General features: G+C 44.2%; 1 protein-coding gene across 1 annotated transcript; it reads right to left on the bottom strand.

Moving 5' to 3' along the window:
* Window positions 1-13,028: 13,028 nt before the first annotated feature.
* Window positions 13,029-58,327, bottom strand: LOC147630675 (metacaspase-1-like). The gene is made up of 5 exons (XM_086810612.1): window positions 57,884-58,327; window positions 57,201-57,531; window positions 41,983-42,103; window positions 14,114-14,308; window positions 13,029-13,705 (listed from the first exon to the last, which is right to left on the bottom strand). The coding sequence occupies exons 1-5, from the start codon at window positions 58,194-58,196 to the stop codon at window positions 13,649-13,651; spliced, it is 1,017 nt and encodes a 338-aa protein (XP_086666738.1). The 5' UTR covers window positions 58,197-58,327; the 3' UTR covers window positions 13,029-13,648.
* Window positions 58,328-67,197: the final 8,870 nt, after the last annotated feature.

Raw genomic sequence — 67,197 nt, 5'->3', positions numbered from 1 at the left:
GCACTATCGTTTGGAGCAACTTTGTCTCCGAAAAATTTTCATGATCAAGTGCATGGAAGGGTGTTTTAGGCCAACTATTGTGGACCCAGATTTTTGGTTGTGAGCCTTTGATTACCCAAAGGTTGAGTTATTCATGATGTGAATAACTCTGGTTTTTCACGTTCAACTTTTTCGCTTATCCCTTAAAATCAAGGTTACTGTAAGGCTTCTGTTTAGCATTGTTTCCTTGGTTGGCTAGAGTAGGCATCATTCGCAAATAGGTCACCTCAAAAGATAATCACGGCGTGAAAATGAAAAGATAGTCACATGTGAATAACCCGAGATAATCATGGTCGTGAAAAAGGGAAAAAAGCTCATGAAGGGAAAGAATGTAAAAAATTGGGAGGAGAGAAAGAGAAATGTTGTGGACAAATGGGAAAAAAGGAAGGTGGTAGGGGTATTGAAGTACAAAGAAGGTGAGAGGAATGAGGAGAGTAGGGGGAAAGGTGGTTAAATGAGGAGGAGGATGGGAAAATACACTTGGAGGAGGAGGAGGAAAGGTGGTTGGAGGAGTGGGAAAGAGGTTGGAGGAAGGGGTAATAATAGATTCTTGAAATAGGAGGGAAGCTATTTGAAGGAAGGGGAAAGGTGGTTTGAAAAGGTGGAAGATGTGAAAGAAATTCTTAGAGAGTGAAGAAATATGAGTAATTTAATTGAAAATGAAATAAGACGAATGTAATTTACAAACGGGAGTATAAAAAAGAAGGTCAAAAGATGAAACAAAGGAAGTTTTAAAAACTTCAAAAAGGAGGAGAAAAGAGATGTCAAACAGAGAAATTTTTAGGAGGTAAGAGATACAAGTTGAAAAAGGGTTATGAAAGAAAAGAAGTTGAAAAGAGAGAAAGAAAAAGATAAATATCATCATCAAATAATTAGAGGAAAAGAAGATGGGAAGGTGGGGTTAGATGGGGATTTCATAGTGGGAGAAGGTAAAAATAAGGGAAAGGGGGAGGGATATATACTAAAATGTAAAATTATGCATCATATATACATTCGCCTTTTTGAAGTTTGAAAAGTTGCACAATGTGGTCTCAATATCACCTTTTTGAAAACTTGGATAGAGAAATATGAATTCAATGACAACCGCCGCCAGGTAGTAGTAGCTGCGCGACGAGGGGCGGCACGAGCAGCAGCCTGTTGACCGGAGAAGATGACCCGATACCTATGAGAGACAACGCATAAGCGCACAACCCCCACACCCATATGCGGGATTTCTTCATGATTCCAATCTCTCTCTCTCTCTCTCTCTCTCACACACACACACACACTGCACACACACAGAGACCACTCTCTTGTTATAAACCCCCGCGTTTGATGCCTTATTAATAGTAAACAATAAATATACTTGCACAAGTAATAAATGCTAACTACATCAAATCTAAAAAAATTTAAAAACAAAAATTATAGATAAACCTCCTCCCTTTCTTTGCTAGTTCTTATTGAAACCAATTACTAAACCTTACACAAGCATAATACAAATCATATCATGATTCATATCTGAACTCTTTTTTTTTTAATCACAAAAATACACAAAATTTTCTCCACCATCATAAAGTCCCTTAATGATTGACCAAAAGAGTTTTGATTGAACCAAAAAACCACTCCTCATAATATTCTTCCATAGGGAAGATTTTAGTGTATTTTCGCATCGACAGAACAAATGAACTTAAAAAGCTCAAACAGTGTTGCAAGCCCATAGGGATGATAGAAGCAAACAAACCAAGAATCTAGGGGATTCTCATAATCACTCTCATTCTTTGAATAGACAAAAATGTCATTCAAGATACTCATGATAAACATTATTCATGAGATACATGAGCAGTGCAGAGGCATTGTGTATACATTTATGTCTCATGCTTGTATATATCCTCGCTATGAAAATGCGGTGTGTGTGTGTGTGTGTGTGTGTGTGTGTGTGTGTGTGTGTGTGTGTGAGAGAGAGAGAGAGAGAGAGAGAGAGAGATGAAAAATAAAAATAAAAGAGTGTCTTCTCCAAGTGGTCATGTTTTTTTGAGAAAATTTCATTTTCTTAACTAGCAGAGAGGATCTTTATGGTTGAACAATATCTTATCTTTAATATGTACCTCACAAGACCGAATACCATATATCAAACATTATAAGGGAACATCATTAGCATGCAGATTAGGAATATTGTTGTTTGTGTTTAGTTATTTACCCTATAAACTGCTCTTGCCTTTATGATGTTAAAAAAATGTTAAGGCTTCCGTGTTGAAGGGCACCTTTAGAGTTCAAAGTCCTTTTAAAGCCCTTTTTGGACGTTTTATGTAAGAGAAAATGTTAATGCTTGAAATGTGAGCAAGGGAGGGGAGTTGTTTATTGTGCATATTCACCATGTAAGGACTTCTTACAATGTGTGTTCTCAAGGGGTAATTTAAAAAATCCTATGTATGAACTTGTATAATTTACATACATGCCTTCTATAAATTTTGAGATGATATGGAAAGTTTCACTTTTGAATTTAAAAAGCCCTTATAAAACATAAATATTTTGTTCTCAAGGGGTGATTTGAAAATTCCTATATATGAGCTTGTATAATTTACATACATGCCTTCTATAAATTTCGAGATGATATGGAAAGTTTCACTTTTGAATTTAAAAGCCCCTAATGTAACATAAATATTTTGTACTCCACAAGAAAATAAAACCCTTCTACTAAATGCATGGGCTATCTTACATCTTACAAGGGGTATTTTTTGGGTTGTGGTGACTCTTATTGAAATATTGAAATAAGTTCACTATTCAAGATTTGGAGCTTTACTATACTAAGTGGCTAAATATAAGCCTTTATTGTTGGGGCATCCTACAACTGCACTACTTCATCTTCACCACAAGGGTTGCTGAGAGATCCTTCTTCTCCACCCAGCCATAGCCAAAAGAGACACACCAGTTCCTATATCAAGACCCCCAATTCTTTTAATAGCAAGGTGCCCTTTCACACGTGCGCGGACACTCTTATTAGTGCTTGGTCACCGTACGGTATTTGACCGACCTTTTGGCTCCCATGAACACCGCTCGTGCCTTGCCTGGACGGTCGAGCTCTCTAGGCCATTTTCATGACATTACTTCCCCCTTAAGAAGAGTTTTCGTCCTCGAAAATGAAATTCGAAAACCTCTTTCTGAGTGTGCTTACCTTTTCCTACGTAGAACCTTCTTCTGGTCTATCCTTCCACTTGACTAAACACTCCTGTCGTACAGAGTGTCAAGTTCTTTTCTCTTGGAAATGCAAGACTTTTTTTGGTTCATGTGGTAAGGATGGGGGTTCGATAAGTTCTACTAGGATCTCTTGACTGATGAGATTATTGTCATCACCTAACTTCTTTTTCAGTTTACTGACATGAAAAACTAGATAAACTTTAGAGCTTTTTGGTAAAGCTAACTTATAAGCAACACTACCTACTTTTTTTAAGTATTGTAAATGGAGTATGTGCAATACCTTGGAGATAGCTTCGGGCTTCTCCCGGTTTTAAAAGATTTAGAATGTGTGGGAACCTTTAAAAACACTTTACCACCTTCCTCAAAGATGATTTACCTACGATCTTTGTCGGCATAATGTTTAGCACGATCATGTGCTCTCTTAACATTATCTTTTGCGATTTTTGTCATCTTCTAGAGATCTTGAAGAAAATCTTTAACCTTTTGTATCTTTTCTTTCTCGAGTCCAATGGCCACCACTGGAGCTAGTGGTTTAAAACCATACATCAACATAAATGGACTAATTCCCGTGGTTGAATGTTTGGCACTATTATAAGAAAATTCTAATATGGGTAAATATTCTTACCAATTGGTTTGCTTTTTACTTACATATACTCATAACATATCTTCCAAGACTTGGTTGACTCTCTCAATTTGACCATCACTTTGAGGATGATCAGTCGTACTCATACTTACCATGGTGTCCAATCTCTTGAACACAGCACACCAAAAGTGACTATTAAACTTTGTATCTCTATCACTAACTATATTGGCTGGTGTAAGCCATATAGTCGATAGATATTTTTAATGAATAGCCTTGCTAACTTAGGCATAGTCAATGTCATTTTGTTGGAATAAACTGTCACATTTTAGTCAACCTATCTACGACCACTCAAACTGAATCATGGCCTCTGTTCATTTTAGGTAATCCAACTATAAAGTTCATTGAGATACTCTCCCACTTGCTATTTGGGATCTCTAGTGAACTTAGTAAACCACCCAGCTTTAGGCGTTCTTTATTGACCTAGCACTTTTGGCAATTTAAGACATAGTCTTGGACAACGTCCTTGCTTAAGCCAAAACCAATAAAATTCTCTTAACTAGTGCATATGTCTTTCCTATTCGAGAATCACCAGCACTCGGACTATTATGACATAGATTTTCTTAAAGAAAACATTATAATTAAGTATAAAGATTAATATAATTCTAATTAGACATTATGAATCTTTAAAAAGCTTGATTGAAGAAACAACCATTACTTTCAAAGCTTCTCAAGCTTTAGAGGGATTGAGAAGAAGAAAATCATTGAGATAATAAAAAAAAACCATAAAAATAGGATTACCTCTAAGTTTGGCTTGATTCTTTGATTAGCAGTGATGCCCCCATGCAAGTCCTTGGCCACCGAGAGAGAGAGAGAGAGAGAGAGAGAGAGATGATAAATTTTACCTCTAAGAGCTTGTCTATTTCTTCTTTTATCTTTCGTGCAAAATTCTCATTGTAAGTATAAGGACGTTGCTTGGAAGGCTTTGCATCCTCTCGCAATGGAATTGTATGCTGACATATGCTTGGATCAACTCCTTTGAGGTCTTTATAACTCCAAGCAAAAACATCGCGATACTCCTTTATTGTTTGAATTAATAACTTCTCCTCATCTAAGGACAAGTCTGTGGCAATCTACACATAGCGAGGCTCTTCTCCTGGCTTAGCGATATCTTGCATCTTCTGGACCATCATATGAAACCCCTCGCATGCTTGGCTTTTGTTGCATGGACTGTTGAAGAACAATCAGCTGGGTTATAGTGTGGCCAACTATGTTTGGTCATGCCATGGGATTCGTCAAACATTGTGATGAATGCCCCAACACTTTTAACATTCATCATAAACAAGATAGGATGCCTTTGGTCTCAATGATTGTGCATCAATGATCGATAACCTTTTGAAAAATGGGAAATAGGATTTTTTGGACCCATTATCCCAAATGCAAGCCTGATATATAATTTTTGCCACATAGTCTTTCACTAAATGGCTGGAAGTAAAGCCACATGAAAGGCAGATGCTCGTGCAAATACTTATACGAGTAAGTCATATCAAGATTTGGGTGTCCCCCAGAGCTAGTTAGCACAACAAGGGCTACCATTTCATCAATGAGGTCATCAAACATCTATCTATTGAACTGGATTTTTAGTGGTGTATCAAAAGTCATCACCGTACAATCCTCAAGCCAATGGATAGGCAAAACGTACTAATAAATTCCTTTGTGGTATCGTGACCAAAACTATAAGAGCTAGTCATAAAAATGATTGGGAGCACAAGTTAACAATGGCAATGTGGGACTATAGGAATTTCTAAAAGGTAGCCAAAGGATAGATTCCTTTTTGGCTCACCTACAAGATTGAGGCAGTGATGCTTATGAAATATCTAGTACCAAGCTTGAGAATAGTACTGAAAAAACACCTTAGGGAGAATGCTCTAGCCAAAAGGTTAATTAAGTTGGAAAAGCTCGATGAGACTAGAGTTGAGGCTCTCCATGGGATGATTGTAGAAAAGATCAAACACACAAAAGGTGGTTTGACCAAAACCTGAAAACAAAAGAGTTGGAAGGAGACTTTGTACTTATGTACGAAGTCGGGCCTTCCAAAAGAAGAAAGAAATTAAAATATCGAGGGCTAGGGCTATTTAGGGTTGTAGAGCTCACCTCACAAGGTGCATCTCGCATTAAAACCATTGATGGAGTAGAGATGCAAGGCTACATAAATGGTAGCAAGCTAAAAAAGTATTATGGACCCTTAACCCATGGTATGTTGGAACAATCATACAAAAAGAAAGAAGAGAAGCTGAAACAAGAGAGAGGCCCAAGAGGAGGCTAAGGCAAGGGCTACCAAAGCCAAGGAAAAACAAAATGGCCTCACACTAAAAGTAAACATAGCTACTCTAACCCTGATCAAAGAAGATGACCTTGAGATACAGCCTGCTCGTTTATCCCCTACATATAATTGAATTTCCAATCTTGGTGTAGAATACTAATGCTCGTATATCCCCTACATATAATTGTATTGAATTTCCAATCTTGATATAGAATACTAATGCATTTCACTTACTTTACTGAAGGTGATGAACTCCTCGAACTAATGAAACCTAATAACATTAATTCTTTTATTTCCCCCTCCCTAGGATCCAAAAAAGCCTAGATTGGATGCTCACGCCGCACAGGTGGGTAGAATCATGGGACACACACCAACATCTACTTCTACATAATAGCCAAAATTACAATCCTTGTGGTATTCTTAAATTGTTTGATATCATATGTGCACATTTACACACTCTCCTAACCACACCTGTGTATGATTTTTACCAAATGCACATAGAATACCCTTCATTCTCGAAAGATCTCCATTCCCTTCGTGATTTTTTAATCTCTAAGAAGCCATAAGCAGCAAGAAAATGAGGACAACACCTACCCAGTTGTTTAGTCTTGTAACATCATAATTATCTAGTATTTATGATAATAAAGAGAAAGGAGATACTAGTCCCCCAAGGAACCATTGGACAGTCAGCCAGAGGTAGAACCAGCTACTCAACATCATCAAGAGGAGTCGACCGATTAGGATAGACCCAATCTTGGATCTTCCAACAGCATATTATGAGCAAATTATTCTCACATCAGGAAATCGCTTAAATCCCATCTGATGCAACATTCTCTCTTACAAGTCACTCATTTTGATCCCACAACACCAATTCAAGTAGAAGCCTATGCAACAGTCTCCCAAGCAACCAATCTACCATATCCCTTGAGGCCATAGGCAATAGAACTTGGAAACCTGTGTTAGAATTTGTGGTGCTCGTGCTAGAGGCCATAGGCAATAGAACTTGGAAAGCTGTGTTAGAATTTGTGGTGCTCGTGCTAGATCAAGTATGTGGAGGAGAGGGACTCACAAAATACAAGAAAATATCTTGCTTATTAAGTTGCTCAAATACAACTAGGCTTCTTGCTCCATACAAAAAAAGCCTCCTAGCTCCACCTTTAAATAGATGAGCTAGTGGACCTTAAGTCCCTTCACACACACACCCTTCTCTTCCCCTTTTACATAACTGTAGTCTCTTAATACCCCCCCTCAATACCAACTATGAAAGAGATTGGAATAGGTGGTATTGGAATAGGTGGTATTGGACATAGGATGCCTTTATAACATTAGGCGTACAAGGTTAGGAATATAGGTGGTGTGGTTTATCTAAGACTTACAACTATGTTCCTAGAGCCTTAGAGGCTAAAACAATGATGCCATCTAAGTCTTTATTTGATGTCGATGAAGATGTACACCTTAATGATGGTGCACCCCACTCTTTGTGCTTGCTTGACCTCTTGTAGTTGACATGCTTTGGACATACATGCCATTGCTTCCACATGATTTCCACCTTGACCATTCTCACACAATGATCAAAACAAGGCTGCCACCCTTGCTTAAGTGGTTTGCACATAGATGTTCCTTCAACATGCTTGATGCTTCTCTGCATATACCATACCTCCTCCATGGGCAATGAGGGCTTTCCTTCTTAGAGTAATGGTTATGAGGTAGATTTATATGGAAAAGGGAAAGGGAGGGTCTTACCACTTGTCTTATGGATTGGTCAAGGATAGTGTCTACTCCATAATTACAACAAAAACTTTTGCGCATGTTGGTTACATGATACCCATTAGGGTTTGAAGGTACAAGCTTAATGAAAGTGAGTAGGTGGTTGAGGTAAATGCTCAAACCAATAAGGTACATCATTCTTGGCTCAAGAAGGTGAGGGCATGGCTCATAATGTTGCCTATGCCTCTTACAAAGACAATGCCAAGAGATGCTTTACAAACATGACAAACAACAAGGTAGAGCACTTAGTGATGCTATGCTCAATCTTACAACTCATCTTAGAAGATGAAAATGTTGAATATGCAGCGGAATAACATGCCTTGGGCTTGGGAAATCAGAGCATATGGCTTATGACATGCCTATGCCTCTTACAAACAAGAGCCTCAAGGGTGATACACGAAAACATTAAAGATGAGCACTTAGTGTACATATGCCCAACTTTAAACCACTCAAAAACTAAGTTTGTTGATGAAAAACCAGAAAACTTCAACCTCTTTGGCTTATGGGATGAAGACAACGGCTTATGGTGGTTGCACCATTTCTCCTTGGAAGATTGCCAAGGTAAGCATAGAAGCGGGTTGACGACGATGAAGACTTATAATGTGGCATTTATGGTGTGTGCCCGGCCTCCAATGTTGATGAAGAAGAGCCTCCTTAGTGTTAAAGACCTCCTCCTTTGATGGTTAAGACCACATTAGTGTTAAGCAACACTTTGTTTGGTGATTAAGATCACCATTAGTGTTTAAAAATATGATTAGTGCTTAAGAGCACTTTTTTAGCATCTAATGACACTTATATTGTTTAAAAATATGATTAATGCTTAAGAACACATTTTTAGCATTTAATGACACTTATATTGGTGATTAGATTCACCATTAGTGTTTAAGAACACTCTTAGTGTTTAAAAACACTTTGGAATAACTCTCCTTTGCTAGATTAGAAGCCTCATTAGTGTTAATCAATACTATTAGTGCTCATAAGCATACTTTGAAGAGCTTTGTGAACTTGAAGATGATGAGGAAGCTTGATGACGTTTTGATGAATGAGACTTATGAATGCCTCATGTGGTTGGCCACCGCTTCAAAATCAAGACTAGGATCAGTAAACAAGCCCTCACAAGATCACTTAGGTGATTAGAGCAAAGAGGGGAGGATTAGAGGAAGAAAAGAAAAAATTTTGAAGCGTTAATGGTGAGCTTCAATGGCTTTGAAAGAGTGCAGCCTAGTTCTTCCACTATAGTAGATGAATGGATGCACCATTGGGAGTGAAATTTGAGCTGTAGACTCCTCAGAGTATGGGCTTCAAAAGCCCTCAACTTCTATGGCTTATGGTCGCCTGGCAGACGGCATATTTCTATACGACCTCCGGCGGTGCAGAAAACTGGCGCCGGTGCACTCAGTGAGCAATGCCGCAGCCACGAAATGATTAATCTGCCAATTGATCGTACGAACTCGAGTGCCCAGATGTTATATTCACTTCTCCAGTTGAAATCTCCCCAAGATATTGCCTCCACGAGATGCTAGAGCTCCTACAATGGCTGGGGGTTCAGCTCCACACAAGAAAAAAGTGATAATTTTGACCTATTCTACACCACAAAGGGACCTAATCAACCAAAGCTCTAGATACCATGTTAGAATTCATGGTGCTCATGCTAGATCAAGTATGTGGAGGAGAGGGACTCACAAAATACAAGAAAATATCTTGCTTATTAAGTTGCTCAAATATAACTAGGCTTCTTGCTCCATATAAAAAAAGCCTCCTAGCTCCACCTTTAAATAGATGAGCTAGTGGACCTTAAGTCCCTTCACACACACACCCTTCTCTTCCCCTTTTACATAACCTTAGTCTCTTAATAAGCTAGAGCAATAAGAATCATTGTGGGACAATATAGCAAAAGGCTCAAGACTTGTAACAACTAAAGTAATAAGAATCATTGTGGGACAATATAGCAAAAGGCTCAAGACTCGCAAAATCTAGAGCAATAAGAATCATTATGGGACAATATAGCAAAAGGCTCACGACTCGCAAATCCATCGACTAGAGATATGCATTATAACATTCATGATTTCCCATACATACAAAATATGGAAGTGAGAACATTCATAGAATCCTGTGGAGGCTATGAAGAAATCCATACTGATACTGATGGGCCAAACAACTCCCAGCCGACCACTTTGGTATCTCTGCACAACCAACGTGGGGGGTGTTGTTCCTTGCTATAAAGCAATACACAAACATTTATAGGCCATCCCCAAGGCATCTTAGAGTTGATCCATTATACATGACCATTAAAGGAAGATTTACTATTGACAAGGAGTTCAATGAAAGCTTGGCCAAGGATTCACATTTCATTTACAACTTTCCTCACTTTGAGCACAACAAGTTTGAGACTTTAATAAGCAGTGCCAATTTATGCTCACAACGGTGTAGGCGTGGTGAGCCATTCCAAATCTAGCAAGCATCTTACCACAAACCCAAATTCTTCAAACTCATTTTACTTCTAATGGATGACGATGTGCATAGTTACAACCATGAGGGCATGAAATTTGATCTCAATACATGGCCTTTAAATAGTGGTATAATGTACTATTACCACAGGCTCTGTTGTCTTCCATCCTACATGCATATACTACCTTCTTTGAAGACATGATAGACACCAACTTTTGAAAGATGCTATACTTTCTCCGAAGAACTCTTCGCATGCTCCAAACTAGGAAAAGCCACTACTCTAAGGAATATCTTTCCCTATGGGCAATAGATTTCGAGGAGGGAATCTACATCAAGTAGAGCGGATGTTAACCCCATTTTAGAAGATGCTATACTTTCTCCGAAGAACTCTTCGCGTGCTCTAGACTAGGAAAAGCCACTACTCTAAGAAATATCTTTCCCTGTGGGCAATAGATTTCAAGGAGGGAATCTACATCAAGTAGGGAGGATGTTAACCCCATTTTGAGATTAACCTTAGCATCTCTCCACTACATATGAGAGATAGCATAATAAAATCATAAAACAACATTATAAAGGTTATAATTATGAGAACGGCTGCCATACCCAACCAATGTAACTCTTGTAATCATTTGGTTCATCTCTTTTTAAGTTTTGGACACCTAAGTGTGAGTAAGGGCCAATTGTATAAATATCAAGTTCTCATAATGTAAGACACAATCCCCCTTTATGTAAGACACAAGTTCTCATAATGTAAGACACAATCCCCCTTTATGCCAATTGAGTCTAGTTCTTATCTCCTTCTCTTGTGTCTATGATGTGTGTGTGAGAGAGAGTTGTTTCTATGGTGTGCGAGAGAGAGTAATTCATTCTTGGTGCGTGTTCCTCTTATGCTTATGTTCATGGGTGTGAGAATAGAGAGGATCAAGAGTCCTTGTATGGAGAGAGGCAACCTCTTAGCGTGATAGCTTGAGGAAGGAGGCAAAGGGGTGGAGTTAGCAACCACTAGTGCAACTTGGAGAGTCCGTGTATGGAGAGAGGCAACCTCTTAGTGTGACAGCTTGAGGAAGGAGGCAAAGGAGTAGAGCTAGCAACCACTCGTGCAGCTTTGAGTCTTCCAGAGATATGAGCTTGGAGCCAGAAAGTTTCCACAACATGTTAAGGTAAGCATTATCTATTCCCCAAACACAAGTAAACCATTCACTATGTGTGTGGAATCGTTACTTATATGTTTCCCTAGAGAAAAAGTAAAGGAGAAACAGTAAACCATCCACATAACAAAATAAAATGTTGCATGTGCTACACAAGTGCTCAAGATCACAGCTTTGATACCAATGTTACGTGTACAAACTTAATGGAATCTTTTTATGTGCTTAGTAGAAAGAACAACTCACAAAACATTTTTACTTGATTAGTAGAGAGAACATATCACAAAACATAAAAAGATTCTACTAATCGCAAACTTGTGCCACAACCACCTCCTTTTGATTGGCATGAACTTAGGGTCAATGTAGATTTCTCAGGTGTGCAACCATGTATTCTCGCCACATTTGGTGATCACGAAGAAGATAGTGCATACATCGCCACTCGGGTTGGACTCATATGTGACATGCAACTAAGAAGTCCATGGGCCCAATAGGCATTGGATACAACGAATTTTCATAAGTAAAAGCTTACTTGGGGTGTAGGGTATGGAGTTGAGCTCGAGAGAGAGTGTTGAGATATCAAGCTCAACTGTGCGAATATGGATGACACCTCCACACTTGCATGGTTAGTGAGATTATGGTTGATATGTAAGTAGTGGTTTATAAATTATATGATAGCCACTTTGGTTTATTGGAGTTATGGTCGATATGTAGTCAGTGATTAACAAATTATATTATAGCCACTTTGGTTTACTAGAGTTATGGCATAGTTATTATGTTAGCTCATATAGTCACGTGCACACTAAGGATCTTATATGTTTAAGTACTAGAGTACTTTCCCTTACAGTATGTACTCTTATCTTTATGTTATGGAGTAAGAAGAAAGAAGTCATCCATCTCTCTTGTGTGCTTGTCTACTTGTGTGAGTGCGTAAAAAAGTTTGCTTGCAAAGAGCTCAAGCTCACCTTCTTCTTACCATGTGCATAGATGATGTGAGATCAACCTTCTTCTTACGATGTGCATAGATGATGTGAAAACAAGCCATGATAATTACTTTCCATCCTTTTGGATGTCTCTTATGTGTCGCTTCCTTAGTATCAATATATATGACCAAGTGAAATGTGACATCGTTATGCATGGAATAACCAAGTTTGAGAGCATCATGACTTGCAATCACTCTTCTTGGCTCCATTCTCGAGGCAAGGTTTAATTCTCTCAAAGATTCCCTGCAAATTGTTGGTCTGACAATAAATCGAAGTGGAGTCATAGAGTATGCACTTCCTAGAAGGGTGACTACTAGCATCACCTCTCCAGTTGTCCTAAGATATTCTTTGGCTAAGAACGCTAGGACTACAAGTTTCATGGAGAACTTTGGGCTTGAAAATTTGCCCACAAGGGTAAGCTTTAACTATCTCCACGGTATCATCCTCAAAAGTAAAGGTTATCTTTTAGTTGACTTTTAAACCCTTACTTTAAAACATGTGCACATCAAGCAAACCATCTACTAAGTATGATAGGAGTACGTGTAGGAGAAAGTAGCCATCCTTGTTTCACACTTCAATAGTGCTCTATAGAATCCTTGTGGCTTTAGGATTCGTACGAGAGACATGGCAATCGAGCATGGCTCTTTGCCTTCACTTTAAGTATAATATCCACATGTCTGCGCCTTAAGTATTCTCTAAGAATGGACTACTCTACAAAATGGAGACAAAACGTGGATAGCCATGCCCATGTTCTCGTGTGGCTTGGCAACTGGCTGCATAAAATGAGATGCTCTATACATGCACCGATCACCATAAAGCATCAACATACTGGCATTTTTAATTACTCCTAGGTGACCAACTCTGGATGGAATTGCCATTCAGTTGGTCTTTTTAGTTTGCATGCGAATTTCAAAACTCAAAACCTGGCTGGAGCAAATGGAGCTGCAAAAGCCTTGGGAATGAAGTTGGAAGCTCTTTAACCAATGCCAGGCTGCCACAAGTTGGAAGCTTTGAAAATCTACTGGATTCTCTAGCTGCCTGTAACTGATCACAGCTTACCAAAAAGCATGTGTGCTATTGTTGTGGCCTATACAAAATATTACGAGTTTTTAAATCTAAAAAATACTAAGCTGCTACACAGTGCTTTAAGAGGAGAGAAGACACACAGAATTGCATTCAACACATGGCACTCCTAAAGATGGAAAGGCATGCCAATGTCAAATGGATTTGAAGCTGTTAACTGCGGCTCCTGTAAAACATAGACAACCCAAAATGACATCATGAGGTTAGATGGAGTCCATGATAGGGAGATGATGGCCTAGTATTTCTTGACATAATCTTAAATGTCCTGAATTTACAGGATGCCCCTGAGGACAGGTACACCAATGTGAAGAGGAGTGCCCAGGGGTTTGGCCCCCGACATTCAAACTTATGTGATTGCAAGTGAAGGCCCCAAACAGGGTTTTTTAAACTTTGAAAGTAATTGGCCACATAACAGTCACTGGACTCCCTCCCTGTTTAGAACCAGTCCTCAGGGAATCCACTAGATGTGAGACACAGTACATATGAATGATAAAAATACATGAAAACATACTGACCCCTCTTTTAACTAATAAATGAAAAAGAAATGCGTTGAGGTTTACAAAGTTGCATATACCTGAATATGGTTTCCACTAAAGATCCCACCTGTCAAGAGCATCCCAATCAAAGCAGTAATTGGACCACTATCTGCGTTTCGAACCCCCCATCGCATTGCATTCAAAAGATCTCTGTATGTCCTTGCCTGACCTCTTTCAATAGCTTGAATGAAGCAGAAGGTCATAGCTCCAGTGTAAGTGAGTTGTGAGAGAGTCTGCACATGGAAATTATTTGCATGAATATCTAACTTTACCAGGCCTTTCCTGCACAAAAACTAGAGGCTATATGGACGGGAATGTATGAACCTACATATAGAATCCGATACAAGACTCATCTTTTGATCACGTGTCTACACACATGTCTACACAAGACAACTTTCATGCTCACACCAAGGACCATAAGTCTCACCCAAGCATCTAAATACAAGTTCCTGATATGCCAAAAAAATGCAATGCCGAAAAAAAAAAGAGTTTTTTTTTAAGGTTTGGAAAAAAAAACGTGATGTGCCACTGACACGTGGTAGGATAGCAGTGCAATTGCGGTCACCTACAAGCTTGGAATGATTCGACTAGCTTTTTGAAAGCAGAAGACTAAAAGCTTTTTAAATACTAAAAGGAGAAGAGCTTTTATTATTAAAAGATGCTTTTTGAAATATGAGTGAGTTTTAAAGCACTTTTGGCCAAGAACTAGGGCCCCCTATCCCCTTACCGGAATAGTATTTGCTTTATTTCTTTGAAGAGACTGACGGTGGACTAACAATAAGCCAAACGCAAGATCTCGAAAGACCAAGAGTCGGGCTGAACTGTACACGGCTGTAGAAGCACAAATGATGACCAATCTCGAGCCTATGCACTCTTCCCAATGGACGTAGGAAGGTTGCAAATCTGAGGCTGAGAGAAGGGGCTTGGGACTGTTCTAAACTATGTATGAATGCTGAAAATGAGTATGAATGCTAAGTTTTACCTTCACCAAGTGGCTGTAGCAAAACGATGCATATGAGGTGCTGAAAACTATATGAATGCTAAAAACGCAAGGGGTACCTAATATGGGAATGCTGTAGATGCTGCGTTTTACTGCAGAGGCTGAATTGCTCAAGCGTTGATGCTCCTAGATGCTTATGAGGAAAATGCTAAGGGCTTTATGCTCCTTGTGCTGAAGGCTCCAAGCGATGAGGTCTTCAATGCTGATTATGATATGAATGAATAAATGGATGATATGCTGAGCTATTTATAAGGACATGGGGTGCTGGTCGGCTTGCTACAGGACTGGCCCGACTGCACTTGTCCAAGCAAAATATATAAATGATGTAAAAAATGCCCAATAAATGCTCTAAAATATGGGAATAATACTGGATAAATATTGATGACTGCTAGATGACATCTGAAGGCTTCTGCAATGGTCTAGATGACCTACATGCATATGGAATGAATGCTATGCATAAATGCACACATGTCCTAATGCAAACTCTAAGGCTTCTACTGACTCTACATGCATGAATGTATCTCTTCAAGTGGGTTAAGGAACTTGGACTGACTGAATGACTATCTAAGGCTGAGAATGATCTACGTAGCTCGTGCCTAACTTATCTTGGACTGAGGATTACAATGGGATCACGGCGTACAACAATTATCATCCTGAAAGAAGGTACTAATAATGTACAATGTTGCTCTGATGATGATGAATGCTATCTAAGTCCTTCCCCGTGATTTCGAGAATGGTAGACTCCTGCACTGCTTGGATGCTGGCCTTTTGATTAAGAGCATCTGCAACTAGGTTATTCTTACCAAGAATGTACTCGATCATTCCTCCAAATTGTTGGAAGAGTTGACTCCACCTAACTAGCTGATCACTCCACTGGGCACCTGGCATGGTTTGAAGAAGCCACTTAAGTGCTTGGTGGTATGTTTTGACTATGAAAACCTGTCCATAAAGGAAAGGCTTCCAATGTTTGAGCATTCTCATCACACCCAAAAGGTCTTTGTCATAAACTGAATAATTCTTTTCCGCGACATCCAACTTTCTACTGTAGTAGGCCACAGGTCTATTGTCCTGCTAGAGAAGTGCACCTATGGCTACATTGCTTGCATCGGTAATGACCTCAAAAGGTTCATCCCAAGATGCTAACTTCAGAACAGGCGCTTCTGAGGCAGCTTTCTGGAGTGCACGAAATGCATCAAGTGCCTTGCCTGTGACTAAGACTTTTTGTTTACGAGTCTTCAACCCCTTGAGCAAGTCGGTGAGAGATACTGCAAGGTTGGGAAACTGGTGAACATGGGTACTATAGGCTTGACAAAGACCTACGAAAGAACGGATCTCTTGGGCGGTCTGAGGGATGTCCCAATCCAAGATCTCTTGAACCTTTGAGGGGTCCAATCGAATCCCATCGGAACCGATGATATAGCCCAAGTATTGAACCTCTTTAACGCCAAAGATAGACTTTTTGGCGTTTGTGTAGAGCCCATTATCTCGCAAAAGTTGCAAGACTTTCTCCACATCTTTCTCATGCTGCTCCGTAGTGGCTGAGAATACTAGTATGTCATCAAGAAAGATGAAGACACACTTACCAATGAGGACTGCGAAAATCCTGGACATCATTTTATTGAAGGTTGCCAGTGCATTTGTAAGCCCAAAAGGTATGACTATGAACTCGTAGTGACCACGCTCTGTCCGGAAAGCTGTTTTTGGAATGTCAGCTTCGAATATGCGGACCTAATGGTAACCACTCTTGAGGTCGATCTTAGTGAAAAATTTTGCACCGTCTAAACGCTCCAAAATGTACTCAATCCTTGACATAGGAAACTTATTCTTCATGGTGAGTTTATTCAATGCCCTGTAGTCTACACAAAGGCATGCAGACTTGTCCTTCTTTTGGACAAATAGGATGGGTGCAGCAAAGGGTGAGGAAGAAGGCCGAACGAATCCAGCTCGGAGGAGCTCAAATAACTGTCTTTCTAGCTCGTCCTCTAAAGTCTTGGAAAGACGATAGGGGAACCTGCTAGGAGGTTCTGATCCAGGGACCAAATCGATATGATGGTCCTCAAGACGTGATGGAGGGAGACTGGGCGGAAGATCGTCCCTAAGCATAATGTCCTGATGTCTGGACAGGAGGTTTGCCAACTGTGGGACTGAAGATGAGAGAGGGGCTACCGATGAGGTAGAGACTGTCTGAGCACGAACATAAAGTAGTGCTCCTTCCGCTTCCTTGCGGATAGCTCGTCGGGCCTGGAGGTACGAAATCAATGGGATGCCAAGAATGCTTCTATCCCCACGAATCATGACGGGCTCAGGAAAACCTTTACAGATAGTAAAAGTGTCCTGCCCCCAGTCGGGAATAGGCTCATATTGGCGAAACCACTGGATTCCTAAGATCATGTCACATCCCAAAAGAGGCGAGACAATGAAATCTCGTTGGAATGAGGCCTTCTGAACTTCAAACGCAAACTGCTGTGCCTTCTGAGATATGTGGGTGCAGAGACCACGTGTGAATGTGATATGCAGCGGAAGTCTTTGTATTGGAAGATCCTGTCACACAAATGCTCACACCGTCTTCTGTATCCTGAGTTTCGTGAGTTTAGCAATCCACTTTAATACTTCAAACTTTAAAGAGATATGAGAGAGAGAGAGATGAGAACTGTACACCAGATTGGGTCCCAAATTACCCACTGAAAGGCCCCCTATCCCGATAACGAGATAGTATTTGATTTATTACTTTAGAGAGAATGACTGTGACTATAGATAAGCCAAACGCAAGATCTCGGAGGATCGGAAGCCTGGCTGAACTTTACACGGCTGTAGAAACACCTCAATGAACTGATCTCGAGCCTATGCACTCTTGCCAAGGGCATGAGGAAGGGCTGCACACCTGAGGCTGAGAAAAGAAGGTGGTGGCTTGTTCTAAGCTATGTTAGAATGCTATAAATGCTTATGAATGATTGAATACCTTTACCAGATGACTGGTGTATGCCTGGATGATGCACTGAATGCTGGATACTGATGTATACTGATGAATCAAGGCTGGAACTGCTGGAAATCTGCAAACGCAGGGCTGTAGGGCTGATTACTATTGTGAGACTGATGCTGGACTGAAACGCAGGGCTGTATGGCTGATGCTGGACAGAAACGCAGGTTTGTTTGCTGATTTGGGGACTGTGGAGGACTGTACGGCTGCGCCTGAATGCTGTCCTACTGTACTGCTGCTTTAGGACTGCTGGATTGCTGCGTTGGGACTGCTGGACTGCTGCGCTTGAGACTATGGATGACTGAAGCAAAAACGCAAATGCTCAAAGGGTTGGAGAAGCAAAACTCAAGTACTCCAAGGGCTGGATGAGACTAGTCTAGTGCTGAAGGCAAGGATACTCCTAGGGCGAGAAGGAAAGCTCTTAGCACATTGAAGGCTGAATGGGAAACTAAGCCCTATGCAAGCCTATTTAATACTAGATAGGGGTTGGTCAAGTTGGCTGGTCATAATTTAATAAACTTTATGTTTATAAATGACATTAAATGCTAAATAAATACCATAAAATATGGGAAAAATTCCAGATAAATCCTAGTAAATTCCCTAAGGCTTCTGGGATGTTCTAAATGATGCACAGGCATATGAATGCATATTATGCAGGATGCAGAGTGCTTTCTGATGCAAACCCTAAGGCTTCTACCGACTCTACATGCATGAATGATTCTCTCCAAGTGGGTTAAGAGACTTGACTGACTGACTGACCCGCTAAGGCTGAGGAATGACCTACGTAGCTCGTGCCTGACTTATCCTGGACTGAGGATGTACAATGGGGTCACGGCGTACGACCATTATCATCCTACTGGGTTCTAATAATGTACAACTCTTGCACTGCTGATGATGAGCCAGTTTGTCACCATGCACCGAGTGCAGAGTGCATGTGACATTCCCTCCTGCTTAGCTTGCAAGCAGTCCGCCAACAACTAGGGATACTCCTGGAAGAACTCCTCGTCGAGCCATACGGCTTCGTGGGTACCTCGATCTCGGAATTTCGTATAGAATTGACGTATCCGTCAACCGGAACCATGCTTCCATCAAGGAAGAAGGATCTGCTCGGGCTCAATAACTTCTGCTTCATCTACCACCTCTGGCTGCTGTTCATCTGAAACATCAAACACTTCTGGACCAACATATGGTTTTAGCCAAGAAACATGGAAAACATCATGCATTGTCCGACTGGTAGGCAACTTTAACTTCATGGAGACATCACTTAACTTCTTAACTATTGGAAAAGAGCCAAAACTACGGAATGAAAGCTTGGGACAACGTTTGCCCACTTGTTTCAATCTCTGTTTCATGATACGCAAATAGATCCAATCCCCTTCCTTGAAGTGGACATCTCGTCTAGACTTATTTTCCTATCTGCTATATGCTTCCTGAGCTTTGGTCAAGCGGTCCTTAACTGACTCAATGATCTCGGAAAATGTTTTCGTGGTTTTATTAGCCTCTAAAGATAGAGACACCATTCTCGTCAAAAGAGAAGAAAAATGGCGACCAAAGACTGCTTCATATGGAGTCCGACACTGGATGAATGAGTGTCGTTCAAGATAGCTTGGACCAATGGAAGATAATGTTCCCATTTGGAGTGCTGGTCATGACAGTATGACTTGAGAACATCAAAGGCCAACTGGTTATAAATTTATGTTTGGCCATCTGTCTGCGGATGGAATGCACTAGACAACTGCAACTTAGTTCCGAAGTTTTCAAATAATGCCCTCCAGAAATGCAAGGTTAACTTGGAATCTCTCTATCTAATGTTATGGTGCTAGGTAAACCACAAACTGGATACCAATGCTTGAGAAACAGACGGGCTACGTCCTCGACTGTGGCCGTATGCTTACATGGGATGAGCATGCAAAATTTACTAAAGCGATCCACAATGGTAAAACACTGAGTGTTACAGGATAAACTTGGAATCTCTATTTAATGTTATGGTGCTAGGTAAACCACAAACTGGATACCAATGCTTGAGAAACAGACGGGCTACGTCCTCGGCTGTGGCCGTATGCTTACATGGGATGAGCATGCAGAATTTACTAAAGCGATCCACAATGGTAAAACACTCAGTGTTGTGGTGGATGCTGGTAGATGCCCTACAAAGTCCATAGATATGTCGATGAAAGGTCCGTCGGGGATAGGCAAAGGTTGAAGTAAACCTGCCTTCTTTGTATGGGGAACCTTGACTTTTTGACAAATCTTACAGGCTTGTATATGTGCATAGACATCACGCCTCATCTTTGGCCAATAAAAGGACCGTTCTAATTTCTTGAGGGTACTGTTGATACCCCTATGTCCTCCAACTAAGGAGTCATGTGCATCGTGGAGGAGAGCGGAACGCTTTTCTCGAGTAACACAGAGACGGTTCTTGTAGAACAACGTACTGAATAGTGGCCAGGCTCAGAATTGAGGGCCAAACTGTACTGAGTACCAAACTCAAGGGAGTCTACATATTGGTCTTTCATACTATCTAAGTCCTTCCCCGTGATTTCGAGAATGGTAGATTCTTGGACTGCCTGGATGTTGGACTTTCGACTAAGAGCATCTCCTACTGGGTTATGCTTACCAGGGATGTATTCAATCATACCTCCAAACTGTTGGAAGATTTGACTCCACCTGGCCTGTCGATCACTCCACTGGGCACTTGGCATAGTCTGAAGCCACTTAAGTGCTTGGTGGTCTGTTTTCACCGTGAAAGCCTGTCCATAAAGAAAAGGCTTCCAATGCTTGAGCACTATGATTACACCCAAAAGCTCTTTGTCATATACCGAATAATTCTTTTTAGCGACATCCAACTTTCTATTGTAATATGCCACCAGTCAATTGTCCTGCTGGAGGACTGCACCTATGGCTACATTGCTGGCATCGGTGATGACCTCGAAAGATTCGTTCCATGATGCTAACTTTAATACACGTGCTTCTGAGGCAGCTTTCTGGAGTGCACGGAATACATCAAGCGCCTTGCTTGTAACTTAGACTTTCTGCTTGCGAGTCTTGACCCCCTTGAGCAAGTCGGTAAGAGGTGCTGCAAGGTTGGAAAACTGATGGACATGGGTACTATAGGCCTCACAAAGACCTACGAATGAGCGGATTTCTTGGGCGGTCTTAGGAATGTCCCAATCTAAGATCTCTTGAACCTATGATGGATCCAGTCTAATCCCATCAGAACCGATGATGTAGCCCAAATACTGAACTTCCTTAACACCAAAGACAGACTTTTTGGCGTTTATGTAGAGCTAATTCTCGCAAAAGTTAAAAGACTTTCTCCACATCTTTCTCATGCTGCTCCGCAGAGGCTAAGAAGAGTAGTATGTCATCAAGAAATATGAAAACACACTTCCCAATGTGGACTGCGTCGTGCGAAAATCCTAGACATCATCTTATTGAAGGTTGCCGGTGCATTTGTAAGCCCAAAAGGCATGACTACGAACTCGTAGTGACCACGCTCTGTCCGAAAAGCTGTTTTTGGAATGTCAGCTTCAAAAATGCGGACCTGATGGTAACCACTCTTGAGGTTGATCTTAGTGAAAAACTTAGCACCGTCTAAATACTCCAAAATGTACTCTATCCTTGGCATAGGAAACTTATTCTTGATAGTGAGTTTGTTTAATGTCCTATAGTCTACACAAAGGCGTGCAGACTTATCCTTCTTTTGGACAAATAGGATAGGTGCAGCAAATGGGGAGGAAGAAGGCCGAATGAATCCGGCTCGGAGAAGCTCAGATAACTACTTTTCTAACTCGCCCTCTAAAGTCTTGGAAAGACAATAGGGAAACCTGCTAGGAGGATCTGATCCAAGGACCAAATCAATGTGATGGTCCTCAGGGCGAGAGGGTGGGAGATTGGGCGGGAGATTGTCCCTAAGCATAATGTCCTAATGTCTGGATAAGAGGTCTGCTAACTGAGGGACTAAAGATGTAATGGATGCTACTAATGAGGAAGGGGTTGTTTGAGCACGAACATAAAGGAGTGCTCTTGCTCCCTTGCGGATAGCTCGTCTGGCATGGAGATGCGAAATCAATGGGATGCCAAGAATGCTTCTATCCCCACGAATCATGACAAGCTCAGGAAAACCTTTACAAATAGTAAAAGTGTCGTGCCCCCAAACGGGAATAGACTCATACTGACGAAACCACTGAATTCCTAAGATCATGTCACACCCCAACAGAGGTGAGACGATGAAATCTCGTTGAAATGAAGCCTTCTGAACTTCAAAGGCAAATTGTTGTGCCTTCTGGGAGATGTGGGTGCGAAGACCAGGTGTAAATCCGTCCACATCCAGATGATATGGGACTAATGTGCAGTTCAATTTATTAGCCAACTGGGGAGAGATGGCGTCTTCAGAACTACCCATATCGAAAAGGACTACAAACTGTCAGCCCTGGGCAGAGCCATAAGCTTGGATGAGGCTCTTCTGAGCAGCATCGCTCTCACTCTCCTACTTAGCATCAAATACCACGGATGGCATAGGATGCATAGAAGGTAAAAGTTGAGCTGCATTTGAGGTAGTAGGCGGGGCTGGAGGAGCTGGGGAGACTGTGGCAACTGTGGCAGAAGGAGCTTTGGTGGCTTGTGCCACTTGCCATTTGTGGCAATCCCTCTTACCATGCCCAATAATATGACAGAAAAAACATCTATTTTTTGACTGGTACTTCCTTTGCTCCTCTGGAGGAAGATAACCTCCAGTAATGCCTGCTTTAGCCTTTTTATCAGGGGTTTTCTAAGGTTTAGATTCTTTATCTTTCTTACTCCCTGAACTGGAGCGATTACTACGTTCCTTCTTAGCATCTTTAGAAGAAGCGTTACCTTTCCCTGTCTATGCAGCTGATTGCTACTGCTGGGGTTTGGTACTGGATGGAGATGACTGCTTGGGCTTGCCCCCGTTCAGCTTCATTTCTTCATTCTGAGCGATAGTCACAGCCCGGTCATATGTACTTGGTTCAAAGTTACGAACTGTGAACCGAATGTTACGTCCAATCCACGAATGAATTACTTCATCTTAGCCTGCGCAGATAACCCTGACTGCTGGTGCTAAAGTAATAACCTTACCGGAAAACTGAAGCACTGGGGATCCGTTTTGTCTGAGTCCATAGAACTCATCTTCCGGTCATGTACTGGGGCAGGAGAAATCTGGTCTTCAGGTCATGGACACTGATCTCGAGCCTATGCACTCTTCCCAAGGGCACGAGGAAGGGCTGCACACCTAAGGCTGAGAAAAGAAGGTGGTGGACCATTCTAAGCTATGTTAGAATGCTGTAAATGCTTATGAAGGAATGCATATCTTTGCCAGATGACTGGTGTATGCCTGGATGATGCACTGAATGCTGGATATTGATGTATTCTAATGAATCAAGGCTGGAACTGCTGGAAATCTGCAAACGCAAGGCTGTAGGGCTGATTACTGTTGTGAGACTGATGCTGGACTGAAACGCAGGGCTGTATGTCTGATGCTGGACAGAAACGCAGGTCTGTTGGCTGATTTGGGGACTGTGGAGAGTTGTACAGCTGCGCCTGAATGCTGTCCTACTGTACTACTGCGTTAGGACTGCTGGACTGCTGCGTTGGGACTGCTGAACTGCTGCGCTTGAGACTATGGATGACTGAAACAAAAACGCAGATGCTCAGAGGGTTGGGGAAGCAAAACTCAAGTACTCCAAGTGCTGGATGAGACTAGTCTAGTGCTGAAGGCAAGGATACTCCTAAGGCTGCGGAGGAAAGCTCTTAGCACACTGAAGACTGAATGGGAAACTAAGCCCTATGCAAGCCTATTTATACTAGATAGGGGTTGGTCAAGTTGGCTAGTCATAATTTAATAAACTTTATGTTTATAAATGACATTAAATGCTAAATAAATACCATAAAATATGGGAAAAATTCCAGATAAATCCTAGTAAATTCCCTAAGGCTTCTGGGATGTTCTAAATGATGCACAAACATATGAATGCATATTATGCAGGATGCAAAGTGCTTTCTGATGCAAAGCCTAAGGCTTCTACTGACTCTACATGCATGAATGATTCTCTCCAAGTGGGTTAAGGGACTTGACTGACTGACTGACCCGCTAAGGCTGAGGAATGACCTACGTAGCTCGTGCCTGACTTATCCTGGACTGAGGATGTACAATGGGGTCACGGCGTACGACCATTATCATCCTACTGGGTTCTAATAATGTACAACTCTTGCACTGCTGATGATGAGCCAGTTTGTTACCATGCACTGAGTGCAGAGTGCATGTGACAGTGAACCCATCCACATCCAAATGATATGGTACTAATGTGCAGAGTGCATGTGACAGTGAACCCATCCACATCCAAATGATATGGTACTAATGTGCAACGCCTACTAGGGACAGATGGCATCCTCACAACTGCCCATGTCAAACAGGACTACAAACTGCTGACCCTTGGCAGAGCCATAAGCTCGGATGAGGCTTTTCTGTGCAGCATCGCTCTCACCCTCCTGCCTAGCATCAAATGCTACGGATGGCATAGGATGCACAGAAGGTAAAAGCTAAACTCCATTGGTGGTAGTAGGTGGGGCTGGAGGAGCTGGAGATGCTGTGGCAACTGTGGCAGAAGGAGCTTTGGACGCTTGCTCCGCTTGCCATTTGTGGCGATCCTCCTTACCATGCCCTATGATATGACAGAAAAAGCATGAAGAGGATACGATCCAATCCTCAGCTGGTCGCTCGCTGAAGCTGTCGCCCCCGCCCCCTGCTCGAACTGTCGCCGGCTTGCACCCCCACTCCCCGCCCTCGTGACTGTTGTCCCCGCCTGCTCGCATCCCCCCTCTCACCTCGCCCTGTGCTTCTCGCGTCACCCGCCCCTTTCCCTTTCGCGCCCGTCGCCCCCCCTGCCTGCCTGCCCTGTCGCCTTCGCGCCCCCCGCTCCCCCCCCCTTCCTCCGCTTCCCGCCGCCCCTGCCTGCCCCAGCCCTCCTCCCCCCTTGTTGCGCTTGCCCCTCCCCACCCCCCCTTGCGTTCTCCGCAGCCCCCCCTCTCTTCTCCGCCTCTGCCTTCCGCCCCTCTGTCTTCCGCCCCTTCCCCTCTGACTTCCTCCCATCCCCCCTGTCTTCCGCTTTCCCGCTTTCCCCCTTTTCCCTCCCCGCTGCACCTTTTGTGCAGCTCGGTTCGTGCAGGACCTTCCGTTTCGCTTCGCCCTCAAGTCAGCTTCAGACTCTGATGGAGGCTCCTCCCGCCCCACCTCAGAGGGACTCTTCCGCAGCCCCCTCGCCCGCCCCTGAGGATACCCCCATCAGGCTTTCTCTTTCGCCAGAAGAGGAAGCGAGACTCGCCGCAGGGGTGGAACGCCTCCAGGCACATTCCACCATCTGCCGTATAGTTGGCACTCGCCCCAGCAGAGGGGAGATCCAAGATCTTCTCCAGGCCCGCCTTCTTGCAGATGTGGGCAAGATCCTGGACGTTCAGTTACTGGGCCGCAGACACTACCAGATCGAGTTCGAGACAACCCAGAGCGTGCCCCAGGTCCTAGCCATGAGTCCCCTCGACATCAGGGGCAATCGGGCCTTCTTCAGACCTTGGCAGCATGGGTTCGACCCAGCAGCGGCCGAGCAGGGAGAGCGCCTATTCCATGTCACAGTTTGCTTTCCTGGACTCTGCCGCGAGTACCTTCCGCTCCTTTCTAGGATAGGATCATTGGTGGGCTCGGTGCTTGAGACTGGCCCCACAGCAGCTTCAGTGGTGGCTAGAGCAGCTGGCCTGCCTTCAGTCAGAGTTTTGGTTCCTGACATCTCCTCCCTTCCGAAGGTCATTCAGCTACCTCGGATAGGGGGGGGATGGATAGATCAGAGAGTGGAGTTTTCGGGGCTCCCGAACCAATGTTTCATATGCAGGCAGGTCGGCCACCTGGCCAAGGCCTGCTCTCGCAGGAGACCCCGACCCTCACCGCAACAGCAGAGCACCGATGGCCCGCCCACAGATGCGGGTCGGCAGGCAGCCTCCGGGACACCTGCTCAGCCCACAGAGACCTCGGATTGGCAACCTGGACAGAGGCGCCGTAGAGGGAGGCAGCCACAGCAGCATGCCCAGAGACCGATGCAGCAGCAGTCACAGCCTCGGCATCACTGGGTTCCCGTGAGGAACAGTTTTGCTCCCCTCCAGGAGGAGACCCCAACGCAGCCTGAGGATCAGGAGATGCCAGCACCCCCCCCCTTCGCCCCCACCCCCCCTCCCCCGTTCCCCCCTCCCGCCTCGCTTCAACCTTCGCCTCCTCCCATTACCGCTTCCGCTCCTTCAGCGGCTCCTTCCCCACCCCCTTCTCCCCCCCCTCCTCCCCCTCCGCTCGCCTCAGCTCCCCGGGAGGCACTGGCAGTACCCTGGCGATCACCAGCAATCTAGCGGGTACTGAGCACCGACCTTGCTCGAGCACCACAGAGGAGACCTACCATGGCGATTCGTGCATCACGGATATCCTCTATCCGCAGTCGGCTGAGTAGTCTTGACACTAGATTGCGCTCGGAGGCTTTGGACTACTCCTTCACAGCCTTTTTGGAGCGGAGGGCCCCCATGAGCCAGCCCCCATCAGGGTTCATGTGGTGATACCTCCGGCCCGAGGGGAGGAGGCACTTGATTCAGCGGTGGCCTTCTCCTTCCCTCTCTGCGGCACTAGCAATCGGGAGTGGACTTTGGATCTCGCTCTTAGTGTTTTGAAGACTCAAGCAGTTGAGTTTTCTCACCATGTGAGCGATCTGGAGATGACAGACGTGATAGGCCGACTCTGGGAGTTGGCGCATTTCATTGATACCAGGAGTGCGGATGCCTCCGGGATTCGGCATTTGGTGGTTCGCATAGTGGCAGACCTAGCACGCGACCCTTGCTATGTATGCATACATGAGGTTGCTCTCTCTTAGCGGGAGGCAGTCGCCATGGGACACATCCACGGGCGCCTGGTCCGAGACTCTTGCAGCACACCGGGGGGACAGATTTGTAGCCGCTCGGATGGGGACTACTCTCCATCCAAGCCGCTTGCAAAGGCCCGCCGTATGGCTGAGACAGCCTCCACCTCAGCAGGTCACCCATGAGGATCATCTCGTGGAATGTACAGGGCCTTGGCGACGCACACTATATACGTTATCGTGGTTGCTTGAGGCAGGAGCTTCAGAGATGCCTGGTTGGGGGCAGTATTGATATTCTGATGATGCAGGAGCACCATTTGAGTGAGAGCAGGATTCGGAGATATGGTTCGGTAATGCCTGGTAGATGGGACACATTTTGGTCTGCAGGTTTTGGCCCTTTGGGTGGGCAGGGAGGAGTATTAATGTATGGTCATTGCAGATGTATGGCGGCAGGCCATTGTGGATCGCAGGGTCATTGTGCCTGGTAGAGCACAATATGTTATTCTGAGGATGCACGATGAGCACTGTGGTGTGCTCAATGTCTATGCGCCCAACCATGCTAGTGCTAGAGCAGATTTTTGGACCCTTGTTACAGATGCATTGCCTGAGGCCGCACATTGATGTGTCGGGGGAGACTTTAACATGCTTGAGGACCCGGCCGATAGGGTGGGAGGCAGTCATGTTACAGTGCACGGCACGGAGCTTGCAGCTTGGGAGCGATTTTGTATGACACTGAGGATCACTGATGCATGGCAGCATGAGGCTTTCTCCCGCTCTCAGGACAGTCTTAGTTTTCTCGGTCGGATCGCCGGCAAGGAGGGACTAATCTCTCACGGATTGATCGCTTCTATGTGGGCGACAAGTTCGGGGAGCGTGGTGGCTCCGTTGGCATTCTCGCTAGCACCTCTTTTTCTACCATGCGCCAGTTATTTTGACACTTGAGGAGAGGACACAGGAGACCAGCTTGCAATTGAGGATCCCAGAGAGGATACTTACAGATCCCAGTCTTTCTAAGAACATTGAGAGGATATGGCATGATAGCCAGAGCTCTAACCTAGATGCAGCAAGCCAGTGTGCCCAAGGACTCATCGAGCTCGGCTCTTTTTTGCACGCTACAGCCTTGACACGGCTGGAAGAGACACGAGAGTGGGAGCGTCGCTTGAGACGTAGCCTTGCTTTGCTCCAGCGTCTTTAGGAGCAACTGCCTACATGTGAGTGGGTGGCGTCCCAGCTGAGCCAGGCACGCCAGGAGGTTAGAGAGACAGAGGAGCACAGACATGAGTTCTACTATCATCGCCAGGCCTCTCAGTGGATGCAGCTTGGGGATAGAGTGACTGGGGAGTTTTTTGAGATTACTGGGCCCTGCCATGCTCGAGCAGGAGTACGCCAGCTCAGGAGGCAGGACGGATCGTTAGCCACTGAGCCCGGGGAGATTAGAGCCATTGCCACTGAGTTCTATAGAGCCCTGTTGTCAGCGGAGCCAGCCACGGAGGCACGTGATGCTTGCAGACAGACTGTGTGGGCCCATGTGCAGAGAAAGGTCACAAATTGTATGCGCACAGTTTTGGGTGAGCCCCTTTCAGAGGATGAGCTTGTTGAGGCCTTGAGGGTCCTTCCGCGTCATAGTTGCCCTGGGGAGGACGGATTGACGCCTGCCTTTTTATGCGCTATTGGGACCTTTTGGGGCCAGGCCTCCGCAGGGGCTTTCAGTATGTTTTGGACACTGGGGTGATGCTGCAGAGCTTTTCAGAGGGCTTGATCTTTCTTATCCCCAAAGGGGAGGGAGTGTCAGATGATATTCGGCATTGGAGGCCTATTACGATCCTCAATTCTGTCTACAAGGTCTTAGCAAAGGCCTTGAGTTTGAGGATCCAGCCCTTCCTTGGGGAGTTGATTCATGCTACCCACACAGGATTCGTCAAGGAGCGCAGTATCCTTAACAACATTTTCACCTTCTGGGAGGCGACAGCCCGAGCTAGATTTCTTGGCGAGGACTTGGTAGTGATGCTTCTCGATTTTGAGAAGGCATATGATAGAGTCGATTGGGGTTTCCTAGAGGGCACTATGCTTCGCCTGGGTTTTGAGCCAGACTGGATTCGAGGAGTGGCGGCTCTATATTCCACAGCTCGTAGCCAGGTGTTGATGGCAGGAGGGCGGGGGCCGAGTTTTGAGCTAAGTTTTGAGCTGACCAGATCAGTCCGCCAGGGATGCCCGCCCCCCCGTTCCTTTTTCTCTTCTTTGCAGAGGCTATGAGCATGTATCTGACAGCAGAGGAGGTTGGTTTGAGAGGACTCCAGCTCCCGGTCCGGGGCGAGGACCTGCTCGATTCTGAGTTTGCTGATGACACAGGATTGTTTTTGCATGGCCAGGAGGCCAACCTACAGAGGGCAGAGCAATCACTATAGGTTTTTGGTGTGGCTTCGGGAGCATTGATCAATTGGCACAAGACAGTGGCCTTTTGGATCAGTAGCGCTCCCACTCCGGCATGGAGCCCAGACCCGGGATTTAGATGGATTCCTCTTGGTACAGCAGTGCGGTATCTGGGTTGCCAGATTGGACTTGATTTGTCACCTGAGCAGCAGATCGCCCCGCTTCTTCTAAGTATTCGGAAGAAGCTTTTATATTGGAGTACAGCTCGGCTATCCTTGGCTGGGAGGGTGGTGGTGACAAATCAGGTGCTTTTAGCGACTATGTGGTACATCACGTCTTGCTGGATCTTCTCGAGCTCCTGCATCAGCCAAGTACAGAGGCTGATCATGAACTTTCTTTGGTCTGGGCGGGATGGTCAGCCGGCCCGGGCTAAGGCTGCTTGGGCAGTTATTACTCTTCCGAGGGCCCAGGGGGGCTTGGGCATTATAGATCCAGCTGATCAGAGTAGAGCCTTGCTGGGGAAGCTTATTGTTCGGGGGCTGCTTCCAGGCGCTGAGCCTTGGAAGGAGCTTCTTTTTCAGCGGGGCTGCAGGCTAGAGCTCCCCCAAGAGGGGGCACTTGGGCACCAGAGATACGGTGGATCTTCATAGAGATGAGGAGGACAGGCCTCAGTAGAGGATGGGAGGACAGATTTGCCTTGAGCATTCTGCGTGCGTGGGAGCTTCTGAGACCGGGGCTTTCTCAGAGACCTACTACTTGTGAGGAGGAGCGGGCCAGACAGCCTCTCATATGGAGCCCCGCGGTACGCACAAAGCAGGGTCATATGCTGGGCTCTCGACCTCGTCTAGCGTGGGGACCATTGGTGGCAGGCCCAACACGCAGTTTTGGAGATTGGCAGGCCTTTTGCAGTCTCCCGGAGGAGATCCAGGCGGAGAGGCTGAGTCACTTCAGAGGGGGGCTGATTATGAGGGATGACATTCAGGGGGCACTCACTGAGGAGTGGTTCACGCCTTTCGAGCCAGCGGCCCCACGGTGGATGGGAGCCTTTACACAGTTGGAGATCCTGATTGCTATCAGAGCTTGCACTGAGGATGGCAGATGCCTCTACTATGAGATACAGGAGTAGGGTTGACTTCAGAGAGTGGAGGCGGAGTCGCCTTCGAGGATTCGGGTAGTGGCCGCCGCTTCTCGGAAGTGGCATATTGATCCAGAACTTGCAGATGTGGACTCTGATTGGCACATATAGGCATATGCTACGCACCCCTTGGCCCGGCCAGTGGGACCCTGGCGTCCCTTGAGGCCACAGAGATCACCTTCTTCCAGTACACTGTTCAGTTGGGGAGGCATATTTTGACTGCGAGGAGGATGGTCTCTCCAGCTCCATCGAAGCATTGGCGGCTACAGGGTCTCTCTCAGGAGTTCCTGGAGGATTTTTGGACCAGGCTCTGGGCTAGTCGACAGGCACGCAGGATCTCGACTTTCTAGTGGCTGGTTGCCCACAGGGGCTCTGCAGTTGGCACCTAGCTTGTCTACAGTGGCCTTCCGTCGGCCTGTGTCCGATGCGGCCACCCATTGGAGACACAGAGACATTGCCTTTGGGACTGTCCAAAGGCGCAACAGATTTGGCTGAGGATGCTGCGCATTTTGGCCCCCCTCTCTCCAGAGGGCATGTATACGTGGGGTGCCGTTGCATGGTCGACTTCGTCAGGGCCTGCTCTGCGATACGAGATGGAGCAGGACAGCCAGGCCATCAGATTCATTAGGGCCAGCCTCGCCTTGTTCCTTCACCAGATTTCTCGTCCGCCGGCTGGACACAGGAGAGGGATCTAGGATGGGAGCTCCTCAGCAACCTCACCATATGGTTCACCTGGAGAGCCCGTTGTTTCCGGGCCTTTGAGGGGAGATTGTAGCCACCAACAGAGACTATTCGGGCTATCTGGCAGGAGTTGATTCACACCCTACGAGGACAGTATGACCGCATACGGGGCGACTCGGATCGAGCGATCTTGCGGCGCCAGGCCTTCCACACCACTTGGCACAGCGGCCCGTTCTATACTCTACACGCGGGTATCCCCGTTGGCACTACAGGCCACCTCTGTGGATTTCCCCCCCCCCCCCTATGGTATGATATAGCCTCTCAGTTATTTGTACCTTCATTGTACTTTTTTACACCTAGGGAGAGTCTCCCTAGCTGCCTTGATTAGATCTTTGCTCTGCCTTCTTATGAGCAGGAGAGGGGGTTTTTTGTAGCCCAGTGGGCGGTTTTTTTTAATAACTAATGAAAGGATCTTTTCTCGGAAAAAAAACAAAAAGCATGAATAGGATTTCCTTGGAAGTACAGATGCGGGTTATGAGCCCTAAATAGTCGTCGACGATGCGGGACCATATTAACAAGCTGCAGGCTCTTCAGCAGCAAGTTCTCCACTCTGGGAAGGAGATATCGTCAGAGGACATGGCCATGCTGTCGCATTTGCCCTCTCAGTACTCAGCATTTTACTCGTCTTTGATTACCACTGGCAGGCTCAGCACCATCACGTGGGAGGAGCTTGTGCCCATGGTCTTGGACCAGGAGGAGCGATTCACGAACCCTCCACAAGGCGGAGGTTCGGACTCCGGAGGCCAACGGTCGAAAGGCCGTAACACGAGCAAAGGGAAGGCTTCATCGGAGAAGTCTTCTGAGAAGAAGTCTGACGCTGACCATGAGAAATCAAAGGCAAAGAGGACCTGTAATGATTGTGGCGAGAAAGGCCACTATTGGAGGCAGTGCACTTGGAGGTGATGGACACTGATGTTTCATTTTCTTCAGGCAGGGAGGAGGTTGGAGGACTCTCTGCAACGGATACTTGGGAGTGGATTCTAGACAGTGCTACTTCCACGCACATGACTCCTTCCCGTTCAGATTTACGGGATCTCTACAAATATTCTGGTCACATTCTTACTGGGGATACATCCACTATCCCAGTTCACAGTGAGGGCAGGTTGGAGATAGTTCCCGATGGCAGAGGGGGAAAGCATTCCTCCCAGATGTTGTATGTTCCGTCACTTGGTTTTCATCTGTTGTCAGTGCATCAGGTTTGCAAGACTGGCGTACGGGTGGAGTTTGATGAGCATTTTGCTGCTCTTCGGGACGAGGCAACAGGCCAGGTAGTTTGGGAAGGCGGAGTAGAGAATGGAGTTTACAAGCTTTCAGCACTCTCTCTCCCAGGTCCTGAGTTTTGTGATGAGTGGAAGTCTGGTAGTGGCCACTCAAGTGTGGATACGCTGCACGTGCAAGCTTTCCCGGACCAGATGGTGGATAGCTTGCCACTTGATGGCAGCAGATGGCAAGAACTTTCAAGTACTGATGTTGGTGGTTCTTGTGTTCGTCAGTCAGAAGAAACTTTACATGTGACCTATGCTTTGATGTCTCGTAGCATTCGAGACAAAGAAACTCCTGTAGATGAGGATGTTCTTTCCACGGGGACCTCTCGGAAAGCCAGGCAGGTGGTAGTTGATTACTTGCAGAAGGAGGTGGTTGTTGCTGTTGGAAATAAGTGCTCACTAGGAGTACTTTTAGTCTTGGTCATCTCAGTGTATGCCACGTGGCACTCAGGGATTTATCCCATATGCACTCATGCTCAGCTCTTGTACTTTCCCCTATATATTCAAGGGGTCACATCAATGGAATAATCTCAGTTTGCTTCATCCCTCTTGCACTTTTCCCATGTTCTAGTTTTGTGTGATACCATGCTAGATTTCTAACATGGTATCAGAGCCATGTAGATTCCTCTTCTCCTCAGCCCTTTAGTCTAGATCTAGCCATAGATTTTCTCTAGGTCTAGCTTCCTTCTTAGCTTTGCCCCATCGGGGGTCTTAGATCCAGCTCTAGCTACTCTCCTTTCCTATTCTTTGAGGTGTTGCTGATCTGCCACAAGCTGCCTCTCTCAGTTTCTCTACCGTTGTCTCTCCATGCGCCCATGCCAAGTCTTCCCTTCTGAATAGCTCACTCTCTTCGCCGTCTAGTAAACCTCTCCTTCCGGCTGTCGCTTCACCATGAGCGCCGGTGATGGGGAGGCGAAGGTCTTCAATGTGGAATTTTTTTTTTTTGGCTGCCGGTGTGACGGCATTAGCGTTGGCGGTTGCAGCGGCGATGGTGGTGCCGGAGATAGCGGAGGCAGCGCAGCCCGCTATAGTGTCGCCTTTCTCTATACTGCTGAAACAGGCCGCGTCGACTTCGCCAAGCTCAATCAAAGGGCTCTCCTCTTCGTCTCTCTTCTGTGCCAAGTGCCACCGCTTCTGTTCAGCAAGCACGCCGACCTGCTCTCTTTCCCTGGGGTCGTCTCCATTTTCTCCATTATGCTACAGCAGCAGGCCGCTTCTGTCGACACCTTTCTTGCTGCTGGTGCTGCAACAACAACTCGTTTTCAATATGGGCAGCCCCCATTCTCTGTTCAAGACATATTCTCTACTGGCTGCTCCACTCCTATATCAAAACAAGGTATGAGTTGGTGCTCCTTTGCTTCTGACAGGCCCGTATGCCTCTCTCTCTGCAGCAACATTTCCTCTAAGAAATCTCTGTTTGCAGCTGCCTTTCTCTCGGGTTACCCCCTGGATAGCATGTCTGTCACATGGGCTTGAAAGGGTGGAAGACCTGAGGTAAAAACTAAAATGGATTATCCTTTGTATGCTGCAATATTCTCAGTTCTATTTTACTCTTAAAAATTAATTTTCAGAACTGAATTTTATCTTGTAAGAGAACAGACACTGCCCATCAAAATAGGGGTAAGACCTTCTCATTTCTGATGCTGTCTCTCATTTATTTATCTTTGGCATCTCTTCTTGGGTACTCTGCCCTTGCTCTCTGCATAAAAAGATTTTTTCTCTCTCTCCTACTTTGGTCACCACATGATGTCGGCCAAAGAGGACCCTGTTCTGGACTTACCTTCCCATCTCTCTCATATTTGTCTATATACCACCATTGATCACCAATGATGTAGATCATGGGGTAATGTCATGTCTACATGGACTTATCTTTGTCCCTATCCAAGAGGCACCCCTGCATTACTCACTCTAGCAGGAGGATTGACCTTGAGGAGGGATTATCTATCAAGGTCCATCTCTCTGTCTATCTACAGTCAGTCAGTCTCTCTGTCTATGTGTCTATCTTGTGTGATCTTACAGTCATATATCTCTGACACTCTGTCTATCAGTCTATATGCCTATCTTTTGTGGATTAGTTACCCACATGTCTCTGGCATTTTGTCTATGTCCCCATTTATCTTCTATTTGTCAGTCTCTCTCATGTCTATCTAAAAGTCTCTCTCTCTGTGGGACCACTCTACTGGCTGATTGTCTCTCTCTCTCTCTGTCTATGATCCACTCTTGTCCCTACCCTTGTGGACCCATATGAGGATATCACTTGAGGAGGGGTGTCTCAGGATCTTTTGTCTCTTATGTCTTGTCTCTCAGTCTATCAGTCTCTATGTCTGTCTTCTAGTCTTGTCCATCTTGTCTTCTAGCTTGTCTCTCAATCCTTGTCTAGTCTCTCTGTCTTGGTCTTATCTTTTGTCATGTTATAATCTTGTCTTTTGTCTTCCTCCTAGTGTCCACTTAAGGAGGGTGTTGGAAATAAGTGCTCACTAGGAGTACTTTTAGTCTTGGTCATCTCAGTGTATGCCACGTGGCACTCAGGGATTTATCCCATATGCACTCATGCTCAGCTCTTGTACTTTCCCCTATATATTCAAGGGGTCACATCAATGGAATAATCTCAGTTTGCTTCATCCCTCTTGCACTTTTCCCATGTTCTAGTTTTGTGTGATACCATGCTAGATTTCTAACACTTGCACATTCTCCAGGCTTTGTGGTTCCAGATTCAGAGGGGGTGGTTAACAGGTTTCAAAAGGCCTTGCGTGGTCTTCGGCAGGTTTCTAGGACTTGGCTTCCTACCGTGACAAGTGTTGATCCTTGTGAGCAGTATGATGCCTCTTTGACTCGGAAGCAGAATGGTTCATTGATTTGGTTGATGGATACCAGATTGGACAGGAGCTTCCTGATGAGGCTGATGAGCTCGTGTTTGCAGATGACTCTTTGGGAGGCAGGATTGCGTATCTTGTGGTTTCTGCAGCATGCGAAGGATCATGGACTCTTTTACACAGGAGGGGGATTGATGGATGGAGTTCGACTCCACGGTTGGAGTGCCTCAGATTGGGGAGGAGATCTAGACACGAGGAGATCTACTTCAGGCCCAGGACTAGTTTTATGGAGCAGTAAGAGGCAGTCATCTTTTGCCTTGTCGTTGACAGAGGCAGTGGTGCTTCCAGGCACATGAGTCCTTCCCGTTCAGATTTACAGGATCTCTGCAGGTATTCTGGTCACATTCTTACTGGGGATACATCCACTATCCCAGTTCACAAGGAGGGCAGTTTGGAGATAGTTCCCGATGGCAGAGGGGGGAAGCATTCCTCCCAGGTGTTGTATGTTCCGTCACTTGGTTTTCATCTGTTGTCAGTGCATCAGGTTTGCAAGACTGGCGTACGGGTGGAGTTTGATGAGCATTTTGTTGCTCTCCGGGACAAGGCAACAGGCCAGGTAGTTTGGGAAAGCGGAGTGGAGAATGGAGTTTACAAGCTTTCAGCACTCTCTCTCCCAAGTGCTCAGTTTTGTGATGAGTGGCACTCTGGTAGTGGCCACTTAAGTGTGGATACGCTACAAGTGCAGGCTTTCCCGGACCAGATGGTGGATAGCTTCCCAGTTGATGGCAGCAGTTGGCAAGAACTTTCCAGTACTGATGTTGGTGGTTCTTGTGTTCATCAGTCAGAGGAAACTTTACAGGTGACCTATGCTCTGATGTCTCATAGCATTCGGGACAAAGAAACTCCTGTAGATGAGGATGTTCTTTCCACGGGGACCTCTCGGAAAGCCAGGCAGGTGGCAGTTGATTACTTGCAGAAGGAGGTGGTTGGTGCACATTCTCAAGGCTTTGTGGTTCCGGATTCAGAGGGGGTGGTTACCAGGTTTCAGAAGGCCTTGCGTGGTCTCCAACAGGTTTCCAAGACTTGGCTTCCCACCGTAATAGGTGTTGATCCTTGAGAGCAGTATGATGCCTCTTTGACTCGGAAGCAGAATGGTTCATTGATTTGGTGGATGGATACCAGATTGGACGGGAGCTTCCTGATGAGGCTGATGAGCTCATGTTTGCAGATGACTTTTTGGGACGCACGATTGCGTATCTTGTGGCCGACACACCTTCAACTGGCTGACTGGTATGTGATGCTGGTCATGGAGGTTATAGGCCTGTCAACTGTCCTAGAGCAGGCCGGCTGCACTATGGGGGCCATATAAAATGGCCCCACAGTCCTTGCCACTTTTGTATCATTATTCGGGATTCTTCTTCTGTATATATAGTAGAGTTATACACCTCTCTCTCCATTGCTGTTTTTTTGCACTGTGTTTGCTCTCGTGTTCCCAAATTTGGTCATCATCTCCACTGCATATTCTAACATGGTATCAGAGCCCTAGGCTCTTGATAGTTCTTGGGATTTGTGTGAGCAAGAGGGGGACTGTTGTGTTGATGATTGGTGGACTGTTCCGGAAGAGAAGAAGCAAGAGGAAGGCGGGCTGATTTGCTGGACAGCCACTTGCAGGTGTAAGTTCTTCTTTGTTCCCGCCCACCCACCCACCCGTTTTCAGATTACATCCCCACAATGGCAGATTTGTTAGAGATGGCTGACAGGCATGTGAAGATCCCTTCACTCCCCACGTTCCCGGTGGACCGTCAGTTGGACGGGAACAACTATGGCATATGGAAGGTTATGATGGAGTCTGTTCTGGAGTCTTACGACCTTATTGATTTTATCATTGTTGGGGTTCCACGGCCGGAAGTAGAGGAAGGGGAGTTACCATCGATTCGTAAGGACCGGGAGGCACAGGCACAGTTGTGGGATCGTGTCAAGGCCAGGGTCCGTTCATTTATCTTCCTCAATTGCACGCCGCAGGTAATCAATCATGTAAAGCATATGACGCTGGCCAGAGGTCCGTTCATTTATCTTCCTCAACTGTACACCGCAGGTAATCAATCATGTAAATCATATGACCTGGCCAGAGGTATATGGCAGCATTTGGCTTCTCTTTACAACAAGGTATCGCCCATGAAGAGGATTTCCTTGGAAGTACAGATGCGGGTTATGAGCCCTGCAAAGTCGTCGATGATGCAGGAGTATATTAACAAGCTGCATGCTTTTCAACACGAAGTTCTCCAGGCTAGGAAGGAGATATCGTCAGAGGACATGGCCATAACATTGCTGTCGCATTTGCCCTCTCAGTACTCAGCATTTTACTCGTCTTTGATTACCAGTGGCACGCTCAGCTTCATCACGTGGGAGGAGCCTGCGCCTATGGTCTTGGACCAGGAGGAACGATTCACGAACCCTCCGCAGGGCGGAGATTCGGACTCCGGAGGCCTTAACTGGCCAACGGTCGAAAGGCCGTAACACGGGCAAAGGGAAGACTTCATCGGAGAAGTATTCTGAGAAGAAGTCCGTCGCTGACCGCGAGAAACTAAAGGCAGAGAGAACCTGTAATGATTGTGGCGAGAAAGGCCACTATTGGAGGCAGTGTCCCAAGCGGAAGACCGAGAAGGATGAAGATTCCTCAGCAGCAATCATGAAGACTCCGGCTTTTGTGTACTTGGAGGTGATGGACACCGATGTTTCATTTTCTTCAGGCACGGAGGAGGTTGGAGGACTCTCTGCAACGGATCCTCGGGAGTGGATTCTAGACAATGCTACTTCCAGGCACATGACTCCTTCCCGTTCAGATTTACAGGATCTCTGCAGGTATTCTGGTCACATTCTTACTGGGGATACATCCACTATCCTAGTTCACAGTGAGGGCAGGTTGGAGATAGTTCCCGATGGCCGAGGGGGGGGAGCATTCCTCCCAGGTGTTGTATGTTCCGTCACTTGGCTTTCATCTATTGTCAGTGCATCAGGTTTGCAAGACTGGCGTACTGGTGGAGTTTGATGAGCATTTTGTTACTCTCTGAGACAAGGCAACAGGCCAGGTAGTTTGGGAAGGCGAAGTGGAGAATGGAGTTTACAAGCTTTCAGCACTCTCTCTCCCAGGTCCTCAGTTTGTGATGAGTGGAAGTCTGGTAGTGGCCACTTAAGTGTGGATACGCTGCAAGTGCAAGCTTTCCCGGACCAGATAGTGGATAGCTTGCCAGTTTACTGATGGCAGCAGCTAGCAAGAACTTTCAAGTACTAATGTTGGTGGTTCTTGTGTTTGTCAGTCAGAAGAAACTTTACAGGTGACCTATGCTCTGATGTCTTGTAGCATTCGGGACAAAGAAACTCCTGTAGATGAGGATGTTCTTTCCACAGGGACCTCTCGGAAAGCCAGGCAGGTGGCACTTGATTACTTGCAAAAGGAGGTGGTTGTTGCACATTCTCCAAGCTTTGTGATTCCGGATTCAGAGGGGGTGGTTAACAGGTTTCAGAAGGCCTTGCGTGGTCTTCAGCAGGTTTCCAGGACTTGGCTTCCCACCGTAACAGGTGTTGATCCTTGTGAGCATTATGATGCCCTTTTGACTTGCAAGCAGAATGGTTCAATTTGGTGGATGGATACCAGTTTGGGCGGGAGCTTCCTAATGAGGCTGATGAGCTCGTGTTTGCAGATGACTCTTTGGGAGGCAGGATTGCGTATCTTGTGGTTTCTGCAGCATGCGAAGGATCATGGACTCTTTTACACAGCAGGGGGATTGATGGATGGAGTCCGACTCCACGGTTGGAGTGACGCAGATTGAGAAGGAGATCCAAACACGAGGAGATCTACTTCAAGCCCAGGAGCAGTTTTATGAAGCAGTAAGAGACAGTCATCTTTTGCCTTGTCGTCGACAGAGGCAGAGTACCGGGCTGCTTGTGGATGCTTCTTGTGAGGTGGTGAGGCTGCAGAGGTTGCATGGCAAGATTGGGCTTCCACTGGAGGAACCCACAGTCATCCATAGGCACTTTGTTTGTGAAAAGATTGTTGCTGATGACATCTTGCTAGAGTTCTGTTCGACGGAGGACAGTACGGTGGACCTCTTCATGAAGTCGCTATCTCAGGATTTGCTCAGGTGGCACCCCAACTCCCTATGGTTGGTTTCATAGCCAGGAGCTGAGAGGGGGTGTTAGAAGTCATCTCCTATCTTTACTGAGACACCAGGGCCTCTGTTGCGGGTGCGCCCGCCCTTGTAGGTGTTGTTCTCATTTTTCCTCACTCCCCATATTTTTCCCATTTTTCTGTGGCTTGGGGGACAGTCCTATGGTGGCAAGTGGACCTCTGATGCTGGCCGACTGCATTTGTTTATGCTGGAGGTCGCTGATCGTTTTGCTTCAGGTCCACGACCACCCATGTGTGCTGGCCGACACATTTCCAACTAGCCGACTGGTATGCGATACTGGTCATGGAGGTTATAGGCCTGTCGGTTGTCCTAGAGCAGGCCGACTGTACTATGGGGGCCTTATAAAATGGCCCCACAGCCCTTGCCACTTTTGTATCATTATTCGGGATTCTTCTTGTGTATATATAGTAGAGTTATACGCCTCTCTCTCCATTGCTGTTTTTCTGCACTGTGTTTGCTCGTGTTCCCAAATTTGGTCATCATCTACGCTGCGTATTCTGACATGGTATCAGAGCTCGGGCGGTGGTCCTGGGCGACCTCTCCATTTTGTAAATTTTTTTCATACTTAATAAAAGTCTCCTTTCTGGAAAAAAAAAAAAAACTAAGGAACCATTTGTGCATTCAATTGTTTATTTGATTTATGCTTGTGAGTATATTTGTGTATGTGTGTCAAGGGTAAGGGACACCCGGTTGAACCCAAGGACGAGCATGTGTGCACGTGTTTGTGTTTCTTAACATATAACAGGTGCTTGTTGATCTTGACAAGAAGAGAATCATGCTGGGAGACTCCTGCCTGAGGACGACTCTAGAGGTGCAAGATGCTCCTCAAAGCCAAGCAAGCACAAGAGAAGAGGCGGACATTCCGCATGAAAAACCGTGTCTCAAAAGCCAAAGAGAGAAGAGTCCAGCCCACAGTAACAAATAAAACAGAGAAAAGCAAGACCTAACTGTTAAGGACAACTGTTTAATAAGTTGGGGGGATGTCACCGAAGCATCAAAATACAGGTTGCTAATATGCAAAAATGCAACGCACTCAAAATAAATAAATAAAGGTTTACCAATAAAATTTTGAAATAAAAAAGGTGACGTGGCGATGGTGACATGGTACTAAAACATGGCAGGATAGCAGCGCAAGGTCACCTTATAGGCTTGGAATGATGCGACTAGCTTTTGGAAGGCAAAAGATTAAAAGCCTTTTAAAGACTAAAAAGAGAAGAGCTTTTATTATTAAAGACTAAAAAGAGAAGAGCTTTTATTATTAAAAAGATACTTTTTGAACTATAAGTGAGTTTTAAAGCGCTTTTCTCAAGTGCTCATAGGAAAGAACTATAAATTCAACTATTCTCTCATTATTGAGACATGTAAAAAAAGGACAAGAGAGCTCTCTAGCTCTAAGAATTTATACTCAAGACTCCTCCAAGGAGTATTATCTAATATAACTCAAAAGGAGGGACCGCGAGGAGGGGGGGGGGGGGGGGTCAGCCCAAGGCTATTTCAACCCCTAGTGTGGTGTCTTCTCTCTCTTTTGTTTATTTTTAGATTTTCTCAAGGTTTTACACGTGAAATTGTTGTTTTCTTGAAGATATGCTAAGTACCCGTGCCACAGTCCTTATGAAGGCCTATTTCAATAAGTGCAAGAACATCCTTGTAAATGGGTCATATCGAGAACCTGTTATAGTGTTGTCACGCAATATGTTGACAATTTCTAGATGTCCACAAATATAACACTGCCCCCCCCCCCCCAACACCACCAAACCATCCCATAAAAAAGGGGGCTGGGGTGGGACTGAAATCTTACTTGCAAAATACTGGTCACCAACAGATTTAAAGAAACTTTGATAATAGGCATAAACGAATGTAAAAAAGACCATGTCAGTAAGGACATGACTCTTATTTCGCCATCAGAGCCAATCCTCATCTTGGATATTATGTTTATCAAAGTTGCTAAGCTTGGATCTGCAGGAAATAAGGGACTGTCTACCTGCATGTGTGTGGATGCATGGAACAAACTGGATGTGTGCATGCTTGCTTTGGGAATTAAAATGAGAGCATGCACATGCCCACAGCAACATCCAACTCGACACAAAGTTTGCAGAAATGCAGGAAGGTCCTACAAACCCAAGTGACGGTTGAAGTACCAGCGAGAATCGGGCCACTCTTTTCACCATGAACCCTGCACGTACAGCCTGGTTGTAACTTGTACCTTGCTTGTTTTACCATCATGTGTTGCAATATAACTGCTGCCTCTTATGTCATTTCCATATTGATAGGCTAAGCCTTTCTAGGCAGGAAAGAAAGCTCTCTAGATGCCCTTTTCTACAGGGCCACCGCTTTTCTCCAAAAGTTATGAGCCACACGCAGCTTTTTGAACATGTAATACCCCTCCCTCTACCTCACACTCTGTCAGCAAACAAATACACAATATGCCGAGCATACCACAAAACTACCAGAATGAAGCGAAAATAGTTAACACTTCCACAAAGACCTCCTTTCAAAACCTAAAAATGCCTTACACGGGTGTCAGCAGAAGTTTGATCATCATCACAACCACTGAAGCAAAAAGCATCTCCCCCGCTGGTTCCTTTCCAAATTCCATTACGGGGTCGATGATCTTCCCATACACACTGGCCTTGGCTGTCACACCAGAAATAGACAGTATTATGATTTTTACAAAACTGAGGTGAAATGTGAAAACAAGACAAGCATATCAACAAGTATGAAAAGAGAACACCAGTTTCAAGCCAGACTTTTTAGCTAGAGGCTAGCTTCAAAATACACGAATAACTTGCACAAAGCATACAAAACACATCAACCCCCTTTTTAGCTAGAGGCTAGCTTCAAAATACACGAATAACTTGCACAAAGCATACAAAACACATCAACCCCCTTTCTGTCATCCATGACCATGGATCTTCAACCCACAATATAAGGCTTTAAATTCCACTAGACTTAGATGGGCTACAAAACAAAAGGTATGCATAGAAATTTGAAGAACAGGTGTGTATGCAGGTAAGCAAGCTTTATTTGTATATTTATGTATAGATGCAAATTTTTTGTACATTTATGTATAGATAGATAGATGCATGCATGTTGCGTACAAAGAGTGTAAAACCTGTGTAGAAACCAGAGTGAGACAAAAATACTACGAGCTGGTTGGTGAAGCCCCGTCAATCTGTAGCTGCACACCCCCTGAGCACCATCCGCTCAGCCTCATTCAACATGTGCAGCTCTTTGTGCTTTCAGAAGCCTGCCGTTGGAGCCTAGAGTCTAGACCCGTAGGCCTGCCCACCACCTGTGCAAGGCACCCAGCTACACCAGTACACCTCACCCTTCCTTCTGGCAATCCATGGCCCAGCAGTTGTTAGCATTATTCATCTCCTGGTAGTGTGCCCAAGTTGTGTATCAGGGATGCCCAGATTTATCCCGGGCAGCACCTTATTTTTTCCTCATGTTCAGGCCCTTGGTTGTAGGGTTGGCCACCATTATCACATGTTTATTTTTGTCCAGTCGTGAGACTTTTCTGGAGCAAGTCGGCCAGCTTATCTTGGGGCTATATAAGGCTTGCCGCCTCCTCATTTGTACTCACCTTGACAGGGGCTTCCAGGCCCGGGTCCTCCCTCAGCAGAGTAGTTCATCATGCCCACACATACGGGGACCACCCCTTGCACAGGGCTGATTGTATCATTGCTTCTTCATCATTATGCAGATTTGTTTTCCTTCTCTCTGTGCCTATGTCTCACGCTTTCCGCTGCGCACTTTTGACATGGTATCAGAGCACCGGGTTGAGGCTCTTCTATAGAAGGTGTTCTGGCGTTTTTTTTAGAGAGAAGGATTTCTGTGTTTTTCTATACTGCTGTTTGCAGAGGAAGAGGGAGCGTTTTGGCCTTGTCTAGGCGGCTGAAGGAGGTACATGGCAGTCCCTACTGGCTGCGTTTTGCAGAGTTGGGGCAGACAGCCTGGCTGCGTTTTCTACAGATATGGGGCAGCAAGCAGGGGAGACACCATGGCTGCGTTTTCTGTAGATATGAGGCAGCAAGCAGGGCAGACAGCCTGGCTGCGTTTTCTGCAGATATGGGGCAGCAAGCAGGGGAGACACCCTGGCTGCGTTTTCTGCAGATATGGGGCAGCCAGCGGAGGTGCTGAAGTTGCTGTGTTTTCCTCTTCTCTCTCTTCTTCTTGGTACACGTGCTGCCGGCTGTTTACAGCAGCGTTTTTTGCATTATCTCATCTGCGTTCTTGGAGGCAGTGGAGGCAGGTGTTCTTTTTCAGGAATGGTGCCTTCCCACATGGCCTTGAGCCCATGCTCGGCCAATCTTTGCTTTGTCAGAGTTTTCAGACTCATGGGTGCACACTTGGATTCTCATCCTCGAGGTGTGTGTGGAAGACAGTTAGTCCTTCCTCGATAGCAGAGGGGGTCTATGAGTTTGTGCTAGTTCAGCAGAGTCTTGCTGGTGTACAGGTGTTTCCTTTAGGTTCTCAGGGTGTTCACCCTGAGAGGGGGATGTGGTTACTTGGCAAGGTGAGCCACTCCTATTCCCCAGGCATATGGCCTTCTGGATTACAAGGTACAAGCACAGGAGTCTTCATCCCTAGGATGAGCATTGATTTGGGAGCTCGGTGTACAGGTTGATATCGGCATTCATGCAAAGGCAGGCTAGGTCACTTAGTGACGAGAGCTGTTGTCGAGGTTCACAGGTACTTGCTCAGTTGCAGGATGGGAACAAGATGCATGGCAGGTGTACAGGTTCATTGGGTACAGGTAGGTACCAGTGGAGCAGCAGCTTGGAGCACATGATTGACATCAGATTGTGCTTTGGGATGATGAGTTGTGGATGTTTGGTTCCACATGGACACGTGACTAGTTGGTTGGGAGCTTGCCAGCTGGGGGTGTCAGGTTTTGGCAGGAGAGCTTTCTTGAGCTCAGTGCCATAGTTAACACCAAAGAGCTCAAGGGGTGTTGCCATGTGATTGGGTGACTCATAGGGGTGTGTGAGTAGTAGTCCCATCACGCGACGGCGAGTTATGGATACAGGTTTTAAAGGTCAGGTGCCAGCAGGATTGTCAGCTACAGTGTTGGAGGTATGTTTCTTCCACTTGGAGTGTTAGCAGGACAGAGAGGCATTCTTGGACCGAGGGATACATGGAGATCCGGAAACCTTGTATTTGGAGATTGGTGCTCAACAAGCTCAGAGTTGGAGGCTTGAGTACCAGGGCTGATGTAGACATTGTGGGCCTCTAGGGTGTCTAGAGGGGGTGCCAACAGGGAGACAGTTTGGCGATGTTCTCTAAGGAGCAGTTTTTTCTTGGAGGTAGAAAGAAAGAAAGAAAGAAAGATTTTATTAGCGTCTTCCAAAAGACCAAACTCGGCCTATGAGACAAATCGAAGTACCTGTATGGGGTATCCTCTATCATCCCAACAAAATGAAAAAGTACTGAACAAAAAAGCTAAATCTGGGTGTGCAAGGGATGGAGCTCTACTACTAGGAGAATGCAAAGCTATATGCATGGAGTATACAATCATGATATGCAACCTAGCTAGCTCCATCCTGTACCATACTGGGGGTATAAAATGGTATACATCAGTGAAGGGGGTGTCCACAGCTCCCTGAAGAACATGCCTGGGTGTGCTCTGAAGCGAGCCAGTCGCTCCGCACCCTCTCTGTGAAACTGAGCTCTGATCTCTGTCATCTCTCTCTGGTATAGGCGTGGTGTCCGAAAGCCAGGTGTCCTCTGTCTCTTGCGGGCTCTAAGTGTCTCTGCTCTCTGGAGAGTAATTCCCTGCCGTGTAGGGGTTGGGAGGGGGATGGATCTCTGAAAAAATGTAGTAATCTGTGTCTGTCGCCCCCCCTCTGGAGCTGTCTGAGCCTGTAATAATGTCTCTCTGTGGCGCTGTATGTCTAGAATGAATCTCCCCAGTATGCGCTGGTCTGCTGCCTCAAAGATCCGGCGTAGGGAATGTGGCTCTCTGAATAAAATGGGATATCTCTCTCTCATGGCTGTATATGCTCTGCATCTACATACATAATGCTCCTCACTCTCCACCTCCTCTCTTCTCTCGGGGGATCCGTGCTGCTCTGCCAGTCTCAATCTCCAATCGGTATGATGAAACTCTGAGCTGACCAATAGCCACTCGGGAGCCGTGTGGTAAAAAGCCCTCCATGTATCTAGGCCTCTCTATAAATCCATCATCAGTGATACTCATGAAGTGATCTCTGTAGTATAGCATCTTCGGTGGAAGAGGCTGTGTAGGCGATATCCATGTCTCTCGTGTATAGAGCTACCATAGATCCTGTCTCAATACTCTATTCCTCTCACTATAAGAGAGACGGATATGTGGTGCATCCCTGTCATACTGGAATGGTGGTAGATGATCCATGTCTAGGCCATGCTGTGAGAACCAATGTGTGACCTGTGCATACCATGATCCTCTGTCTCCTGCCTCAGCCAGCTGTCTAGATGCCTCAAAAGCTCTGTATGACAATCTGTCCTGTGGCATCTCTCTGAATCTGTCTAGCACGCATATAGTCTGAAATATGGCCTCTACCATCATAGGAGGCGCAGCAAACTCTGCTCGAATAATGTCATGAGGTACTGACCCATTGCTGCGTATCATGCGTGCCATCACGAGGGCCTGTGGTCTCTCTATCTGTGTCCACCAATGGGTAGCAAGGCCTGGCGCCCATACCGCTGCTCCATACATCAATGCCGGTGTGACTAATGTGTCAAATAGCCACCCCTTCGTCCGGGGCTCCTGAAAATGCGCCTGGTGGCACTGTCTCTCTAGCATAGCCAATGCTGCATATCCCCGTGTCAATCTAGCTCTGGCTGCTGAACCCATGGTGAAGCGTGTGGCTGTTGCAGAGAAGGTAACCCCTAGGTACACGTATGATGTCACCACCTCCACCTGGCATCCTGCGAGAGTGAATGTCAGTTGACTCCTGCCCTATCTCGATGTATGAAAGACCATAACCTTGGTTTTCCCAAGGTTCACAGTAAGACCCCTCTGTGTGCAGAAATCATGGAGTGCATGTAGATGCTGCTGTAGACCACCTGGAGACTCAGACACTAATACAATATCATCAGCATAGAGCATAATATGTACTGAGGTACCTGCTAAATCAACTCCATCTCCGCCTCCCCGTGTAATGAAGTCAGCCACCTCATCAATGTATAACCCAAATAGCGTGGGGGAAAGTGGGCATCCTTGCTTCACACCAATGGTGCTAGCAATAGTCTCGGACATACCTCCTGGACATCTGACTCGCCCAAAAACCTGCTCATATAAAGCATAGATGCCCCATGTCATATCTGCTGGTATGCCAAGAGACTGCAGGCGCTGAAAGAGCCTCTGTCGTGGTACTGTGTCAAATGCCTTGCGGAAATCCACAAAGCAGCAATAGAGCTTTCTCTTCCTCACTCTAGCCTGATCAATCATACATCTCAAAGTGAATACATGGTCAGTGGTAGAGAAAGCTCTCCTGAAGCCTGCCTTCCCTGATGAGCGTAAACCTGCTCGCTCAGCATATAAGCTAAGCTCTTGCTCCAGCACTGCACCATAGAGTTTGGCCAGCACGTGGCCAACCATAACCGTCCTGTAGTTGCTCGGATCGAGCATATCCCCTGTTTTGTGAATCGGCACAATGGTGTGCATCATCCACTCCGCAGGCAAACCCTCTGCTAGTGCCCTGTTAAACAAGTGTGCAAGAAAAGGAGCTAAAGAATCTACTGCATATATGAGATGCTCACCCTGCAGGCCCATATGGTCGGCGGCCCGTCCATGCTGTAGGCGGCCGGATAGCTTCCTGTACCATCGAGTGGGTAAAGAAGCTAGCTGTGGTAGGTCGAGGCTCCTGTGGCTGAGGTATAGGTGGCTGTTGTGGGGCATGGTATAGGCCCTCTGCATATGTGTGCCATGTCTGTGGGTCTGCAATAGGTGTCGGGGTCCGAGGCTCTCTGAAGTGCCGCCATGAGACAGGGCTATCTCTACTTATGAAGAAATGAAAGATCTCTAGCTCCTGTATCTCTGCGAAGAGAGTCAGACGACATCCTTTCTTGGGCTGAAGAGCGAGCACATTGTGTGACAGGTGTGATATAGATTGGGTTGGAGATATGGACATCTGGTGGTTCATTCTTTGGATTTTGTTGGCCTTCTGGATCGGGAGCAGTTTCTTGGAGCAAGTGGCAAAGGCGGGAGCAGATCGACTTTTCGACTTGCTTTGGAGGTTTCCTTTTCCAGCTACTTGGACCGGTTTCACTCCCAGGATCTGAGAGGGGGTGTTAGCATTATTCATCTCCTGGTAGTGTGCAGCACCTTATTTTTTCATCATGTTTAGGCCCTTGGTTGTAGGGTTGGCCACCCATTATCACATGTTTATTTTTGTCCAGTCGTGAGACTTTTCTGGAGCAAGTCGGCCAGCTTATCTTGGGGCTATATAAGGCTTGCCGCCTCCTCATTTGTACTCACCTTGACACGGGCTTCCAGGCCCGGGTCCTCCCTCAGCAGAGTAGTTCATCATGCCCACACATACGGGGACCACCCCTTGCACAGGGCTGATTGTATCATTGCTTCTTCATCATTATGCAGATTTGTTTTCCTTCTCTCTGTGCCTATGTCTCACGCTTTCCGCTACGCACTTTTGACAGCAGCTGCCCGTTTTTTTTTTCCCACTTTTTTATTTCCTTAAATTTTTTCCTTTCTTCTTTTTTGTAAGCAGCCCTCACCGCTGGTGTACCTACCTTTGGGCTTTTGATTTCACCCCTTGTCCTTTCCATTGAAGGACTCCCTGTATGTCATGGGCCCCATGATCGGGGTCCCGGACATTGGGCCGCAATGCGTCCCATCATGCAAATATATGATATAGCTCGGCTCCATCAGCCATTGATCGCTTCATAGCATGATATAACCCTGTCGGGTCACACCCTTCTCATGTATCCCCGGCCCGGCTCCATGGCCTTGTGGTCTCAGGTCATTCCATCCATCTCGAATCCATGATCCAACCGGCCCGGCCTCATCGGCCCGTCGGCTCAGCACGGCTCGCTGTCCCGACGGCTTCGCCGTTTCCATCGGTTCCATTTCCGCTTTGGCACGATCGCCGTCAAGGTGGGGAGGGCATCCCCCGGGGCACTCGGCACCTAGTAACCCCCTCGGCAACCCGGGAGGCCTAATGTGCCCTACCCGGTGCGTGAGTGCGTTCTATATAGATGCATGATCTTCGGCACAGTCAAGCATACCCCCAAAGCCCCATGGGTCTCGGGTTGGTTTCCCAACCTCACATACACCCCCCCTTTATGGAATTGACGTCCCCATCAATTGATTTTCGAACTAGGAATGAGTGCTTTGCATCATGTTTATTTCAATCTCCAACAAGTGCCTACGTGCAACTAAGAAATAAGAAAGCGGGAGGTCTTAACCTTTGTATCAATCTCCAACAAGTGCCTACGTGCAACTAAGAAATAAGAAAGCGGGAGGTCTTAACCTTGCTTTATATCCATGAGCAAAGTTAGTGTCTAACCCGTTACAACTATGCATATTTTTGTATTTTTATCTATCTTTTTGGCCCAGACTTCAAGCCCTCGCTCGAGAGTGCCCCAAAGCCCCAATGTGTGCGAGGTACCACACTATTGCGTTGGTCCCCGCTTGACTCCTATCTAAGTCGAATGTAGATGCCTTCAAGACAATGCAACACTTGCCTGTTTCTCCTGAATCAAGTATGTTCTGGCCTTCTTTACCGTCGCTTTATCAAGAGTTCCCAATGATATTCCCATTTTCAAGGAGGTAGACCCCATCGATCTTCATGAACTTGTTTCCACTTGGCCTCTCATCACACCAATCTCATCATTTGCCATTCCAATCCATGTTATCGACATTGTTGAGGACAAGATTTTCTTGGTCAAGCCAAGCCCTAGCTATCTTGACACCAAGATAAGCTTACTGACACCAGCTCGGCTTGCAATGATTCTTGTCCTGTCTGTCTCCTGCAACCATGTTCAGGTTCTTTTGACCATTGTGTCATGATTAACTTGCTTACAATCCTGGGCATACGATCCTTGAGCTTGAGCTTTCTCTAGCCTTCATGACACCATGTTGGCCTTTACATAATCTCACTTTTGGAAGTTGTACCCTTGTACCTATGAGCATTGATGCTCAAATATTTGTTTGCTCATAGCATGAGCCTAGTTGCTCGGATGTTGAAGCTTCATTCTCCGGACATTTTTCCCTTCCATTTACAAATGCCCCAAAGACCATCCGTCATTAACATGAATTTGATTTTGACTTGCCATGTGTGGAAGGACTATCCTTTGAACTTATCAATTACAAATGAAGTAGTCGTTTTAGGGTTGAGAAGTTCTTAACACTTGAGTACTACTCAAGGTCAGTGTCTAATCTCAATACAAGGGAGATTTAAATGCAACTGACCATTTCTTAATACAATACTTAGTTTCAATTTTCCAATTTTACTCCCAATTAACTCCAATTATTGCTAATTATATCTTAATGATAAGATTAGTGTCCAAAAACTATGATTAGCAAGCTTGTGAGCTTGGAGCCTTCAATTGAGCTTGTAGGAGCAATTCTTCATGGGGCTTTTCATGCACATTGGATGGCTTCGATGAGAGGAGTAGGCTATTTGGAAATAATATCTCAATTTCTTCAAAAAACAGCACGAGATGACTGTTAAATCACCATCTGGTCTTTTCAATGTTGTGAAGCGCGTACTTAATTGAAGTCCATGATCTTCAAGCTATAGACGCCTCAGGACATGCACTAAGTGCCCACAAAAGGGCTTGGCCCAATTTGATGGACACACTAAGAACTGCATAGAAAACTGAACTATAGAAAAATGCAAAAAAATTGGGTGAATGGCGGCAGACTCCTTCAATAACTCTTAGACAATGATTAGTTAGGACCCAAGAAGGCCACAAATAGGAGGAATTAGGTTGAAAACATGGGCAGCTCTAGATACAGCGTTTTCCAACAAAACAGGGTGCCGGTAGCTTCCTCTATGATAGCACAAGATCCTTCGCTTTACTCTCTAATTCCACTCAGCCATAAATGCACCTAAGGGTGCTAAAGAGACCTCTAAAGTCTCAAGGGAAATGGTGCAATGAGTTGGGAGAATCAGCCTTCACAAGTACTAGTGGATGTGGGTGTAGGAGGATAATAATTAGTGGCTTAATACTAGTAATTAGACCTTAGTAAGCTAAGTGTGGGAAGTAAAGTGGGTAATTTGGTTCTAATACCATGTTGATAAATCACATGGCTAGGGAGGATTGAAGATGATGATAGCCTTCATTGTAGAGAGACAACAATAGTGAAGAGGATTAACCTTAATGCTAAACAATAAAGTACATTCTTTTATAGCTCTCATGGAGCTCTCAATCCATGCTTTGTGTGCACCCTAGTGCCAACCATGTGTCCATAAATGCTCACACTACATGTGCTCCCTTGCACTTTCCATGTGCTACCTTTTTTACCTTTGACTTAACCTTTTACAAATGACCAAATAAATCAACCTTTGCCAATATACCCTTAGTCTGTTCCTTTTCTAATGTGCATGCTCCTCCCCTTGCTCTATTCATGTTGCACCCTCACACATTGCTTTTCTCAACAATTATGCTATTCATACTAAAGATTAAGCCATGGCACGGGTGTGCATGTGACATTCAGGCCATTAACGGCGGCAACTCAAAGTAGACAGAAGAGTCTTTGGGGTCCAAACTCCAAGCGAATCAAGCAGTAGAGACGACATTGACACCAAGTTGAAAGTCATCGTCATGCTAGGAATCAATGAAGCAGGATCGCCAAGTGTTAATGGAAGAACTACCATTAACGTACTGTTGAATGCCATTGAAAACTTCATTGCTTGCTTTAATATTCAAAAAAATGCATGTTGAATACAAGGAGGAGGTAGTTGTAACCTTATGCACATATGTGAAAAGTGGGACATGAAAAGGTATGAATATATAAAAGGTCATAAAGCCTAAGGATGCCTTCACACGCTAACACACATGAGAGTCATGCTCTCTCCTATCAAACATGTCAAGTTGATATAACCCATGGTACAATGTGCCAGATGTAACTAATGCATAGCCACTTTCACGGTCCTTGACTATGCACCTTCAAAATTCACTGCATATCCTCTTTTAGCAAAAGAGGAGACTGACATTAAATTCTTCTTAATCCCAGGCACATACAATACATCTAGAAGATATAAATCGCGATCTACTGTTTTGAGGCTCACCTCACCAAGTCCCTTGAGTGGATAAGAAGAATTATTTACACATGTTACCATTTTTCATTCAAGGGCAACCGTAAGCTTCTTAAACAAATTCCTTCGAGAGGTTATGTGTTTAGAAGCACCACTGTCAAAGTACCATGTGTCGAGTCTTTCATTGACACTAAGAGACAGATGCTCTAATGATGCATCATAACTGCAAGTAAGAAAAGTCCACTCATCTTGCACAAGATTTATAGACGTGTTATCTTTCACTACAAGTGACGAAGAAGAATCTACAGCCATGCTCCTTTCCTTTTTCTTCTCCTTTGCAAGCCGCTTTCTGCACTCATTTACATAGTGAGCCAGCTTTTTACAATAGTGACACTTGTCCTTTTTATTGGGCTTGCTTGTATCATTCTTAGCCTTTTGTGAAAGCTAAAAATTGCTTTTGGTTTTTCCTTTGTCCTTGCCTTGGGCAACAAAATCCCCAACATTGCCACGTATAACGGAAGATTTGTTCTTCTGATTTTACTCTTCTTGTAGCAACAAACCAACCAACTCTTCAAACAAGGTTGGTTCCCGGTTTCCTTGCATAGACAAAGTGAGCAATGTGTGGAAGTTGAGGTAAGTTTTTGGTAGTGATGATAGTGTCCTGCACACCAACTCCTTTTCAAGAATGACTTCATCAATGTTAAGCAAGTGCTCCCAAAGATCGTGGATCTTCGTAAGATGATCAACCATGCTGTCCCCATCTTCCATGGACACATTTTCCAACTCCCTTTTAAGAAAGGAAACTCTAGCCTCATTCTTAGCTTGATACATGGTCTCCAATACATCCCCAGCTCATCGTGAGGCCATGCAAGACCTGATATGCGGTATAATCGATCGCTTTACTGACATAGCAACCAAAGCCATCGCTTGGGCATCACAAGTATCCCATCTCTTCTCCTCTAGTGAGGGAGAAGTAGGTGCTGCAGCTTATTGAGCACCATAGCCACGTGTGTTAGGTGCTATGTCTCTAGGGCGTACATCTTCACCTGATACATAACCCTATAAACCTTTGGCCACCACAAGAAACTTACAGGTATCAAGGCACCTGTGGATGAGAAAGATGCAATAGTTGTCTTAATCAAAAGCATGCCTCGAGAGTTTTCTTCGGTGGTAGCAACTCTTACTAATCTTCCGAATCTTACTCTTGAAAGTGTTGAATCGTCCTTGTTTGAAGAGGATAAGAAAGTAAAAGGTGCACAACAAAGCTCAACAAACAGGAAAAACAGGAAAGCGATTGCTTTCTTCAACATCAAATGTAACCATTGTGGAAGGATGGGACATGTAATAGCCCAAATTATGTTGTCATCGAAACAAGCCCAAGCTTACCCTATCTCTAATTTAACTCCAAATCTGATGGAGATATGTGCATCTATTCCACATTGTCCCCTAGCCGTGTCCTTGAACACTCTCACTCCACCCCTTGGATGATCATCATCCCCTAGAACCATTTTCCTAAAAGCCTTTCCTAGTATGCCTCAAGTGGTATCCGATTCACATGGTTGCCATTCCCCTTGGGTATTGTGGAACACCACCAACCAACCTCCTGGGAGGAACTTCTTCCATGTCTTGTGTTACTCTCCTTGGACTGTGCACCTTCATCTAGGACACCATCAATGTTTAGCCTTGTTGAGCTTGATGCTATGATACCAATGTCACATGCGGAAGGTCTGGGAGTCTTCCTTTAGCCCTAAACACCTTTCCAGGAACATGTAGATGCAAAACGCAAACAGAAGATGAAGAGAAGAGAGACAGAGAGAGTTGAGTTTTCAATATTATAATGTACAAAAGGGGTACAAACTTGGCAAGCCCTAGGCTGCCCCATAAAAAACGTAATCTAACTCCATGAAGTCCTAATCTAGTGACCCAATCCATAAAAAACTGAATGAGTCTAATGGTTCAATGGCAAAAGCCTTTTATACGCCTTAAGAGCAGCTGTCGCCCATGAACAGCTACCGTTCCAAGTCGAGACCTCTTGCCTGTCAAGACCCAACGTCTCTAATCTCTACCACAACTGAGGGCTTGCTGTGTGCACATATTTATCCATGCACATCTCTGCAGACACACATCTGGTGCAAGTGGAGGACCTAAGAGCTTTTCTAACAACACCTATGGTATCAAGCTGTCAATAATAGGGGTTTCTACTTCAACTTTGAGGCTCTGCGCATTTTCGTCAGTACATTCTCTGTTGAAATAAGGGAATTTGAGTTAGCTAAGTGATGTTTGAGTGTTGGCAATGAAGACTATGGTGGATTGAAAATGAAGCAAGACATAGTTAGTACATAGTATTGATGCTAATTGTAAAGATTAAGATATAAATCAGTACTAATCAAGAACTCACGTTTTTGCATTATGACAATGACTTTCATACATCCATATGTAGCTCTCATAGAGCTCACATCCACATGTTCTATGCACACTTGTGCCATCTATGTGTTCATAAATGCTCACATTCCTTGTGCACCCTTGCACTTTCCATAAGCCTACTTTTTGAAGTTTGACCACCTTTTACATTCATCCATTCATATGCCTAAATAACCTTAGCTTGCATCCATTCCAATTTCATAACATCCTGGGCTCCATCTACTTTACTCCCACATACATGTGCCTCATACAAGGCATGATGTGTACCACATTTTAACACCCTCCCTTTTAGTGTCCAAATGGGTCTCATCCCAAAAGTAGGACGCACATACATAACATGGCATTCTTTGCTCCCCATTGATGGAGACACATATACATTCACTTAGCCTACATCATCGGTGACTAGAGGTGAGTACATCAATATGACATGAGACATAATATGATCATAGACATAGAACATAATCATAGACATCATTATATCTAGAAAAGATGTTCTTTTGGAGCATCATCAAGAGTTGCTTCCACCATTACATTGGATTGTTGCTTTCCTTTTACCAACAATTCTTCTCAAGGTGACCTACCTTGCCACATGCATCACATATAGGGCTTTCAAAGAAAAGGTTTCCATGAAGGGAAGGATGGACAAAGGGATGATGACAGTCATCCAGGGTCAGAAGTTGGAATCCCGTCATCAAGTTTAGCCATGCTAATCTCTGAAAAGCAGTAGAAACACAGAATGAATTAGGGCTAGCCAGGCTCAAGTGTATGCAAAAGAATCCCGATAGTACAAGAGGATTGTCGGCCTATAGCTATTGTAGCTGACCGACATAGATTGTGGACAACAAGTTGGGTGGTAGCTGACAGCAGGTCGACCAGGTCCCTTGCATATGGAGAGCCTATAAAAAGGTTAAGCAAAGATCATTAGGATCATTCAGTCCTGTAGGGATTGGATCCTTAGACTATGACTTTTTGGAGTCAAGAACCTTTTTATTGTGCAGCCTATGGCTTGCCAGATTTATACCCTTTTTGTATGTTATGAATATACTGAAAACTCAGCTATACTTCTCTCTTCTCTCCATCTTCCATTTGTGTTTTGCATCTATGTGTTCCTAGAAAGGTGTTTAGGGCTGAGAGAAGACTCCCAAAGCTTCCACATGTGACATTGGTATCAAAGCCTTCTAATTCAAGAGTGAAGATTCAGTCGAAAAACCAGAATTTTTTTTCACTTGTGTGGTTAGTTTCTAGACTCCGGAGGACCACCCCTTTCGATGTGACTCATGTCCCTCAAAGGACGGTTGGTTTTTAGCCTTTAGAAAGTGTCCCACATGCATAGTGGTGGATGGTTTTGTTGCGGTCCAAAAAGGACGTGACTATTCCCACTATGGTAAACTTCGACGAAGAGAGAGAACAAAAAAACTCGGAACAAGGAGCACCACGCACCCCTTCGGGGGGACGATAGACATAAGTGTGCACAAGATGTTTCAGACTATGATGCGAGCACTTGCCAACCAGAACACCAAGTTGGAAGAGAAGAAGGTGAAAATCTTGGCCCTGGAGGAAAGAATCCGTACTCCAACCCCTTTTTCTTTGTCTCCTCCTCTCTCTCCCTCTTGTTCCCAAAATTCGACAACAGATCCTCTTCCAGGTAACCGTCCTGGAGGGTTACTACTGTAGCCGAGTTCGCCACTCGAGTTACAGATGTGAGCGTTGGAGATTCAATTGATGGAAGACTGTGAGGTAGCATCCCGTGTTGCCACACAAGAAGACGCTAGATGACACATGGAGCATGAAAGATTTCTTGCAGTGTTAGATGCAAGAGTAACACCTGCTTCTTCCTCGGGTCATCCTCCCAAGAGGAGGAGCTTTAGTAAGTATAATGGTAAACTCAACCCCACGACCCTTTATTCTTGGTCGCATCAATTCAAAGTTTATTTTGCTGCTATTAAGAAGAATGATACTGACAGAGTGATCTTGGCTAATTGGTATTTAGAAAGCGAAGCCATCCCATGGTGGACTCAGTGCGCTCATACCCACAGCAGATTAGGTATGGCAGCTTATGTTTGGGACGAATTCGTCTAAGATCTTACGGAGCAATTTCTACCGAGCGACTCGAAGACAAGTTCACGAGGGCGTATCAAAACGCGCAACTAGTCCTGCAATTGGGCATTTCTGATAAGGACAAGAAAGGGCAGCTCCTCTATGCCTTGATACAATATGCCAACAAAATTTCAAAGTTATGTTTGCAATCGGGCATTTCTAATAAGGACAAGAAAGGGCAGTTCCTCTTTGGCCTTGACAAGCAAATCCTATGGGAAGTGCGTATGGCCACCCACCTTCGAGGATGCACTCTCACTTGTGCAGAGTGCTGAGATGAAGTACAATGGAGGAAAGCCCAAGACTTTCTCGCAGTCCACTCCCAAGGCACCCACCTCGGGGGGGAAAGGCCAGAACCAAACTGGGTCTTCCCCAGTTCATTTATTAGGCTTCCAGCTAACCTGAAGTGAAACACCTCCTATGCGTGGGTGACTTGATCCTGGTCCAAAAGGATGCCTTTCGGTGCCTGTTAGGGACTTGCTATTGCCCTAACCAATTATTTATCTGCTGCCAACTTTAGAGATTAGCCATGTCCATGTGTGCACATGACAAGCCTCCTTCACCGTCTTTCACCTTAGCATAGGGTTGTTAACAGTTCTATCTACTATATGAATCAAGAATCTTTTTGCCCGATCTTTCTGCTAATGTTGTGTCTTGGCTTTCACTTTTCGCCTTCTACGCTGTCATGATTTCTCTCCTCAGCTCGATCCTCAAAACCTTCCCTTTTACATTTAAGGTTACTTTTCTTCCTTGTGAACCACAAGGCCCCACTGGCTTGGACTTAAATGAGACATAGAGGACCTTCGCAAAATTGAACTAAGTTCTGTATACATGAAAATATTTACTACTGTCCTGCTTGCAATCAGCTAGTTTAAGAGGTCATTCCGAGAAAGCTCTACTTCTGTAACAGCAGAAACCAAGGTAGCATCTAGATTTGAATCATCACAACATAAAAACTTCAGCAAAAAACCTTGATAAAAGAAGGACATAATTGAATGGTTGGTTACCTGTCCATTTTACAAAGAAAAGGCAGATCCAACATAGTTCCACTATGACATGCATCAATAATTGCATGCAGTCGCACACCAGGAAGCAATGGTCTGACAATTGATATATTAATATCATCATCCACAATCATCCCTTGTGTTTCAAAATCCATGGGCAGAATTGTCTCATCATAGCCATCGACCTCTCCACCATCACGATTCCTTTGTTGAGACCCATGACCCGAGTAGTAAAAAATTAGCGAATCGCCAGGCTGGCATCCTTGTACAAGCCAATACATTGCCATTTTTATATTATGCTTTGTAGGAAGCCTAAGACGATCTGTCTGATCCTCTGTTTAACACATCAATATGAACAGAAACTGATTAGCATTTTTCCATGGAACCCCTATCCAACAAGATAATGTGAACAAGCATGGGGTCACTCCATAGAAGGTGACCCAAGTCTTTAAGAGTTGATAGGCTTTGATTCATCATCTAAATGATATGCAATGGCATCATGTCACTAGGGCCACAGGATAGTGTGCAAATTTGTCTATGTGAATGTGACCCGTGCATGTGGCCACAGCAAGGCCTGCTGATGATCAAATATAAGCCAATTGTGTGTCTCCACGTGGATTTCTACCTCCTAGAGCAAATCTTTTTTGAGAAGAAAGACAAGGCACTGTTGGTTTTTTGAAGTGTACCAGTGAGTAGGAGGATGCAGGATTCGGGGAAATGGAACTTGTTCATGAGAAGGTACTTCATGCACATAGCGTCGTTGAGGCATCCCTTGAGCTGGTAGCGGGTGTGGCCGTAAGAGACGCCACAGATAAGGGCTTTCTTGGGGCCGTGGGCGTTGGGCGTGGGCGGAGCGTACTGCTGCGGGTTGGGCGGGGGCCGTTGTTGTGGTTGAATCATGTTCACCTGCGTCACGCGGCCGCAAACGGCACACCGGATCGATTTGGCCCTCGGCGGCAGCACCAGCGGCGTCCGGCAATGCGAGCAATCGATCAGCATGTTTTGGGCGCTTTGGTTTGCGTTCCGGTTCCAGACCTACTTCCACCTCTCTCTCTCTCTCTCTCTCTCTCTCTCTGTTCGCGCCGACTCTATAGTCGATGGCATCGTACTTTGTCATCTTGTTGTCCGAGAATTTCCAGACTTTCTGCCGAAAGCTGCACACTTGATTTGGCTGCTGGCGAGCATGGCGAGCAAGATGCCTTAACTACATGGAAAGCTCACGCACGCATGTGTGAGAGAGAGAGAGAGAGAGAGAGAGAGAGCGCTTTTTTGTCAAACCAAGAAGAATAAAACTCACTTTTTGTTTTAAAAAAAGCGAGGGAGCACTTTGTCGCCAAATTTTATTTAAAAAACTCACTTTTTGAAATTCTTTACTAGTGCTGTAGCTCATACGGGAGGCCTCTATAATGGGACCCAACGGTTTTACCAATGTCAAAAAGAAGATGTTAACTTCTTCTTTTTTAACTTTTGTAGATGAAGGACTATACCACCAATTAGAAAGTCTAATATGAAGAAGAAATGGTGAGAGCTATGCAACATTATTTTGCATGCATCAATGTTTAAATTATTGAAGTAAATGTTGTGTAGGTACATTTTAGCATTAATAATCACATGCTTGGGGTATTGTTAAGCCAAGTATTATTGGGGTCTTACAAATGGCTTTCCCTTGCGGTTGGCTATAGAAACCAATTATGATTTAAAGAATCCAAACGCTTGCTTTTGGCATGGGATTGGTAGCATTTGATAGCAAATATGTTAGCAATGTTTTAAGTGTTATCAACATTAAAAAAAGACTAACTTGTAATCAAGTACCTAATCTATTCTCCATTAGGCTCCAGCTCTTCCATTCTAAACCTTTTCATGAATATACTTCTAAATTTAAACAATATTGCATGTCAAAGGATTTTCTCAAGTCAATCTTGACTTGGTCAATATTGCATGTCAAAGGATTTTCTCAAGTCAATCTTGACTTGGTCAATAATCTCATCATTATTTCATGCGATAATAATATCATCAATAATATCATTATTATTTCATGTGATAGTAATATCATCAACCTTTAGCACAAGTATCATGAGATTATCTTTCTTATCTTGTTTGACATAAAGGTTATAATCTAACAGGATTTTCTCAAACCCTTGAGAATTTAAGTGTGGTTATACCAGTTCTAAAGCTTCTTTCAAACCATAAAGAGCCTTTTTTTATCTTACACACTATCGTCTTGGCCTTGGACCACAAACCCTTTAAGTTGATCCATGTCCACTTCTTCATTGAGATCCCCATATAAGAAGGTCATTTTCTCACCCATATGATATAGAGGCTGATTGAAGTGTATTATTATAAGAGAAACAAGTGTTAAACTTAACAAGTGTTAAAGCTTAGCAACTAATACAAAGGTTTCCTTTATAGTCAATGCCTTTGCTACCAATCTAGCTTTGTACTTTTTAATACCTCCATCACTCGTTAGTTTCACCTTATAGACCCACTTATTGCTAATAATAGATTTGCCTAAAGGTGAATCAATAAGCTCCTAAGGGTTGGCTTAAATGCTCCGGTGTTCTTTATTCCTACTTCCTTCTAATCTTTGTTCCTTTGAGTTCTTCATACCTTTTTAGCGCAAGTATCTTAGTGTTGGTCATTAAGGCATCATTATAAGTCAACCTATCGGGTGGAAAACTTAAGCTTGATGATCTTCGATGGAGTGGTGTATTTGATTTCTCAGAACTTGAAGAATTAATCGTCTTTGAGAATCTCAATTACCTAGTGGATAGAATATCTTTCTTTATCTCCAAGAGTTTCAACTTCATGAATGAATGTTTGATGGAGTGGTGTATTTGATTTCTCAGAACTTGAAGAATTAATCGTCTTTGAGAATCTCAATTACCTAGTGGATAGAATATCTTTCTTTATCTCCAAGAGTTTCAACTTCATGAATGAATGTTTGATCCATCGACACTTGCAATTTTATTATGGTAATTTGGGACTTCATTGAATATAGCTTGTTTGGTGTCAAAATTATACAACTTATAAGCCTTATGTTCAAAACCATATCCAATAAATAAAACTCATTGGATATATTATCAATCTTCTTCCTTTCTAATACGTATGGAATGTGAGCATGTGTAGTGCATCTAGATGTTTGTAAAAGGTAAATATTAGGCTTTACACCTCTTAAAACCTCTTTAGGAGTTATATTATGAAGGTCTCTAGTTGCACCCCAATTTTGAAGATGTATGATCATTGCCATAGCTTTTGTCCATAACATGAGCATATTGCATGCTTTTTTATCCAAGTCATCCCTCTTAGCAACTCCATTTTGTTGTGGTGTATAAGGAGTGGTATATTATCATCGATGCCATGCTTTTAGCAATACTTCTTGAATTCCGCTCGATTTTACCTTGGGGTCTTGATACGTTTCCCACTTTTAGAAAAAAATTATGATCCTAATTTTCTTTAAATGTGTGAAGGCTTTTGAGTTTTTCCTTTTAAAAAAATAGACCCATTTTTTTAAGAAAAATATTTATAAAGGTCATGAAATAATGCTTACAATTGATCGTGGTAGCATTCAAGGATCCACAAATATCTAAATGTAGTAGCTCTCAAATTTTTTTCATTCTAGTGGCATTTTTAAGGAAGTTTTCTCTATGGTGTTTTTCCATTATATAAGCCTCACAAATTTTCTTTTTAAGTTCTAGGATGAGCAAAACTTTGACGTATTATTTCGATGCATAAACACTAAACTCTGATAGTTTAAGTGTGCCCACGACTTTCATGCCATAAATCCTCCTTCGATTTGTTATCTATATGGCATGTTTTGTGCTTAGAATGGGGGCATCAAGTTGTACAACCCTCCTTTCTTGTAACCTTAAGTACTCACTCTAAAGAAGTTATGTTTGTCTCATATCAAACACCATTGATTACTAAATTTAATCTTCATATTTTGATAAGTGATGGCACTTACACATAATATGTTTTTCTTTAGACCAAGGATGTCCCAGACATTGGTAAGCTCCTTTGTTTCACCATTTGGAAGCACTATAGGGAATTTTCCAATTTTTAAAGTTTAGAAAGATTGATTAACCTCTATATAGACTTATACTTAAGTGAGAATAAGTTTTTAATAGGGTTAAATATGTTTAAGTCCATAGATCATCAAATAAATCTAGAGACAAAGTTTCGTATGCATATAGATGCATCTACATTTGTAGTGGGATGCATACTAATGTGACCACATGAACATAAGCTTAATTACCCAAAAAACTTTCCTAGTCATCATGTGTATTAAGCCAAGTAAAATTACCCACCAACATTGAAGAGGTAATGGTTACCCAAGATTTATGGAGTTTTAAAAAATAAGAATCATATAATGGCTAACCCATTCACTTTCTATGTGGGCCACCAAGTTCTCTGCACAAGGGGCAATGAGATCCTTGACCCTAAAGTGGAGGTGATATGATTTAGTTTTGGTAATAGGCTTGTTACAATCCATAATCATTTCTCCTAAGTGATGATCAAAGTATGCATGATCAAAAATAAGAATTATCTAATGGCTTAACCCATTCACTTTCTATCTGGGCCACCAAGCTCTCCATAAGGGACACCACAATCATTTCCCCTAAGTGATGATCAAAGTATGCATGATCAAAAAATAAGAATTATCTAATGGCTTAACCCATTCACTTTCTATGTGGGTCAACAAGTTCTCTGTTTAAGGGGAAATGACATCCTTGACCCTAAAGTGGAGGTGACATGATTTAGTGTTGCTAATAGGCTTGTTAGAATCCACAATCATTTCTCCTAAGAGATGATCCAAGTGTACATGTGAGAAGATGAAGAAGGTGAATGTAATCTAAAACCATTTCCCTTAATGCATTATCATTCAACATGTAAGAGCTTTTAACAAAGCTTCCAAAGGCACACAACAAATCTTATTGTGAAGTATTTTCCAATGGAAGAGAAGGAAAGGTTTGTAGTCAACAGTATTGTCTTTTAATTTAATAAATTGCAAGAAGAATTCCAAGCACATGAAATGACTCATGATTGAACAAATTATGTATCTTTTATGTCCTAATTGTTCCATTAAGGTTGTCATGCAAATTACATTCATTTGTGACCATTTGGGCATGTATCATATGCAAAACACAGTTGTTACATTCGTAACTTGAGCTAGTGCCATTGACAAAAAAAACCTTATGCGAAACAATGTCTCAAGAAACCCTTAAAAGTATAGGCATACCCTCCTCTCACTTGTTGGAGGTAGTGGCTCAAGGCGTGGACCATGGTAACCCTATCTTTCAATGTACCATCTTACATTCCACCTACTCTTGAGTGGCTTAGGAATACATTTTCTAAGGCTATGGCCTTTTTTAGAGTTATCTTTGGAGTCTGATCCCAAACGCCTTATCCCTATTGTGACTTGTTATTATTCATGTAAGATTTGAGGTTAAAATCCTTTCATTGTTATCCTTGTCTACTTTATGGATGCTCAAAAGAAACTCAAGAAGGGTTGTGAGATAGTGAGAATTTTATCCCAATTTTGTAGCAAGGCTAAGACTCTCTTTGAGCTAGCTTTGGTTTGCTTGAACAACCTTTGTTTCAATGATCTCTAGTTTGTGTAACAATTCTATCATTTTCACCTTGACCAATCAATTCACCTTTAAGTTTCCACCTTTTTTGTCACTCATCAAGAGGATTTCTTGCTTCCATCAAAGCTACCTATGAAGTATGGGCATGGTAGTGGTTGTGTGATTTGTGTGGGCTTCCAATTCCTCTTTCTAGTGGACAATACAAGATATTACATATTACTTGATGATAGTGGTAGGTTTGTTGTTAGAGAAGTTTGTAAGCTTGTTGTAATTGAAGTTGTAGTAGTTGAAGAACTCGTGTGAAGAGATTGGTATATTCATGGTGGAGAGACTCCCACATGTAGTTCATGTACATATATAAGAGTGGTGCCACAAGGATGACTTGTTGTAATTGTAGTTGTAGTAGTTGAAGAACTCGTGTGAAGAGATTGGTATATTCATGGCGGAGAGACTCCCACATGTAGTTCATGTACATATAAGAGTGGTGCCACAAGGATGACTTACCCCACCACTTATATGACTCGGATAGCTCATATGATATTCCCCCTGTTTAGTATGTGAAGAGCTTAAAGTATTCCCTACATTGCTCATGTAAATGAATTTTGGGCAATATTACTCTTTTTTGAGGTTTCTGGCTTATTAAATGCAATTTGAAGTCTTCGAAGTCATTCATGGGGGCAACTTTCTAACTCCATGATTACTTCACCTTGAGTCGTGGTGATGATGTAAGAGAATCTAGACTAATGACTAGGATGGCTGTGACTTCCTCTCCTTAGATGGATAGCTATACTTCCTCTCCTTGGGTGGATGGCTATGAGGGAAGTGAATGCTTAGTTGGAATGAGTATAAATAACCTTCCAGGACTTAAGCTCAAGGTTACTAGTGGCACTCTTCAAATCTCTTTTGACAATGGAATGCAAATGGTGGCCGCACATGATTGTATGGGCAATGATTGTTGTCTGAGTTGATACAATAATTATTGGACTATTTCTTTGGAATAACATGATTGCCCCTACCAAACTTGGAAGTACTCGCTTGGTTTCTTGATAGCACGGGAGCACTAAAAGTGGTACTCATATTAGTTATGATAGAACTTAGGGACTAAGCATGATAGTGTCTCAAATAGTACCCTTTTTGGAAAAAAGAATGAGTACTTTAGAGGGTGAAAGTACTACGTTTTACTATACAAGGGTTTTTGAGCATGGGTTAAGAGGGTATGAGTTATATATATACTCCATAAATTTTTTTGGTATGAGTTTTTAATTAGGTGTAAGTGAATGGATATTTTTTTGGTATATGTTTTTAATTAGGTATATGCGCTCATTACGTGCCCACATTTGAAATTTTGGAAGATAGTTTTAATTAGCTGTCTCCCAGTGCGCGTGCCATAGCCAGTGCTTTCTGGTTTCCCTCTCTCCTTCTTTGTGCATGAAACCAAGGACACCATAGCCACAGTGATCTCTCTCTCTCTCTCTCTCTCTCTCTCTCTCTCTCTCTCTCTCTCTCTCTCTCTCTCTCTCTCTCTCTCTCTCTCTCTCTCTCTCTCTCTCTCCCCCCTCTCTTGATCTCTCTCTTCTGGTCACTGTGGCTATACCTATAATGGATTCATCTTCCCCTTTCAAACTGACCACCTGCAACAATAACAGAGATATTTTGGTTATGGATATGGATTCATCTCGATTATCAATTGGATCGCAAGCAACGGTCATGAAGATATTGAACAGCTGGTTGATGGCTAGAACAACAATAGTGATGAAGGAATAGTTGTCAGTGTCAGCACATCTGAGTTCAGATGCCAGTGGACAATATGCAAGTGCAAGATCCAGAGTCTTCGAGTAGAATCTATGACACCTAGCCTTGTAAAAATTGATTCAATATTTTGAACGCAGAACTCGTGTGGTCTAGATTTAGAAGCAAGGAGTGACATCCTTTCAAGGTTTTTACAGCACCCACACTTGAGAGAAGTGACTACTACATCTTCCATTAATGAGAGTGTGTTGCGGTCATCATCAAAAACCTTAGGCAATCTTTGACACATATTAAAGGAGGACAGAGCAAAGACAAATTGGCTGCTAAAAGAGCAGCACATCATATGATTGCAAACTTGGACAATGTTATATGCACATTCTGTGTGCATATACTAGGAGGCTAACCCTCATTAGGCTTGTGAGTATGGGAGCATGGGAACAAGTTCTAGTGGAGCATGGGTTAGGACTAACCTTAAGGGTTAAGGTTAGGGTCAGGCATCCAAGGGTCACACATGGGAAACGGAGAGTCAAGAGTCACTTGAGGGCCCTCCTATATAATAGGGACATGAGGCACACTCAAGGGAGGCTTGGGCTTGTGAGGCCAAGGCTATGTTATGCTCTCTTGTAGAGGATCATATCTACTCATGTACCATTTAACACTATAGCTACATGCTATTGGATTGGAGTTATACCTCTTGATGGTATGGGACATCAAGGTAGAGGTATGATGTATTTCATTTATAATTCATGTGTGCATCCCTTGGGCTCGGGGGTGGTCGGGTGGTTGAGTTCATGCCTGATTTATGCATGTTTATGCAAAACAATTATCTAGAGAGATCTTAGGGTTTTAATAGTGATATCAGTCTTTAGTTAATTGTTGTTGATTTTTTTTGAAGTAAATTTTAGAGAGATCTTAGGGTTTTAACAGTGGTATCAGTCTCTAGTTAATTGTTATTGATTTTTTTGAAGTAAATTTTAATATTTACTAATAAAAATGTTATTCTGTTGATTTGTACGTGGATCGTCGATATGGTGATTGGAATGCATGTTACTACAATTCAATGGACGAATCGATGTTGCGAGGAAATTCCCTGAGTTTAATGCTATTTTTTCCTATTTTTATGGTTTAAAATAAACATTAATAGAAATTTTTACAAAAGTACCACATATTTTATTGTGGATATTTTTGGTAGAATGGATTCCCTAAATTTCTAGAATTTTAAGGAAATTTTCCCTAAATTTTTAGAGCATTTTTATGGTTAAAAATGTATTTTTCTACATTTTTGCAGGTTTTTTCGCGGGCATGTGATCAAATTTCTACCAATTTTCTACTAAAATTCAGTTAGGGGACAGCATGTTGATGCATGGAATGCTCTCCCATGTGCGTGGGACCCTCTTCGTCTCTCAATTCTGAATTTTCTTCTATTTTTTCTCGCACTTATAAACCACCTCTTAAAAAAAACATTTTTTATTAATATTAATCATAATTAAGTGTTAATTATGATTAAATTAATCAAAAATTAACCTCTCTGTTAACAGAGAGAAGAGATGGGAAGAGAGAAAATGGAATGGAGAAGAAGGAGAGGAGAGAGGGAGTCCCTCTCACCCTCTCCCTCTCAAAAGGGGGGGTTCGCTGTGCAGGCGAGCGAAAAACGCCACCCCCCCTAAGGGGGGGTGGTTCGCTGCAGGCAGGCAGGCGGAAAAACGCCACCCCTCCTAAATTTTTTTAATAAAAGCTTTATTAAATTATTTTTTTATTTTTTTAAAAATGAGTTTTTTTATTACAAAAAAAATTCACTAAAAGTTATAGTGTGGGCATTCTCTAGATAAACTTCTTCTATCTATATTGACATTTTCACTTGTTGAAATCTCTTTCTTTAGAGTTCAAACAAGTTTATCTTGTTATGTTCGGATAAGGAAATTTGGATTCTTCCTTTGTGGACATTTCTTTCTCTAGTTCTGTAATTTAGGTGATTTATACAGTCAACCTGATGGTTTACGGATGGACATATGTGACTCATCGAGACGCTGATGACTCTCTATGTTGATATGGGTAACTCGGGATGTCGATTATTCCATATGCAAATGTGGGTATGTCGGGGTGCCGATGAATCCCTGGTTTCTACTGTTATAATGCCATGTTTTTTACTTTATTCTGAATGGTTTACAACGAGGAAGTTACTTTGAATGTGAATTGCTCTGATCATCTGCAGTCTGATGGGAAAACAGAGTGTATGAATCAGATTATAGAGTATATGCTTCGTGCATATGTCTGTAGAAAATCATCATATTGGAAAAAATATCTTTCAACGATGGAATTTGCCTATAACAGTTTTAAACATACGGCTATTGGTTTTAGTCTCTTCATGCTTATGTATGGATATTAACCCAGGGGACCTATTGATGTCGATCTTAAGGACATTGAGCTTGATGCATTGAGGGATTTCTTGCGTGATATGCAAGAAATGCTGACCAAAGCTCGGGATTCTATCAGGAGTGCTTAAGATAGGGCACGGTTTTATGCTGATAGGGGACGCTCATCTCGGTCTTTTGAACAAGGAGTGTTGGTTTATTTTAATGTTCTTAAAGATTCTCAGACTTTGTCAATAGAAAAATGCTCGAATTTATCTCCTAGATATTGTGGTCCATTTTCGAGTTATACATTGG

Source organism: Cibotium barometz, chromosome 16 (assembly GCF_041138505.1).
Source record: "Cibotium barometz isolate CiBa-2024 chromosome 16, ASM4113850v1, whole genome shotgun sequence".
NCBI classification, from domain to species: Eukaryota; Viridiplantae; Streptophyta; class Polypodiopsida; order Cyatheales; family Cibotiaceae; genus Cibotium; species Cibotium barometz.
Note: the sequence above shows the minus strand (reverse complement) of the source record. Positions and strands in the feature narration are given on the sequence as shown.

What these genes read in the sequence shown, in the direction of transcription:
- LOC147630675 (XM_086810612.1), bottom strand. Translation starts at nt 58,196, where the DNA reads ATGCTGATCGATTGCTCGCATTGCCGGACGCCGCTGGTGCTGCCGCCG. An exon ending in TTTCTTTGTAAAATGGACAG is followed by an intron (nt 42,104 to 57,200) that starts GTAACCAACCAT and finishes CTGGTGTGACAG; the next exon opens with CCAAGGCCAGTGTGTATGGG. An exon ending in TTAGTGGAAACCATATTCAG is followed by an intron (nt 13,706 to 14,113) that starts GTATATGCAACT and finishes TATGTTTTACAG; the next exon opens with GAGCCGCAGTTAACAGCTTC.